The sequence below is a fragment of the Lissotriton vulgaris genome, chromosome 1_1 (genome assembly GCF_964263255.1).
Source record: "Lissotriton vulgaris chromosome 1_1, aLisVul1.2, whole genome shotgun sequence".
Classification (NCBI taxonomy): Eukaryota; Metazoa; Chordata; class Amphibia; order Caudata; family Salamandridae; genus Lissotriton; species Lissotriton vulgaris.
In genome coordinates, this window is record NC_141685.1 from 1,105,091,200 (window position 1) to 1,105,163,288 (window position 72,089).

Consider the following 72,089-nt stretch of genomic DNA (forward strand, 5'->3'; position numbering starts at 1 on the left):
CGCAAGTCTGTAGGAAAGTTCATGTGGAGGTAACTCACTAAAAGTGTGTTCAGCAGATACATTGTAAGCAGATTGTTCACGCTTGAAAATAGGGTAGTAGATAGGTAATAAGATGCTAGCAACAATAATTAGAATACTCAAAATAAACATGATTAATAGTGTCACTATACAGTGACTACGAAGTGATTTACAATATGTACGTTTCTTGTATTCTCTCTCTCTATCTCGATCTAGGGGATACATGTCAGAAACTATTTAACCGATTCACCTAGGGGAGGACTTAAACAATTAAACTGTCTGACTTGCTAGATCGGAGTTTCATACGATATTCCTCTTGGGGAGTTTTTTCTCGTTCAGATTCTGTAAAGTCTTTTGGCTCGACACAGTCTTTGGTGGGGGTGGACGAGTCTCGATCAGGTTTCAGTTCAAAAAATTTTTTCACATGACTCGTGTGAACCCACCCCTTTCTCCCTTCGATCTTCACGGCGGTCCTCGTGGTGAGAAGGACGGTCTTCGGTGATTTCCAGCGGGGCTCCAACGGACTCTTTCTATCAAAATTGCGCACTAATACGAGGTCCCCGGGACGGACATCATGTGGCTTTACATCAGTGTTGTCAGGGAAGGCTGCGGCAACCTGTGAACGACATGATTGGAGTGCAGACATCAAGGAGGCAAGGTAATCTGTCAACATGTTACAATCAACATCAGTTATTTTTTTCGGAATGGGCGTCCCCCACATATTCGGTGGTCTGCCAAAGACCACCTCGTACGGGGTTGGCCCTGATCTCGAATGGGCAACCATTCTCATATAGAATAGTGCCACTGGCAGGGCGACTATCCAGTCGACCCCTTTCTCCTGACATATTTTTGCAAGGCGTATCTTTAGTGTCTGGTTATGCCTTTCTACCAGGCCTGCGGCTTCAGGATGTCGGACACAATGGAATTTCCACTGGTATCCCAGCAATAAAGAAACTTCTTTCATTAATGCAGATGAGAATGGCTGACCGTTATCTGAGTACACGACACGAGGCAAGCCGTATCGTGGGAAGAATTCACGAACCAGCTGCTTGGCAGTGGTCGGAGCAGTGTAATCTGGGACTGGGTATGCTTCGGTCCAGCGGGACAGAGCACAGACAACTACGAGAATATATTTAAATCCTCGACAACGGTCCATCTGGATATAATCCATCTGGAGGACTTCAAAAGGGTGATCGGGAGGATGAAATCCACCTTGCTCTACAGGGACGCTTTTACCTGGGTTGAACTGACAACAGATCATGCAAGTACGCACTTTCTGTTTCGCTGCTGCTCGTAAGTGTTTATTGTTCCAAAGATTTTGTAAACTGTCTAACATCGCTTTCTCTCCTAGGTGTGCTGGGCTATGTGCTGTATTTATCATGACTTGAACCATAGAATCAGGGAGAAACCATGTAGATTTTCCCTTCGTCACCCAACCTTGATCTGTTTGGATCCCTCCTTGTTCAATCCATTTCTTTATTTCTTCTGGGGTAGCATGTGTCTGAATATCGATAACATCTAGTGTGGGATCCCTGACTGTCATACAATGTGTCGGTCCTGTTGTCTTTGTCATATCAGTTGTCTGAGTGTGAGTCAGTGCTGTATGTTTTGCTGTCTGGTCTGCCAGGTCGTTACCCTGGGAAACGGAATCTGTGACCTTAGTATGTGCTTTACACTTCATGACCGATATGCCTGAAGGCAGATGTATTGCTTCTAACAGTGCTTGAATGAGGGGACCATGTTGGATCTTGGCACCGTGAGAGGTCAGAAAACCTCGTTCTTGCCATAACATGCCGAAGTCGTGTACAACTCCGAACGCATAACGGGAATCAGTGTATATGTTGACATTTCTGTTCTTGGCTAGAATACAGGCTCGGGTCAGAGCGATGAGCTCTGCCGCTTGAGCAGACAGTGTATCAATACGATGTGTTTCTTTAACTTCAGTTTCAGTGGTCACGGCATACACGGCCACTAATTCTCCTGTACTTGTTCTCATACATGAACCATCCACATAAAGTGTCAGGTCTGGATTTGTCAATGGAACATCTGTTAAGTCTCGTCGGGGCTTTGTTACTGCATTAAGGATCTCTATGCAATCATGCGGGACTGGATCTGTCATAATTGTAGGTAACAGTGTTGCTGGGTTCAGGATGCTGCAGCGTCTGATTTCTATGTGTGGCTGGAATAGTGTTAATTCGTAACCTGTCAGTCGTGCTATAGTCAGGTGCTGAGTTTGGGTTCTGTTTAAAAGAACCTCTACAGAGTGTGGTACTTGTACTGTTAACTGATGTCCTAAAACAATTGAATCGCTTTGTCTTATTGCTAACGCTGTTGCTGCTACTGACTTTAAGCATGCAGGGAGTGCCTGAGCTACGGAATCCAATGTACTTGAAAAATAAGCGCAAGGCTTATGTGAACCTGCCTGATCTTGAGTGAGGACAGACAATGCTGTACCGTCACGTTCTGTAACAAAAAGTGTAAACGGTTTGTTGTAACATGGTGTTGCTAAAACTGGTGCTTGACATAATGCTTTCTTTAATTCCTCAAAGGCTTGTGTGTGTTCCTGAGTCCAAGGGAGGGCAGTCGAAGTTGCTGCCTCCTGCGTCGTTAACTGGATGAGTGGTTTAGCTAGAAATGCATATTGAGGAATCCATTGTCTGCAGTACGAGGTGAGGCCTATGAAGGCCCGCACTTCCTTTTGTGTCTGAGGTTGTGGCATATTTACAATCAACTGAATGCGATCGGGAGTGAGCTGTCTCCCCACTTTGGACAGCAAGTGACCCAAGTACACAACTTGCTGAACACAGAATTGTAACTTTGAAGGAGACACCTTGTGTCCCTTGTCGGCCAGGAAATGTAAAACTGTCAGTGATGCTTGTTCACATTCGGGCTCACTTCGTGCGGTGATCAGTAGATCGTCGACGTATTGCAGTAAAGCGGTGTTAACTGGCATTTGAATACAATCTAGTTGTCTTTTCAGTGCTTGACTATAGATGCTGGGGCTTTCTGTGAATCCTTGAGGTGCGCGGGAAAATTTGAAGCTTCGTCCATTTAAACTGAATCCGAAGAGATATTGGCTCTCCGGATCAATAGGTACACTGAAGAAAGCGTTCTTAAGGTCAATTACGGTAAAGAACGTTGCTTCTGAATCAATAGCAGTCAATAGGGAAGAGATATCGGGGACCACAGGGTACTGTGGTACAATACATTTATTCAGTTCTCGAAGATCAATCACCAGCCGATATACTGGCGGTGCATTGGGGTCAGTACGTTTTAGAATTGGAATGATGGGTGAATTACAGATATTGGAGTCGGTCTCTACGACCACTCCCTGGGCAATGAGCTCTTCAATTATTTTCAGTAAAGCCACTACAGCATCGGGTGGTAACTTGTATTGTCTGATTCTGGGTAGAACAACTCCTGAACGGACCATTTAATCCATTCAGGGTGGATCTGAAAGAGGACAAGTTAACGTTGGACGCAAATGTATTTGCGTCTTCATAACTGACACAGGAGGGAAGTTACATGCACTTTAAGCTGGTACATGGAGTCGGTGGGGTACGCGCTAGGGAACATAACATGACCAAAAATTTATATTTCCTCACACTAGACACAAACCTCGGGGGGTAGGGGCAACACTCGCGAGGCAGTGTCCTGGTGAAGAGGTAACCTTGATATTTATGTGACTATAGGTACCCCTTCCCTCCTGTTTTGAAAGCTCATGGGGCATTCTCTGGCCGATATAAGAAACTCATTCAGCAATATACCTACAGGGGTATAGCATACTGTGCGTGTTAAATGTATGTGCACCGCTTAGTTAGGATTATATGTAAATACACAGTTGTTTTGATTTGAGTGTAGAAGGGATCTCTTCTAGGTCCTGATGAGAAGCCAGGGTAGGGCTTCAAAACAAGTTGATACAAGAGACACTGCTCATTAAAGCAAAGTATCTCCTTCTCATTCCCCACTTTTAATGATACCAGCTCAAAGGAACATTAACATTTATTTTTTCCACTGAGCCAGGTCTTTTTTTTTCACCATTCACTCACTTCTGACCCTTCCACTCACACTCATACACCACACATAGTATTGTTTTTCATAACCAGTGCTCCCATGAAGTCGTAGGTCGCAGCACGCCCCGTCCCGCAGAGGGGTGGGAAGACCCCGATGATGAAGCATGCCACCAAGAGTCCTTTTGGTGGGTGAGGGGTATCTAAACAAAGCTGTGTGCTTTCCATTATTTTAATGTCCCAGACGGTACAGTCACCTAAATCGTATTTTCAGCACTTATCTGGGCATACTTCAAACAGAAAATATAAATAGAAAGCACTTTTGATTGTGTTCTAGGGCTGCCTGAATGATCCATGACTGATAACTGAAGGGAACAGAGACAGAAAAGTCACTTTACCAAAGAATACATACTTTTTTATTTATAATCCTATTTAATTTCAAGACAAGGTCTTTGCAGGCTCTTTAAACAAGACATGGCTGGCCTTTTTCTTTTGGCAACCCTACTTTAGATTCATTTTCATGAAATGCATTCTCACACTACAGCAGTAAATGTAGCTATGGAGAGCTTGTAGATAAATTCAATTCATAAATTCAAGATGGCCGCTGTGATGGAGTTCCCTTAACGGAGCTCCTGGATTCGGGATCACTTTTAGTGCATCATCCCGCTACAATCCCGGCCATCCACCTGCCATCCACCTATTAACAGACACTTACCTCTTTGCGGGATGGGGGCCTAGGGCTGCCGTCTCAGGAGTTGGCGTGCTAGTTGTCGGCTGGCCTTGCTTCTGCTGGGGAGGGCCACAGCGAAGATCCCTGACCATCACGTCTGCTGCTGCGGCTGTTGGTGCTGGCTGTTGGTGCTGCCGCCATTGCTGGAATTCCCGAGCCATGAGGTAATCATCCTGCTGGGCCGGTCTCGCCCGCCACTACGTGAGACTTGGGATGGCCAGTGCTGCACTGAAAGAATGCATAGAAGATCCTGGTGGCCTGCTGTGCTCGCGCTGCTGCCGTTGCTGCGAGTGGAGACCGGCGGGTAACAGCACTTCTCTGCCGGAGGCCCATGCGGGTTCGGAAGTGCGACGGACACAGGGGGAGTCAAGAGTGGTGAGTTGGGGTGTGGTCTGGTCTGTGCACGTGGCTGTGGAGGTAGGTGCGGGCCCAGGCATTAGGCTGCTGCCTATAAGCTGCTGGCAGGTGGGAACGGCACAAAGGGCCCTGCGGCCTACTGAGGTACCAGGTTTTTATGGACCCGGCGGTGCCAGGGAGAACACCCAAAGACATCGAGTCCTTCCTGTTTCGGACCACAGAAACACAGAGTCTTCTAGGTGATGTCAAAGATCGTATTTATTGGCTGCAACCAGTAACAGGTATCCTAGAAGTACAACAGCATGTAGGTTCACAGGAGACTACTCGTTTTTACAGAACGAGCCTTCTCTTTTTATACTAAATAATAAGCTTCAGGCAAGAATTCCTTGTTTTACAGTTGGTCATACAAATATTTCTACTACAAGGAAAAAGCAGAGTCATGATGACAATCCCACATTTCAGTTTGTCCAGTTCATGATAGATTACCCGGCAAGGCCCAGAACTTTCATCAGATATCGACAGACCCCTAATAAAATCGGGCATCTCCTCCTTGTAAAGCAGGTCATAAAGAAGAAACAGGGACAGGTGTGTGTGAGATTAAACATAGCTTGTATGCAATGACCGGTTTACGACATGTTGTGCCTTGATACTAATCTCATTCGGCCACTGGGATTGGGAACTGCCCAAACAGGTTTGGCTTGAGGCAGTGGAGTCAGCTTGCCCAGGTCACAGAGGAGTGAGCAGAGGTGTACGTGTCCTTTCAGATCGAATTCGGCCTTAGTCATTTGACTATGTAAGGGCAATCACAAAATGGATGCCGCTCACAAAATGGAACCCGAGGGTTCAAGACGAAAACTACGATTTCATGGTGATTTCGTCACTCAAACATGACGCGAAAGCTTATGTATAGTATTTAAGCCATTTCCGGTCTGCTAGTACCAAAATCGTCATGGTACGATGATATTTATGACACGAGTGCAGAGCTTTAGTACCACACAATAGCAGGGTCCAGAATTTTCAGTACCACACTGCATGGGCGGAAGCCACTAAGCAGTATGTCGGATAGATTTTCAGGAATCCCGAAATACCAGGATGTGCAGATAGAAGCACTGGTGAATCTTTAATTGGGGCATAAAAATTGAGAGCGCTCCTCAGTACAGCGAGAGGCCTTGTACATCTAGTTAGTAACTGCCACCACAGCTCACAGAGTCCCCTGTAATTACGGGGTGATGCGAGGAATACAGGCAATGACTTGGGGCTACACAGTTGTGTACCCAATAATAAAACTGTGTTGGTATCATCATCTCGACACCATCAAAATGGCTGACTTCTAAGCAGCAATCCTCTCCACTATCAACCACGGACTGGCATCCATTTTGTGCTTCCTCTTTCACTATCAGAAATAGAAGAGGTATGCACTCATGACAAAGTGGGTTTGGAAAAAGAAAGAGGAATGTTCTTTCAATCTTTGGCGGCCATCTTGGATAGGGCAACCCATTTGGTACTTCCTCTTCCACTATTAGAAATAGAAGAGGTATGCACACATGAATAAGTGGGTTTGGAAATAGAAAGAGGAATGATCTTTCAATCCATAGCGGCCACCTTGGATAGGGCACCCCAATTTGGGCTTCCTCTTCAACTATTAGAAATAGAAGAGGTACGCATGCATATCAAAGTGGTCTTTGGACTTTGGAAATAGAAAGAAGAATGATCTATCCTCTTACTGTGGCGGCTTTCTCGGATATGACAACTCACCACATTCCACCATACTGGAATAATCAATTGTTAATGACACTTGTGCATTAACCACTGTTTTCCCCTAAAATACTCAGATGCTGCTTCTCCCCTCTACCTTCCTGCCTGTTTTTAGCCTCGTTAGGTATCTCCCTTTGGACCTAAATCTGACCTCACTCCTCTTGGTTTTATTCTCACTCAATTTCTGGAATATGCGCACCCCTCTTATTTTACTTCTTTGCGCTATCACTACCCTAGTGGCCCCTTTTTCTATCCCTCACACCACGTCTTCACCTCATCTCCTTATCATGGCTTCCATTCGAATTAAGTCTGGAATCAACTGCTTCAAAGTCATTTCTCCCCCTAAACTGTCCAAAGCAGCAGCAAAACGGTTCACGCATAACACCATTGAACAATTTCCCGCTTCCCTCTTTGTTGACCAATTCCATAATGGGCGTCTAGGAAAGATCAAAAATGACTTCATTTTCTTCACTCACGACATCCCTTCCTGGACCTCCAGCTTCTTCAATTCCTTCAACGTGTCCTCCTCCTCTTCTTTCTCCCATGGGAAATGGTTAAAAATGTCTCCCTCCGCTTGCTTTAATGGATCTCTCACGATTACACTTTATAACAATGGCACTGTCATGATCCAAGCTTCAGACTCCTGTCTCTCTCTCTTTGACCACCACTTCCACTCCCTTCGTACCACCCCTGCGACTATGATCTCTCTAGATTCTTCCTCTTCTTCTTCTGCTTCTTCTTCTAGCTTGTCTACTTTCTCCCTTTCTCCCCCAATGACCCCAACACATTCCTTCAGACCGCTCTCCCGGGAGTCACAGGTCTTTCCTTTATCCCCCATTCTCTTGTTCCCACCCCTCCCATTCTGCCCCCTTCCCAACTGGATCTCCCCCTTACCTCATTTGCTTTACACCCCACTTCACCTCTACATCCTGCATCTCCACAATATTCCACTACCTTCTCCTGCCCCCTAACCCCCCTATTCCTACCAATTTCCACCCTACCTAATCCACCTTTCTTACAACCTGAACTACCGATCAACTCGCCTTACCCTCCCCTTCCCTCCCCTTTTCTCCTCACCCCTTTCTGCTCTTCCCCTTCCCTCGTACCTTCAGTTCTTACTCCTCCCATCTCTCTACAACCTTCTCTCCCCCCTCCTATGCCTCACATCCCTGCCTCCCCTCATTGTAATTCTATCATCTTACCTCCCTCTGACCGTACACCTCCCATCTCTCTACAACCTACACTCCCCCTATGCTTCACAACCCTGTTTCCCCTCTTGATAATTCCTCCCTCTTCCCTCCCTTTGACCTCACCGACCTTCACTCCTCACACAACTACCATTAAGTTCAACCCCCCACTCTGCCTGGTACCTGTACCCCTACATTCACCTTTCATTACCCATGGTACCTGGCCTGCACCCTCTCTCTTCTCCCCATTCCTGTGGCCCTCCTTTGACCTCCCTCCCCTCCCTGTACAGCCCCTTCTCCTCTCATCTTACCGTATCCATGACCTTCCCATAACCCCCTCCTCCCCCTCCACCTCCCCCTCTACCTCTCGACCTCCCTTTCTACTTCTCAATTTTCTCCTCCTATGTATGATCTCTACTCTTCACTTCTGCTCAACACCAGTAAAAATATCTGAGTAACTCCATCCACTCCTTTCTACTACCATCTTTCCCCCCTCCGACCCTTGCATCACATCACTCTCCCCAGTTCCCCACAGCCCCCTGTCCTCCTTCGCCTACTTCACTTCCTCCCCCACCTTCGACCCTCACACACCAACACTCTCCCCTGTCCCCCACATCTCCCTGTCCTCCTTTGCCTAGTCCACTCCCTCCCTTAACCATTGAGCCACTCTTCACTCCGTGCTCAGCCCACCTCTCCCTGGAAACTAAACTTGATTCTCTCATCGCTTCCATTTCCCAGCTTGAAGCGTCCATTTCACTCTTAAGTGCTAAGATACCCCCCTCCCCGAATAACCTCGCGAGGAGTTCCTTGCTCCCGTGCCCCAATAAAGCCAACCACAGTCTGTCCTTGACAGACATCACCAAAGTACTGGCTAGCTACAAGACTACCAACGTCAATTCCCCTCCACTCTCCTCTCCTAACAATTCTACTCAATTCACCATTCAGACCATCTCTTCCATCAAAACTTACCAGCCTCCCCCTCAAGGGACACCTTCATTCAAGAATCGAATCCCTATCTCCCTTATCAGCCCAGACACTCCCATCACCAAAACAGTTGCGTCAGATCTACATTGCATGCTCCGTAACTGCAGATCTGCAACCAAATACAAACTGGAAATCTCTGACACTATCACCCACCACAAGATCAACATGCTCTTTCTCACTGAGACCTGGTTTAATGACTCCTCTCACACTTTATTTGATCTTCCGATACTGACCGACTACTCTATCCTCAGAAATGACAGAACAGACAAGATCGGGGGAGGTGTTGCGAGTACCTTCAGAAACTCCCTTCAAATCAAAGCCTTTCCACCATCCCCTTCCGCACATTCGAATGCATTTCCCTAGAATTCCAAGTTCATCACGGCTCACCCTTCAGGTTCCATGCCATCTACCACCCGCCCGGTAATTGCTCTTCCTTCATGGAGGAACTCATAAACTTCAAAAGTGACCAATATTCACAAAGCGACAAGCAGATCTTCGTAGGTAAATTCAATCTCCACTGGGGCTCCGTGGAAGACTCGGATGCCAACAAGCTTGCAACCTTTCTCTCAGCTAACGATCTTGTCCTACACAGCTCGGAAATTACACACGCCAAGGGCTCAATTCTGGACCTTGTTATTTCTAAATCAGACCAGATTACCATTGCTCCCCCTATCCATGTAGACTGGTTAGACCATTTCCTCATTAACATTTTCTTTTCACTTCTCGCACATTATAACTCTCAGCCAACCTAAAAGGGCCTCTACTTGATTCAGCAACACAAAAAACATTGGGTACACAGTCAAAATATCGAGTTTTTAATGTCGACTTGCACAAATATCGAGTAAGAAAAATCGAATGTATGAAATGTCGATGTTTGTAATATCGTTGTACAAAATATCATTTTTTGTGTTTAGAAATGATATCGAGTTTAGTAATGTCGAGGTTTCAAATATCGATGTTAAAAATATCGAAAAGTCAAAATATCGACATTTCAAAAAGTGTTTTTTAATTGTTTGTATAATACTAAATGTGTAAAATTTTAGTTATAATAGTTTATATTAGTAATAAATAGTGCTCTAAAGTATTATACATTTTTAGGAGCAGGATGTTGGGTTTATAGGGGATATGGGTGGGGAGTGTTTTAAAATGTTGTATTTATAATGTAAAAAATATTGAAATAATGAATTAGAAATAAGATTTAGAAAATAGAAATTAAAAAAAAATTACATTTTTAGGAGCGGGATGTACGGATTATAGGGGAAACGGGTGGGTAGTGTTTTAAATTTATATACTGATTTTTTTAATTTCTTATAAAATAATTAAATAGAAATTAGAATTTAAAATTAGAAAATCGAAAATATTTTGAAATCCGAAATTAGATTTAAAATTAAAATTTAAAATTTAATTTAATGTTTAGTAGCGGGATGTAGGGTTTATAGGAGATAAGGGTGGGGAGTGTTTAAAAAATATATATTGAATGCATATCATTTTAATTAAATTTGAAATAAAAATTTCATTTGAAAAATTGAAATTTGAAATAATTTAAATTTTTGAAATTAGAAATTACATTTTATTAACAAATTGAATTTAATTTTTAGTAGCGGGATGTAGTGTTTATAGGGGATAAGGGTGGGGAGAGTTTAAAAAATGTATACTGAGTTTTTAAAATTGTTTTATAATTATTAAATAGAAATTAAAATTGGCAATTAGAAAAATGAAAATATTTCGAATTTCGAATAAAAATTTAAATTTGAAATAAAATTTAATTTTTTGCAGCGGGATGTAAGGTTTATAGAGGATATGGGTGGGGAGTGTTTAAAAAACTATATACAGAATTTTTCAGAATTTTCGTAAAATTTAAAATACAAATTTTAATTGAAAAGTTGAAATTTAGAAATGTATTAAAAAATTGAAATTAGATAAAAAAATTAAATAATAAATAGAATTACATTTTTTGTAGAGGGATGTAGCATTTATAGGGGATAAGGGTGGGGAGTGTTTACAAAATATATAATGAGATTTTTTTATTTTTTTTATATTAGAATTTAGAATTTATTTAGAAATTAGAAATTAGAAAAAAATATCAATTATCAATGTAATTTTATTGTTAGTAGTGGGATGTAGTGTTTGTAGGGGATAAGCGTGTGGAGTGTTTTAAATATATATATTGAGTATATTATATGTTAGGAAAAATAATTTAGAAATGTGAAAAGCAAATTTTAAATTTAAAAAAATACATATAAATTGAAGTATAAATTATGTTTCTTCAAAAATTATTGTTGATTTCATTTTATAATTATCATTTTTACAAGTAGGATGTAGGGTTTATAGGTGGTAAGTAGGGGGAGTGTATTATTTTTATATAAAATAGAGGTTGAATAGTAATTTAAATAGGTTCAGTGTCCAGCACCTACCCTAATTAAATGTAGATTGGAGTTGGAATAGTAAATTAATTAGGTTCAGTGTCCAGCACCTACCCTAATTAAATGTTGGTTGGCGTTGGAATAGTATATTAGTTAGGTTCAGTGTCAATCAATCAAGACATTTATATAGCGCACTACTTACCCGGAGGGTCTCAAGGCGCTAGGGGGGGGGAGTGCTGCTACTGTGTCCAGCACCTACCCTAATTAAATGTAGATTGAAGTTGGAAGAGTAAATTAGATAGGTTCAGTGACCAGCACCTACCCAAATTAAATGTAGATTGGAGTTGGAATAGTAAATTACATAGGTTCAGTGTCCTGCACCTACCCTTATTAAATGTAGAATGAAGTTGGAATAGTAAATTAATTAGGGTCAGTGTCCAGCACCTACCCTAATTAAATGTAGATTTGAGTTGGAATAGTACATTAATTAGGTTCACTGTCCAGCACCTACCCAAATTAAATGTAGATTGGAGTTGGAATAGTAAATTAAATAGGTTCAGTGTCCAGCACCTACCCTAATTAAATGTAGATTAGAGTTAGAATAGTAAATTAAATAGGTTCAGTGTCCAGCACCTACCCTAATTAAATGTAGATTGGAGTTGGAAAGTAAATTAAATAGGTTCTGTGTCCAGCACCTACCCTAATTAAATGTAAATTGGAGTTGGAATAGTAAATTAAATAGGTTCAGTGTCCAGCACCTATAATACTTAAATGTAGATTGGAATTGGAATAGTAAATTAATTGAGTTCAGTGTCCAGCACCTACCCTAATTAAATGTAGATTGGAGTTGGAATAGTAAATTAAGTAGGTTCAGTGTCCAGCACCTACCCTAATTCAAATTAGATTGGAGTTGGAATAGTAAATTTAATAGGTTCAGTGTCCAGCACCTACCCTAATTAAATGTAGATTAAGCCTGGGCGTGCACGGAGTGTGGGTAGTGCCGGCTTCTACGCATTTTGCATAGCAGGCATAGAATTCGGCACTACGCACGCTTCGCAGACGGTGTGTAGCTGGCCGCCACCCGCCTCCCTCCCGCCCTCCCTAAATACTTTAATTTAAATGTTAGAAAGAATTAAAAGGCACTTACCTTGCCCGCCGCTGCCCGCCGTGTCCCCTGGGCTCCCTCTCTTCATCACTGCCATCTTGGGTACTAATGGAAAGGGGCGACCATTCGGTCCCCCCGAACGTATGGTGGAGTACCACGATCCCCCCGGGAAGCCATCTTGGGCGGGAGGCGAGTCTCGGCTGGTATGCCTGAAGCGGCGTAGCCGGGGCGCGCCTTTTTTCCCGCCCTGGAGTGGGTTGTCCTAGACACTGACGCAGCTGGCCACGCCCTCGGAGGCAGGCGTGGGCGGGTTTACGCCCGCCCTGAAGACGGATAAAAGGAGCAACAAGCCAAGAAAGCATCCTCTTGTTCCTGTGCTCTGAAGCTGCACCTCCCCGCTGCACGTGAGCTCGAGACGGAACGAAGAGCCAATTTTGAGCGTTGTAATCTTTCTTTTTGTTTTTCAGATATCTTCGTTGAGAATGCCAGGCAAGAAGGTCGGAAAGCGGGTCGGTACCGATCAGATGCTCCGCATGCTCATAAAGGAGGTAGCCGATTTGAAGAAGCAGATGGCGGCTAAGAACGGGCAGGGAGGACCGAAGCGAGTCATCGGACCAGCTTTGCCAGGAGTGGTCCCTGGTGGGAGAGGCAAGAGGTCCAAAAGGGGGGCACTTGGGGGGGAAACCCCGGTCCCCGATACCCCACTCGAGGAGCCAACCCCAGTTCCGAAGGAGGGGCACCCGACCCCCGTGACCGGGGAAGATATGCCTCCCGAGTTAGCGGCGCAATTAGCAGCGTGGTTGGGAAAAGATAGTGAGGGCACCACGGCTGAAGACGCCCGGGCAGTAATGAGACAACTGCGGGAATCTAGAGAGGCTGCGAAGGCACCATCTTCTGTTACCCCGCCAGTTCCGGCGGCGGAAAATGCATCCGGCCCAAGTTCGGCGGCAAATGCAGCATCTGGTTCAGGTAAGCGGCCATTGCCGATTGCGGGGGAGGGGTCTGTACCTTCACGAAGGGAGAAGGTGGCTCAGCACGTTCCATTGGAAATTAAGGAAAAGATTTGGGCGAATAAGTATGTGAACATTTTTTCTTTGCTTACCGACCATTATGAGATGGAGCATGTTAAGAGCCAAAAGGAGCTCATGCATCCGGGTGTTTGGCGCGCAAAAATGGCCGCCTTTAAGGTTGATGAGAACATAGGTACTTGGGGCAGAGCGTGGGGCATTTTTACCTCCATCATGGGTGAGCGCAGGCCCGAGTTGCTGACCGAGTTGCCTATTTATCAGTCACGTATCATGGAGTATTCCGTATCACATGGGGGCAATCAGTGGTTCTGTTATGACAATATTTTTAGAAAAGCGAAGGAGCACGACCCAGTTCTAACTTGGGATTGTTTCGACTCCGTTTCATGGCAAAAATTGGAGAGTTCAGGAATGTTAAAAATGCCATTGTCAGGGAGTAACGGGGGGGAATCTTCCCGCCAAACCTCTGGGACACCCTTTCGGACGGGTGCAGGTAACGAGTACCCCTCGAAGCCGAGTGTCAACGCAGGTATAAAGGGGATTTGTTGGAATTTTAACAGGGGAAAATGTACGAGGCCCCAGGGGTCATGCAAGTTCAGACATGAATGTGGGGGGTGTGGGCAGCCATCCCATCCTGAGTCCATGTGCAGAGCCAAAACGGGTGATAACGGTGGTAGGGGAAGCGCCAAACAGGTCTGAAATAGTCCGGGGGGCGCCTCTACCTACTCCGATTGATACCATGGCAATGATTCCTTGGCTCAACGAATACCCGGATCATGCTTCCGCTGGGGTGTTGCGAGATGGGTTTTCATATGGTTTTCGCATTCCAGTGGGGGATTTTCAGGGTGTAGCAAATTGTAAAAATTAACTGTCGGTCTTGCAGCATACAGCGGTGGTACAGGTAAAGATTGGGAAGGAGGTGACTCGAGGTCGTGTCGCCGGTCCATTTGAGTTGCCACCGGTTGCTAACTTTGTTTGTTCCCCTCTAGGTGTGGTCCCCAAGAAGGACCCGGGTGAGTTTCGGCTGATACATAACTTGTCAGCCCCACGTGGTCTTTCCGTTAACGAAGCGATAGACCCGGAAGTGTGTTCTGTGCGGTACGCATCTTTCGATGAGGCCGTTGCCATGTTGAATCGCCTGGGGCCCGGGGCGCTGATGGCAAAATCAGACATCGAGTCAGCGTTCCGGTTGCTCCCGGTGCACCCAGACGATCAGCGTCTCCTTGGTTTTATGTTTCAGGGTCGCTATTACATGGATAGATGTATGCCAATGGGGTGCTCGATATCCTGTGCCTATTTTGAAAAGTTCAGTTGTTTTCTGCAATGGGTATTCACAAGGAAGACGGGTTTTCAGCATGTTATGCATTATCTTGATGACTTTCTGTTTTTGGGGGCAGCCGGGGATCCTGAGTGTGGACAGGCTTTACATGAATTTTGTGTCTTAATGAAACAATTCGGTGTGCCATTGGCGCCAGGTAAGACTGTGGGTCCCTCAACTTTGCTCGAGTTTCTGGGGATCGAGCTCGACTCGGAAGAAGGTTGTTTTAGATTGCCCAGGGAAAAAGTGTTAAAATTCAGGACATCCCTTGAAACATGCATTCGTGCGGCAAAAGTGAACCTGCATCAATTGCAACAGGTGGTGGGTCAGTTGAATTTTGCCCTGAGAGTAATGCCAATGGCGCGCCCCTTTTCCCGCTCGATTTCACAAGCCATGGTCGGCCTGAAGGAAGGACATCACCGCACGAGGCTCTCGGCAGAGGTTCGCCAGGACATGCGCATTTGGTTGGCATTTCTGGCGGATTTCAATGGTCGAATTGTCTGGAACAAACCGGCAGTGTCCTCCGAGGAGTTGGGGCTTTGGACAGATTCCGCGGGGAGTGTAGGTTTTGGCGCCATATTTGGTACACAATGGTCGGCTCAAAAGTGGCCGTCATGGTGGCACGAGTGCGGCCTGACGAGTAACATTGCTTTCCTTGAACTCTTCCCTATTTTGGTGGCCTTGAAAACATGGCCGGAGGGTTTTCGTGATCACTCTGTGGTTTTCTGGTCTGATAACATGACTGTGGTTGAGTGTATCAATAGTCAGGCAGCACGTTGCAAATGGATTCTGAGACTGCTCAAAGAAATTGTGTTATTGTGTATGCAGTTGAACGTGCTCTTTAGGGCAAGACATGTCCCGGGGGTACTGAACCAAGCGGCTGATGCGCTTTCTCGTTTCCGTATGCAGGCCTTCTGGGGTTTTCTGCCCGCAGGGGACCTGGTGGCAGCACCCTTTCCCGAAGCTCTCTGGTCTCTCGGTGCCCCGAACTACAAAACCTCGTGGGAGAGAGTTTAGCACCCAGGACAAGGAAGGCATATGAAGGGGCGTTCCGTTCCTATTTGTCCTTTTTGGGTTCTGCTGGGAGGGAGCTTTGGGGACAGGAAGAGCTTGTCGTAAGATTTCTGCTGTCTTTACATCAGGCAGGAAAATCAGTAGCTACGGCCCAGAGACATCGGGCCGCCATTTCCTTTATGGCAAGGGCTCATGGGATCCAGGACCCGACAGCGTCTTTTGTGGTGCAGAAAGCGCTACGTGGGTGGCAACGCCTTGAGGGTCGCAGAGTAGATGAGAGGCACCCGATAGGTTTGGATAGGTTGACCCTGTTATTGTCCGTACTCCCGGCAACGTGTTCATCCCAGTACGAAGCAGTGTTATTCCGAGCTGCATTTGCGCTAGCATTCCATGGGGCTATGCGGGTAAGCGAATTGGTGGCGAGGAACAAGCAGGATACGATGGGGGGACTGTGCCGGGAGCACATTCAGGTCAGGGGGGAGACGATGACAGTCTCATTTGTTAGGTCCAAAACCGATCAGAGTGCAAATGGGGACTGCATAATCATTCAGAGGATCCCCGGGTCTTCCATGTGCCCTGTGGTGTGCGTAGAGGAATATTTAGCGCAGAGGGTGGCATCATGGGGGGGGACCTTGTTGAGACACGCTGACGCCACCCCACTGATGAGGTTTCAGTTTCAGCGGGTGCTCGCGATGTCGATTTCGGCCGCGGGCTTGAACCCCGGCGAGTTCGGGACCCATTCCTTTCGGATAGGGGCTGCTACTGAGGCTACAGCCAGGGGTCTGAGTGTAGATGAAGTAAAACGTGTGGGGCGTTGGTCCTCGAACTGTTATAAAAGGTATGTGCGGTTGCACATGTTGTGAAGCTGTAATGATGTACTCACGCTTCTTGTTTTTGTTTGGTTTTCAGTTGCGCAAGCTTACGAGGCGGGGCGGACTGTGCAGTCGACCCGACACCTGGGGACCAGCGGTCAGACATCACCGGCTGCGAAAAAGGAGGTGTGGGTCGTGGGCCACTCATACGTGAGGCGTGCCGCGGAAGTATTCAAAGCAGGTGACATGATTCACGTGGCTGGGGAATACGGGTACAGGGTGTCCTTCCACGGAAAGGGCGGGCTCTGTGTTGATCAGTTTCAATCCTTTTTCGAGGGTTTGTTAGGGCGGACAAGGTCACCGCCGTCTATAGTCATAGTCCATCTTGGGGGCAATGATTTGGTGGCCACTGGTAGACGACTCCTTCTTGAGGCAATGCTTTCCACAGTAAGTTGGTTGGCAAGAAGAGTTCCAGGGTGCACAATTGCATGGTCCCATATGATCCCACGGAAAGTGTGGCGGGGGGCTATTTCGGTTTCTGCTCTGAATCATTCAGTGAAGAAAATAAATAACAAATTGAGTAGATTGTTTCGGTCAAGTACACTGCATTCTGTTTCGCATGGTTGTATCAAAGGGGACAGTATGTATTTGGGGAATGGGGTTCATTTGTCCCGGGTGGGGAATGAGTTACTCATAGGAGACCTCATAGCTTGGCTAAAGAGTTTAAAACATGACCTTTAGGCAGGAGTTGTTGTGGGGGGTCCGGATAGCCGGTCAACTATCCGGCCTGTGGCGGTAAGGTCATGATCGGTGAGCAGTAATTGGAAGATCCCTATGGGGGTGCGTCACCCATTACGGATGGGAGCGCTCAGGGGAGGTGGCCATTGGCCCCTCAACGGGGAGGCGGTCCCGTCTAAGGATAGGCCGCCGGAAGGAAAGGAAAGGTGGTCAAGGCCCCTTCCTGGATAGGAGGGGCTACGGGCCCTCCTGGGGAATTTCCCGGGGCCAGGACATCTGCGACGGCAGATGGGGTAAGTTGTGTGGGGTTCGGGAGGGGGTTTACGCTACCTTTTAGACACCTCACACGAGTCCTCGGACGACCGTTAAATGGCGTCGAGTTCATTGGGGCCCCCGTCAAGTCCAAGGGAAATTGGTAGATGCACTTGAGGTACGCCTCTGTGCGGTCGATCTCCTCACAAGTGAGGGGGGGTATTTCTGGTTTAGGGATCTGACACCGGTTACGACCTTGCCGTTGGCCCTTAACGTTAGGATGTACAATTTCAAGTCAAATGTTTTGTAGGATGTTAGTTCGGCTAGGAGAACCTTTGTATTAGAGATCTGTTAAGGTTAGCCAAACATCGTAATGTGGAAATGAAATTGTACATAATATGAAACTGTTATTTTAATGTTTTGATTTTGTTTCATATTTTAATAAATACGGCCGGGAGGGTCACTCCCTCCCGCCTTCCAAAAGTTCAGAACCGTTTCCGGTTTCCCATCCTTGGGGATTGTGTTGAGAGGGGGTGGCGGGTATCTCAGCCATATGGAAAGGGGCGACCATTCGGTCCCCCCGAACGTATGGTGGAGTACCACGATCCCCCCGGGAAGCCATCTTGGGCGGGAGGCGAGTCTCGGCTGGTATGCCCGAAGCGGCGTAGCCGGGGCGCGCCTTTTTTCCCGCCCTGGAGTGGGTTGTCCTAGACACTGACGCAGCTGGCCACGCCCTCGGAGGCAGGCGTGGGCGGGTTTACGCCCGCCCTGAAGATGGATAAAAGGAGCAACAAGCCAAGAAAGCATCCTCTTGTTCCTGTGCTCTGAAGCTGCACCTCCCCGCTGCACGTGAGCTCGAGACGGAACGAAGAGCCAATTTTGACCCACCCACCAGCCCCTGAGGACAGCGAGTTGTTTTGAATAAAGTTTTTGATGTGGTAACTCTATTTCTTACAGGTTGTGATGATTGTCGTGATATTTTGAGTATGCAATAAAGAATGGTCATTTTTCAGTATGTTTTTCAAATAAAGTAATTCTGCATTAGTGTTGATCAGTAATCATGCTTGTAATAGTTATGATTGTTTTTGCAATTTAGTAATTTAGGTAAATGTCGTATTTATTTTGGTCGGGCGGTAAGGTCATGATCGGTGAGCAGTAATTGGAAGATCCCTATGGGGGTGCGTCACCCATTACGGATGGGAGCGCTCGGGGGAGGTGGCCATTGGCCCCTCAACGGGGAGGCGGTCCCGTCTAAGGATAGGCCGCCGGAAGGAAAGGAAAGGTGGTCAAGGCCCCTTCCTGGATAGGAGGGGCTACGGGCCCTCCTGGGGAATTTCCCGGGGCCAGGACATCTGCGACGGCAGATGGGGTAAGTTGTGTGGGGTTCGGGAGGGGGTTTACGCTACCTTTTAGACACCTCACACGAGTCCTCGGACGACCGTTAAATGGCGTCGAGTTCATTGAGGCCCCCGTCAAGTCCAAGGGAAATTGGTAGATGCACTTGAGGTACGCCTCTGTGCGGTCGATCTCCTCACAAGTGAGGGGGGGTATTTCTGGTTTAGGGATCTGACACCGGTTACGACCTTGCCGTTGGCCCTTAACGTTAGGATGTACAATTTCAAGTCAAATGTTTTGTAGGATGTTAGTTCGGCTAGGAGAACCTTTGTATTAGAGATCTGTTAAGGTTAGCCAAACATCGTAATGTGGAAATGAAATTGTACATAATATGAAACTGTTATTTTAATGTTTTGATTTTGTTTCATATTTTAATATATACGGCCGGGAGGGTCACTCCCTCCCGCCTTCCAAAAGTTCAGAACCGTTTCCGGTTTCCCATCCTTGGGGATTGTGTTGAGAGGGGGTGGCGGGTATCTCAGCCATATGCGCATGCGCGGGCGGCCGCGCATGCGCATTTCTCACGAGAAATGCGCATGCGCTGCCGCCAGCGCATGCCCATTAGTAACCAAGACGGCGGCGATGAAGAGAGGGAGCCCCGGGGACGCGGAGGGCTGCGGCGGGCAAGGTAAGTGCTTTTTAATTCTTTCTAACATTTAAATTAAAGTATTTAGGGAGGGCGGGAGGGCGGGAGGGAGGGAGGCCTGCGGTGCGTAGTGGGGCTACGCGGAGTGCGGAGGTGGGCGTAGTTTCTCGCCCACTTCACGTAGCTCCGCGAAGCCCTACTACGCCCACTACGCCCAGGCCTAATGTAGATTGGAGTTGGAATAGTAAATTAATTAGGTTCAGTGTCCAGCATCTACCCTAACTAAATGTAGATTGGAGTTGGAATAGTAAATTAAATAGGTTCAGTGTCCAGCACCTACCCTAATTAAATGTATATTGGAGTTGGAATAGTAAACTTATTAGGTTCAGTGTCCAGCATCTACCCTAATTAAATGTAGATTGGAGTTGAAATAGTAAATTAAATAGTTTCAGTAATCAGCACCTACCCGAATTAAATGTAGGTTGGAGTTGGAATAGTAAATTAAATAGGTTCAGTGTCCAGCACCTGCCCTAATTAAATGTAGATTGGAGTTGGAATAGTAAATTAAATAGGTTCAGTGTCCAGCACCTACCCTAATTAAATGTAGATTGGAGTTGGAATAGTAAATTAAATAGGTTCTGTGTCCAGCACCTACCCTAATTAAATTTAAATTGGAGTTGGAATAGTAAATTAAATAGGTTCAGTGTCCAGCACCTATCCTAATTAAATGTAGATTGGAATTGGAATAGTAAATTAATTAGGTTCAGTGTCCAGCATCTACCCTAATTAAATGTAGATTGGAGTTGGAATAGTAAATTAAGTAGGTTCAGTGTCCAGCACCTACCCTAATTAAAAGTAGATTGGAGTTGGAATAGTAAATTTAATAGGTTCAGTGTCCAGCACCTACCCTAATTAAATGTAGATTGGAGTTGGAATAGTAAATTAATTAGGTTCAGTGTCCAGCATTCACCCTAATTAAATGTAGATTGGAGTTTGAATAGTAAATAAATAGGTTCAGTGTCCAGCACCTACTCTAATTAAATGTAGATTGGAGTTGGAATAGTACATTAATTAGGTTGTGTTCAGCAACGACCCTAATAAATGTAGATTGGAGTTGGAATAGTAAATTAAATAGGTTCAGTGTCCAGCACCTACCCTAATTAAATGTAGATTGGAGTTGGAATAGAACAATAATTAGGTTCAGTGTCCAGCACCTACCCAAATTAAATGTAGATTGGAGTTGGAATAGTAAATAAAATAGGTTCAGTGTCCAGCACCTACCCTAATTAAATGTAGATTGGAGTTGGAATAGTAAAATAATTAGGTTCAGTGTCCAGCACCTACCCTAATTAAATGTAGATTGGAGTTCGAATAGTAAAATAATTAGGTTCAGTGTCCAGCACCTACCCTAATTAAATGTTGGTTGGAGTTGCAATAGTATATTAGTTAGGTTCAGTGTCCAGAACCTACCCTAATTAAATGTAGATTGGAGTTGGAATACTAAATTAGATAGGTTTAGTGTCCAGCACCTACCCAAATTAAATGTAGATTGGATTTGGAATAGTAAATTACATAGGTTCAGTGTCCAGCATCTACCCTTATTAAATGTAGATTGGAGTTGGAATAGTAAATTAAGTAGGTTCAGTGTCCAGCACCTACCCTAATTAAAAGTAGATTGGAGTTTGAATAGTAAATTTAATAGGTTTAGTGTCCAGCACCTACCCTAATTAAATGTAGATTGGAGTTGGAATAGTGAATTAATTAGGTTCAGTGTCCAGCATCTACCCTAATTAAATGTAGATTGGAGTTTGAATAGTAAATTAAATAGGTTCAGTGTCCAGCACCTACCCTAATTAAATGTAGATTGGAGTTGGAATAGAACAATAATTAGGTTTAGTGTCCAGCACCTACCCAAATTAAATGTAGATTGGAGTTGGAATAGTAAATAAAATAGGTTCAGTGTCCAGCACCTACCCTAATTAAATGTAGATTGGAGTTCGAATAGTAAATTAATTAGGTTCAGTGTCCAGCAGCTACCCTAATTAAATGTTGGTTGGAGTTGGAATAGTATATTAGATAGGTTCAGTGTCCAGCACCTACCCAAATTACATGTAGATTGGAGTTGGAATAGTAAATTACAGATGTTCAGTGTCCAGCATCTACCCCTATTAAATGTAGAATGGAGTTGGAATAGTAAATTAATTAGGGTCAGTGTCCAGCACCTACCCTAAGTAAATGTAGATTTGAGTTGGAATAGTAAATTAATTAGGTTCACTGTCCAGCACCTACCCTAATAAATGTAGATTGGAGTAGGAATAGTAAATTAATTAGGTTCAGTGTCCAGCACCTACCCTAATTAAATGTTGGTTGGAGTTGGAATAGTATATTAGATAGGTTCATTGTCCAGCACCTACCCAAATTAAATGTAGATTGGAGTTGGAATAGTAAATTACAGATGTTCAGTGTCCAGCATCTACCCCTATTAAATGTAGAATGGAGTTGGAATAGTAAATTAATTAGGGTCAGTGTCCAGCACCTACCCTAAGTAAATGTAGATTTGAGTTGGAATAGTAAATTAATTAGGTTCACTGTCCAGCACCTACCCTAATTAAATGTAGATTGGAGTAGGAATAGTAAATAAATAGGTTCAGTGTCCAGCACCTACCCAAATTCAATGTAGATTGGAGTTGGAATAGTAAATTACATAGGTTCAGTGTCCAGCACCTACCCTAATTAAATGTAGATTGGAGTTGGAATAGTAAATTAAATAGGTTCAGTGTCCAGCACCTACCCTAATTAAATGTAGATTGGAGTTGGAATAGTAAATGTAAAGGTTCAGTGTCCAGCACCTACCCTAATTAAATGTAGATTGGAGTTGGAATAGTAAATTAGTTTGGTTCAGTGTCCAGCACCTACCCTAATTAAATGTAGATTGGAGTTGGAATAGTAAATTAAATACGTTCAGTGTCCAGCACCTACCCTAATTAAATGTAGATTGGAGTTGGAATAGTAAATTACATAGGTTTTGCGTCCAGCACCTACCCTAATTAAATGTAGATTGGAGTTGGAATAGTAAATTAAATAGGTTTTGTGTCCAGCAACTACCCTAATTAAATGTAAATTGGAGTTGGAATAGTAAATTAAATAGGTTCAGTGTCCGGCACCTATCCTAATTAAATGTAGATTGAAAGTGGAATAGTACATTAATTAGGTTCAGTGTTCAGCACCTACCCTAATTAAATGTAGATTGGAGTTGGAATAGTAAATTAAGTAGGTTCGGTGTCCAGCACCTACCCTAATTAAATGTAGATTGAAGTTGGAATAGTAAATTAGACAGGTTCAGTGTCCAGCACCTACCCAAATTAAATGTAGATTGGAGTTGGAATAGTAAATTACATAGGCTCAGTGTCCAGCACCTACCCTTATTAAATGTAGAATGGAGTTGGAATAGTAAATTAATTAGGGTCAGTGTCCAGCACCTACCCTAGTTAAATGTAGATTTGAGTTGGAATAGTAAATTAATTAGGTTCACTGTCCAGCACCTTCCCTAATTAAATGTAGATTGGAGTTGGACTAGTAAATTAAATAGGTTCAGTGTCCAGCACCTACCCAAATTAAATGTAGATTGGAGTTGGAATAGTAAATTACATAGGTTCAGTGTCCGGCACCTACCCCAATTAAATGTAGATTAGAGTTAGAATAGTAAATTAAATAAGTTCAATGTCCAGCACCTACCCTAATTAAATGTAGATTGGAGTTTGAATAGTAAATGTTATAGGTTTAGTGTCCAGCACCTACTCTAATTAAATGTAGATTGGAGTTGGAATAGTAAATTAGTTAGGTTCAGTGTCCAGCACCTACCCTAATTAAATGTAGATTGGAGTTGGAATAGTAAATTAAATAGGTTCAGTGTCCAGCACCTACCCTAATTAAATGTAGATTGGAGTTGGAATAGTAAATTAAATAGGTTCAGTGTCCAGCACCTACACTAATTAAATGTAGATTGGAGTTGGAAAGTAAATTAAATAGGTTCTGTGTCCAGCACCTACCCTAATTAAATGTAAATTGGAGTTGGAATAGTAAATTAAATAGGTTCAGTGTCTAGCACCTATAATAATTAAATGTACATTGGAATTGGAATAGTAAATTAATTGGTTTCAGTGTCCAGCACCTACCCTAATTAAATGTGGATTGGAGTTGGGATAGCAAATTAAGTAGGTTCAGTGTCCAGCACCTACCCTAATTCAAATTAGATTGGAGTTGGAATAGTAAATTTAATAGTTTCAGTGTCCAGCACCTACCCTAATTAAATGTAGATTAAGCCTGGGCGGGCAGCTACGCTCCATGCACGGATTGTGTAGTGCCGGCTTCTACGCATTTTGCGTAGCAGGCGTAGAATTCGGCACTACGCACGATCCGCAGACGGTGTGTAGCTGGCCGCCACCCGCCTCCCTCCCGCCCTCCCTAAATACTTTAATTTAAATGTTAGAAAGAATTAAAAGGCACTTACCTTGCCCTCCGCTGCCCGCCACGTCCCCGGGGCTCCCTCTCTTCATCGCTGCCATCTTGGGTACTAATGCGCATGCGCGAACGGCCACGCATGCGCATTTCCCATGAGAAATGCGCATGCGCGGCCGCCCGCGCATGGCCATTAGTACCCAAGACGGCGGCGATGAAGAGAGGGAGCCCCGGGGAAGCGGCGGGCATCGGCGGGCAAGGTAAGTGCCTTTTAATTCTTTATAACATTTAAATTAAAGTATTTAGGGAGGGCGAGAGGGCGGGAGGGAGGGAGGCCTGCGGTGCGTAGTGGGGCTACGCGGAGTGCGGAGGTGGGCGTAGTTTCTCGCCCACTTCACATAGCTCCGCGAAGCCCCACTACGCCCACTACGCCCAGGCCTAATGTAGATTGGAGTTGGAATAGTAAACTAATTAGGTTCAGTGTCCACCATCTACCCTAATTAAATGTAGATTGGAGTTGAAATAGTAAATTAGTTAGGTTCAGTGTTCAGCACCTACCCTAATTAAATGTAGATTGAAGTTGGAATAGTAAATTAAATAGGTTCAGTGTCCAGCACCTACCCTAATTAAATGTAGATTGGAGTTGGAATAGTAAATTAAATGGGTTCAGTGTCCAGCACCTACCCTAACTAAATGTAGATTGGAATAGTAAATTAAATAGGTTCTGTGTCCAGCACCTACCCTTATTAAATTTAAATTGGAGTTGGAATAGTAAATTAAATAGGTTCAGTGTCCAGCACCTATCCTAATTAAATGTAGATTGGAATTGGAATAGGAAATTAATTAGGTTCAGTGTCCAGCACCTACCCTAATTAAATGTAGATTGGAGTTGGAATAGTAAATTAAGTAGGTTCAGTGTCCAGCACCTACCCTAATTAAATGTAGATTGGAGTTGGAATAGTGAATTGATTAGGTTCAGTGTCCAGCATCTACCCTAATTAAATGTAGATTGGAGTTTTTAATAGTAAATTAAATAGGTTCAGTGTCCAGCACCTACTCTAATTAAATGTAGATTGGAGTTGGAATAGTACATTAATTAGGTTGTGTCCAGCAACGACCCTAATAAACGTAGATTGGAGTTGGAATAGTAAATTAAAAAGGTTCAGTGTCCAGCACCTACCCTAATTAAATGTAGATTGGAGTTGGAATTGAACAATAATTAGGTTCAGTGTCCAGCACCTACCCAAATTAAATGTAGATTGGAGTTGGAATAGTAAATAAAATAGGTTCAGTGTCCAGCACCTACCCTAATTAAATGTAGATTGGAGTTCGAATAGTAAATTAATTAGGTTCAGTGTCCAGCACCTACCCTAATTAAATGTTAGTTGGAGTTGCAATAGTATATTAGTTAGGTTCAGTGTCCAGAACCTACCCTAATTAAATGTAGATTGGAGTTCGAATAGTAAATTAGATAGATTCAGTGTCCAGCACCTACCCAAATTAAATGTAGATTGGATTTGGAATAGTAAATGACATAGGTTCAGTATCCAGCATCTACCCTTATTAAATGTAGATTGGAGTTGGAATAGTAAATAAAGTAGGTTCAGTGTCCAGCACCTACCCTAATTAAAAGTAGATTGGAGTTGGAATAGTGAATTAATTAGGTTCAGTGTCCAGCATCTACCCTAATTAAATGTAGATTGGAGTTGGAATAGTACATTAATTAGGTTGTGTCCAGCAACGGCCCTAATTAAATGTAGATTGGAGTTGGAATAGTAAATTAAATAGGTTCAGTGTCCAGCACCTACCCAAATTAAATGTAGATTGGAGTTGGAATAGTAAATTAAATAGGTTTAGTGTCCAGCACCTACCCTAATTAAATGTAGATTGGAGTTGGAATAGAACAATAATTAGGTTCAGTGTCCAGCACCTACCCAAATTAAATGTAGATTGGATTTGGAATAGTAAATAAAATAGGTTCAGTGTCCAGCACCTACCCTAATTAAATGTAGATTGGAGTTCGAATAGTAAATTAATTAGGTTCAGTGTCCAGCACCTACCCTAATTAAATGTTGGTTGGAGTTGGAATAGTATATTAGTTAGGTTCAGTGTCCAGAACCTACCCTAATTAAATGTAGATTGGAGTTGGAATATTAAATTAAATAGGTTCAGCGTCCAGCACCTACCCAAATTAAATGTAGATTGGAGTTGGAATAGTAAATTACATATGTTCAGTGTCCAGCATCTACCCTTATTAAATGTAGAATGGAGTTGGAATAGTAAATTAATTAGGGTCAGTGTCCAGCACCTGCCCTAATTAAATGTAGATTTGAGTTGGAATAGTACATTAATTAGGTTCACTGTCCTGCACCTACCCTAATTAAATGTAGATTGGGGTAGGAATAGTAAATTAAATAGGTTCAGTGTCCATCACCTACCCAAATTCAATGTAGATTGGAGTGTGAATAGTAAATTACATAGGTTCAGTGTCCAGCACCTACCCTAATTAAATGTAGATTGGCGTTGTAATAGTAAATTAAATAGGTTCAGTGTCCAGCACCTACCCTAATTAAATGTAGATTGGAGTTGGAATAGTAAATGTAATAGGTTCAGTGTCCAGCACCTACCCTAATTGAATGTAGATTGAAGTTGGAATAGTAAATTAGTTTGGTTCAGTGTCCAGCACCTACCCTAATTAAATGTAGATTGGAGTTGGAATAGTAAATTAAATAGGTTCAGTGTCCAGAACCTACCCTAATTAAATGTAGATTGGAGTTGGAATAGGAAATGTAATAGGTTCAGTGTCCAGCACCTACCCTAATTGAATGTAGATTGGAGTTGGAATAGTAAATTAGTTTGGTTCAGTGTCCAGCACCTACCCTAATTAAATGTAAATTGGAGTTGGAATAGTAAATTAAATAGGTTCAGTGTCAAGCACCTATAATAATTAAATGTACATTGGAATTGGAATAGTAAATAATTGGGTTCAGTGTCCAGCACCTACCCTAATTAAATGTGGATTGGAGTTGGGATAGTAAATTAAGTAGGTTCAGTGTCCAGCACCTACCCTAATTCAAATTAGATTGGAGTTGGAATAGTAAATTTAATAGTTTCAGTGTCCAGCACCTACGCTAATTAAATGTAGATTAAGCCTGGGCGGGCAGCTACGCTCCATGCACGGAGTGCGTAGTGCCGGCTTCTACGCATTTTGCGTCGTAGGCGTAGAATTCGGCACTACGCACGATCCGCAGACGGTGTGTAGCTGGCCGCCACCCGCCTCCCTCCCGCCCTCCCTAAATACTTTAATTTAAATGTTAGAAAGAATTAAAAGGCACTTACCTTGCCCGCCGCTGCCCGCCGCGTCCCCGGGGCTCCCTCTCTTCATCGCTGCCGTCTTGGGTACTAATGCGCATGCGCGGGCGGCCGCGCATGCGCATTTCCCACGAGAAATGCGCATGCGCGGCCGCCCGCGCATGGCCATTAGTACCCAAGACGGCGGCGATGAAGAGAGGGAGCCCCGGGAAAGCGGCGGGCAGTGGCGGGCAAGGTAAGTGCCTTTTAATTCTTTCTAACATTTAAATTAAAGTATTTAGGGAGGGCGGGAGGGCGGGAGGGAGGGAGGCCTGCGGTGCGTAGTGGGGCTACGCGGAGTGCGGAGGTGGGCGTAGTTTCTCGCCCACTTCACATAGCTCCGCGAAGCCCCACTACGCCCACTACACCCGGGCCTAATGTAGATTGGAGTTGGAATAGTAAATTAATTAGGTTCAGTGTCCAGCATCTACCCTAATTAAATGTAGATTGGAGTTGGAATAGTAAATTAAATAGGTTCAGTGTCCAGCACCTACCCTAATTAAATGTAGATTGGAGTTGGAATAGTAAACTAATTAGGCTCAGTGTCCACCATCTACCCTAATTAAATGTAGATTGGAGTTGAAATAGTAAATTAGTTAGGTTCAGTGTTCAGCACCTACCCTAATTAAATGTAGATTGAAGTTGGAATAGTAAATTAAATAGGTTCAGTGTCCAGCACCTACCCTAATTAAATGTAGATTGGAGTTGGAATAGTAAATTAAATGGGTTCAGTGTCCAGCACCTACCCTAACTAAATGTAGATTGGAATAGTAAATTAAATAGGTTCTGTGTCCAGCACCTACCCTTATTAAATTTAAATTGGAGTTGGAATAGTAAATTAAATAGGTTCAGTGTCCAGCACCTATCCTAATTAAATGTAGATTGGAATTGGAATAGGAAATTAATTAGGTTCAGTGTCCAGCACCTACCCTAATTAAATGTAGATTGGAGTTGGAATAGTAAATTAAATAGGTTCAGTGTCCAGCACCTACCCTAATTAAATGTAGATTGGAGTTGGAATAGTAAATGTAAAGGTTCAGTGTCCAGCACCTACCCTAATTAAATGTAGATTGGAGTTGGGATAGTAAATTAGTTTGGTTCAGTGTCCAGCACCTACCCTAATTAAATGTAGATTGGAGTTGGAATAGTAAATTAAATACGTTCAGTGTCCAGCACCTACCCTAATTAAATGTAGATTGGAGTTGGAATAGTAAATCACATAGGTTTTGCGTCCAGCACCTACCCTAATTAAATGTAGATTGGAGTTGGAATAGTAAATTAAATAGGTTTTGTGTCCAGCACCTACCCTAATTAAATGTAAATTGGAGTTGGAATAGTAAATTAAATAGGTTCAGTGTCCGGCACCTATCCTAATTAAATGTAGATTGGAAGTGGAATAGTACATTAATTAGGTTCAGTGTTCAGCACCTACCCTAATTAAATGTAGATTGGAGTTGGAATAGTAAATAAAGTAGGTTCAGTGTCCAGCACCTACCCTAATTAAATGTAGATTGAAGTTGGAATATTAAATTAGATAGGTTCAGTGTCCAGCACCTACCCAAATTAAATGTAGATTGGAGTTGGAATAGTAAATTACATAGGTTCAGTGTCCAGCACCTACCCTTATTAAATGTAGAATGGAGTTGGAATAGTAAATTAATTAGGGTCAGTGTCCAGCACCTACCCTAGTTAAATGTAGCTTTGAGTTGGAATAGTAAATTAATTAGGTTCACTGTCCAGCACCTACCCTAATTAAATGTAGATTGGAGTTGGAATAGTAAATTAAATAGGTTCAGTGTCCAGCACCTACCCAAATTAAATGTAGATTGGAGTTGGAATAGTAAATTACATAGGTTCAGTGTCCGGCACCTACCCTAATTAAATGTAGATTAGAGTTAGAATAGTAAATTAAATAAGTTCAATGTCCAGCACCTACCCTAATTAAATGTAGATTGGAGTTTGAATAGTAAATGTTAAAGGTTCAGTGTCCAGCAGCTACTCTTATTAAATGTAGATTGGAGTTGGAATAGTAAATTAGTTAGGTTCAGTGTCCATCACCTACCCTAATTAAATGTAGATTGGAGTTGGAATAGTAAATTAAATAGGTTCAGTGTCCAGCACCTACACTAATTAAATGTAGATTGGAGTTGGAAAGTAAATTAAATAGGTTCTGTGTCCAGCACCTACCCTAATTAAATGTAAATTGGAGTTGGAATAGTAAATTAAATAGGTTCAGTGTCAAGCACCTATAATAATTAAATGTACATTGGAATTGGAATAGTAAATTAATTGGGTTCAGTGTCCAGCACCTACCCTAATTAAATGTGGATTGGAGTTGGGATAGTAAATTAAGTAGGTTCAGTGTCCAGCACCTACCCTAATTCAAATTAGATTGGAGTTGGAATAGTAAATTTAATAGTTTCAGTGTCCAGCACCTACCCTAATTAAATGTAGATTAAGCCTGGGCGGGCAGCTACGCTCCATGCACGGAGTGCGTAGTGCCGGCTTCTACGCATTTTGCGTAGCAGGCGTAGAATTCGGCACTACGCACGATCCGCAGACGGTGTGTAGCTGGCGGCCACCCGCCTCCCTCCTGCCCTCCCTAAATACTTTAATTTAAATGTTAGAAAGAATTAAAAGGCACTTACCTTACCTGCCGCTGCCCGCCGCGTCCCCGGGGCTCCCTCTCTTCATCGCTGCCGTCTTGGGTACTAATGCGCATGCGCGGGCGGCCGCGCATGCGCATTTCCCACGAGAAATGCGCATGCGCGGCCGCCCGCGCATGGCCATTAGTACCCAAGACGGCGGCGATGAAGAGAGGGAGCCCCGGGAAAGCGGCGGGCAGTGGCGGGCAAGGTAAGTGCCTTTTAATTCTTTCTAACATTTAAATTAAAGTATTTAGGGCGGGCGGGAGGGTGGGCGGGAGGGAGGCCTGCGGTGCATAGTGGGGCTACGCGGAGTGCGGAGGTGGGCGTAGTTTCTCGCCCACTTCACATAGCTCCGCGAAGCCCCACTACGCCCACTACGCCCAGGCCTAATGTAGATTGGAGTTGGAATAGTAAATTAATTTGGTTCAGTGTCCAGCATCTACCCTAATTAAATATAGATTGGAGTTGGAATAGTAAATTAAATACGTTCAGTGTCCAGCACCTACCCTAATTAAATGTAGATTGGAGTTGGAATAGTGAATTACATAGGTTTTGCGTCCAGCACCTACCCTAATTAAATGTAGATTGGAGTTGGAATAGTAAATTAAATAGGTTTTGTGTCCAGCACCTACCCTAATTAAATGTAAATTGGAGTTGGAATAGTAAATTAAATAGGTTCAGTGTCCGGCACCTATCCTAATTAAATGTAGATTGGAAGTGGAATAGTAAATTAAATAGGTTTAGTGTCCAGCACCTACCCTAATTAAATGTAGATTGGAGTTGGAATAGAACAATAATTAGGTTCAGTGTCCAGCACCTACCCAAATTAAATGTAGATTGGAGTTGGAATAGTAAATAAAATAGGTTCAGTGTCCAGCACCTACCCTAATTAAATGTAGATTGGAGTTCGAATAGTAAATTAATTAGGTTCAGTGTCCAGCACCTACCCTAATTAAATGTTGGTTGGAGTTGGAATGGTATATTAGTTAGGTTCAGTGTCCAGAACCTACCCTAATTAAATGTAGATTGGAGTTGGAATATTAAATTAAATAGGTTCAGCGTCCAGCACCTACCCAAATTAAATGTAGATTGGAGTTGGAATAGTAAATTACATATGTTCAGTGTCCAGCATCTACCCTTATTAAATGTAGAATGGAGTTGGAATAGGAAATTAATTAGGGTCAGTGTCCAGCACCTGCCCTAATTAAATGTAGATTTGAGTTGGAATAGTACATTAATTAGGTTCACTGTCCTGCACCTACCCTAATTAAATGTAGATTGGGGTAGGAATAGTAAATTAAATAGGTTCAGTGTCCATCACCTACCCAAATTCAATGTAGATTTGAGTGTGAATAGTAAATTACATAGGTTCAGTGTCCAGCACCTACCCTAATTAAATGTAGATTGGAGTTGTAATAGTAAATTAAATAGGTTCAGTGTCCAGCACCTACCCTAATTAAATGTAGATTGGAGTTGGAATAGTAAATGTAATAGGTTCAGTGTCCAGCACCTACCCTAATTGAATGTAGATTGGAGTTGGAATAGTAAATTAGTTTGGTTCAGTGTCCAGCACCTACCCTAATTAAATGTAGATTGGAGTTGGAATAGTAAATTAAATAGGTTCAGTGTCCAGAACCTACCCTAATTAAATGTAGATTGGAGTTGGAATAGGAAATGTAATAGGTTCAGTGTCCAGCACCTACCCTAATTGAATGTAGATTGGAGTTGGAATAGTAAATTAGTTTGGTTCAGTGTCCAGCACCTACCCTAATTAAATGTAAATTGGAGTTGGAATAGTAAATTAAATAGGTTCAGTGTCAAGCACCTACAATAATTAAATGTACATTGGAATTGGAATAGTAAATTAATTGGGTTCAGTGTCCAGCACCTACCCGAATTAAATGTAGGTTGGAGTTGGAATAGTAAATTAAATAGGTTCAGTGTCCAGCACCTACCCTAATTAAATGTAGATTGGAGTTGGAATAGTAAATTAAATAGGTTCAGTGTCCAGCACCTACCCTAATTAAATGTAGATTGGAGTTGGAATAGTAAATTAAATAGGTTCTGTGTCCAGCACCTACCCTAATTAAATTTAAATTGGAGTTGGAATAGTAAATTAAATAGGTTCAGTGTCCAGCACCTATCCTAATCAAATGTAGATTGGAAATGGAATAGTAAATTAATTAGGTTCAGTGTCCAGCATCTACCCTAATTAAATGTAGATTGGAATTGGAATAGGAAATTAATTAGGTTCAGTGTCCAGCACCTACCCTAATTAAATGTAGATTGGAGTTGGAATAGTAAATTAAATAGGTTCAGTGTCCAGCACCTACCCTAATTAAATGTAGATTGGAGTTGGAATAGTAAATGTAAAGGTTCAGTGTCCAGCACCTACCCTAATTAAATGTAGATTGGAGTTGGGATAGTAAATTAGTTTGGTTCAGTGTCCAGCACCTACCCTAATTAAATGTAGATTGGAGTTGGAATAGTAAATTAAATACGTTCAGTGTCCAGCACCTACCCTAATTAAATGTAGATTGGAGTTGGAATAGTAAATCACATAGGTTTTGCGTCCAGCACCTACCCTAATTAAATGTAGATTGGAGTTGGAATAGTAAATTAAATAGGTTTTGTGTCCAGCACCTACCCTAATTAAATGTAAATTGGAGTTGGAATAGTAAATTAAATAGGTTCAGTGTCCGGCACCTATCCTAATTAAATGTAGATTGGAAGTGGAATAGTACATTAATTAGGTTCAGTGTTCAGCACCTACCCTAATTAAATGTAGATTGGAGTTGGAATAGTAAATAAAGTAGGTTCAGTGTCCAGCACCTACCCTAATTAAATGTAGATTGAAGTTGGAATATTAAATTAGATAGGTTCAGTGTCCAGCACCTACCCAAATTAAATGTAGATTGGAGTTGGAATAGTAAATTACATAGGTTCAGTGTCCAGCACCTACCCTTATTAAATGTAGAATGGAGTTGGAATAGTAAATTAATTAGGGTCAGTGTCCAGCACCTACCCTAGTTAAATGTAGCTTTGAGTTGGAATAGTAAATTAATTAGGTTCACTGTCCAGCACCTACCCTAATTAAATGTAGATTGGAGTTGGAATAGTAAATTAAATAGGTTCAGTGTCCAGCACCTACCCAAATTAAATGTAGATTGGAGTTGGAATAGTAAATTACATAGGTTCAGTGTCCGGCACCTACCCTAATTAAATGTAGATTAGAGTTAGAATAGTAAATTAAATAAGTTCAATGTCCAGCACCTACCCTAATTAAATGTAGATTGGAGTTTGAATAGTAAATGTTAAAGGTTCAGTGTCCAGCACCTACTCTTATTAAATGTAGATTGGAGTTGGAATAGTAAATTAGTTAGGTTCAGTGTCCATCACCTACCCTAATTAAATGTAGATTGGAGTTGGAATAGTAAATTAAATAGGTTCAGTGTCCAGCACCTACCCTAATTAAATGTAGATTGGAGTTGGAATAGTAAATTAAATAGGTTCAGTGTCCAGCAACTACACTAATTAAATGTAGATTGGAGTTGGAAAGTAAATTAAATAGGTTCTGTGTCCAGCACCTACCCTAATTAAATGTAAATTGGAGTTGGAATAGTAAATTAAATAGGTTCAGTGTCAAGCACCTATAATAATTAAATGTACATTGGAATTGGAATAGTAAATTAATTGGGTTCAGTGTCCAGCACCTACCCTAATTAAATGTGGATTGGAGTTGGGATAGTAAATTAAGTAGGTTCAGTGTCCAGCACCTACCCTAATTCAAATTAGATTGGAGTTGGAATAGTAAATTTAATAGTTTCAGTGTCCAGCACCTACCCTAATTAAATGTAGATTAAGCCTGGGCGGGCAGCTACGCTCCATGCACGGAGTGCGTAGTGCCGGCTTCTACGCATTTTGCGTAGCAGGCGTAGAATTCGGCACTACGCACGATCCGCAGACGGTGTGTAGCTGGCGGCCACCCGCCTCCCTCCCGCCCTCCCTAAATACTTTAATTTAAATGTTAGAAAGAATTAAAAGGCACTTACCTTACCTGCCGCTGCCCGCCGCGTCCCCGGGGCTCCCTCTCTTCATCGCTGCCGTCTTGGGTACTAATGCGCATGCGCGGGCGGCCGCGCATGCGCATTTCCCACGAGAAATGCGCATGCGCGGCCGCCCGCGCATGGCCATTAGTACCCAAGACGGCGGCGATGAAGAGAGGGAGCCCCGGGAAAGCGGCGGGCAGTGGCGGGCAAGGTAAGTGCCTTTTAATTCTTTCTAACATTTAAATTAAAGTATTTAGGGCGGGCGGGAGGGTGGGCGGGAGGGAGGCCTGCGGTGCATAGTGGGGCTACGCGGAGTGCGGAGGTGGGCGTAGTTTCTCGCCCACTTCACATAGCTCCGCGAAGCCCCACTACGCCCACTACGCCCAGGCCTAATGTAGATTGGAGTTGGAATAGTAAATTAATTTGGTTCAGTGTCCAGCATCTACCCTAATTAAATATAGATTGGAGTTGGAATAGTAAATTAAATACGTTCAGTGTCCAGCACCTACCCTAATTAAATGTAGATTGGAGTTGGAATAGTGAATTACATAGGTTTTGCGTCCAGCACCTACCCTAATTAAATGTAGATTGGAGTTGGAATAGTAAATTAAATAGGTTTTGTGTCCAGCACCTACCCTAATTAAATGTAAATTGGAGTTGGAATAGTAAATTAAATAGGTTCAGTGTCCGGCACCTATCCTAATTAAATGTAGATTGGAAGTGGAATAGTAAATTAAATAGGTTTAGTGTCCAGCACCTACCCTAATTAAATGTAGATTGGAGTTGGAATAGAACAATAATTAGGTTCAGTGTCCAGCACCTACCCAAATTAAATGTAGATTGGAGTTGGAATAGTAAATAAAATAGGTTCAGTGTCCAGCACCTACCCTAATTAAATGTAGATTGGAGTTCGAATAGTAAATTAATTAGGTTCAGTGTCCAGCACCTACCCTAATTAAATGTTGGTTGGAGTTGGAATGGTATATTAGTTAGGTTCAGTGTCCAGAACCTACCCTAATTAAATGTAGATTGGAGTTGGAATATTAAATTAAATAGGTTCAGCGTCCAGCACCTACCCAAATTAAATGTAGATTGGAGTTGGAATAGTAAATTACATATGTTCAGTGTCCAGCATCTACCCTTATTAAATGTAGAATGGAGTTGGAATAGTAAATTAATTAGGGTCAGTGTCCAGCACCTGCCCTAATTAAATGTAGATTTGAGTTGGAATAGTACATTAATTAGGTTCACTGTCCTGCACCTACCCTAATTAAATGTAGATTGGGGTAGGAATAGTAAATTAAATAGGTTCAGTGTCCATCACCTACCCAAATTCAATGTAGATTTGAGTGTGAATAGTAAATTACATAGGTTCAGTGTCCAGCACCTACCCTAATTAAATGTAGATTGGAGTTGTAATAGTAAATTAAATAGGTTCAGTGTCCAGCACCTACCCTAATTAAATGTAGATTGGAGTTGGAATAGTAAATGTAATAGGTTCAGTGTCCAGCACCTACCCTAATTGAATGTAGATTGGAGTTGGAATAGTAAATTAGTTTGGTTCAGTGTCCAGCACCTACCCTAATTAAATGTAGATTGGAGTTGGAATAGTAAATTAAATAGGTTCAGTGTCCAGAACCTACCCTAATTAAATGTAGATTGGAGTTGGAATAGGAAATGTAATAGGTTCAGTGTCCAGCACCTACCCTAATTGAATGTAGATTGGAGTTGGAATAGTAAATTAGTTTGGTTCAGTGTCCAGCACCTACCCTAATTAAATGTAAATTGGAGTTGGAATAGTAAATTAAATAGGTTCAGTGTCAAGCACCTACAATAATTAAATGTACATTGGAATTGGAATAGTAAATTAATTGGGTTCAGTGTCCAGCACCTACCCGAATTAAATATAGGTTGGAGTTGGAATAGTAAATTAAATAGGTTCAGTGTCCAGCACCTACCCTAATTAAATGTAGATTGGAGTTGGAATAGTAAATTAAATAGGTTCAGTGTCCAGCACCTACCCTAATTAAATGTAGATTGGAGTTGGAATAGTAAATTAAATAGGTTCTGTGTCCAGCACCTACCCTAATTAAATTTAAATTGGAGTTGGAATAGTAAATTAAATAGGTTCAGTGTCCAGCACCTATCCTAATTAAATGTAGATTGGAAATGGAATAGTAAATTAATTAGGTTCAGTGTCCAGCATCTACCCTAATTAAATGTAGATTGGAGTTGGAATAGTAAATTAAGTAGGTTCAGTGTCCAGCACCTACCCTAATTAAAAGTAGTTTGGAGTTGGAATATTAAATTTAATAGGTTCAGTGTCCAGCACCTACCCTAATTAAATGTAGATTGGAGTTGGAATAGTAAATTAATTAGGTTCAGTGTCCAGCATCTACCCTAATTAAATGTAGATTGGAGTTTGAATAGTAAATAAATAGGTTCAGTGTCCAGCACCTACTCTAATTAAATGTAGATTGGAGTTGGAATAGTACATTAATTAGGTTGTGTCCAGCAACGACCCTAATAAATGTAGATTGGAGTTGGAATAGTAAATGTAATAGGTTCAGTGTCTAGCACCTACCCTAATTGAATGTAGATTGGAGTGTGAATAGTAAATTACATAGGTTCAGTGTCCAGCACCTACCCTAATTAAATGTAGATTGGAGTTGTAATAGTAAATTAAATAGGTTCAGTGTCCAGCACCTACCCTAATTAAATGTAGATTGGAGTTGGAATAGTAAATGTAATAGGTTCAGTGTCCAGCACCTACTCTAATTGAATGTAGATTGGAGTTGGAATAGTAAATTAGTTTGGTTCAGTGTCCAGCACCTACCCTAATTAAATGTAGATTGGAGTTGGAATAGTAAATTAAATAGGTTCAGTGTCCAGAACCTACCCTAATTAAATGTAGATTGGAGTTGGAATAGGAAATGTAATAGGTTCAGTGTCCAGCACCTACCCTAATTGAATGTAGATTGGAGTTGCAATAGTAAATTAGTTTGGTTCAGTGTCCAGCACCTATCCTAATTAAATGTAAATTGGAGTTGGAATAGTAAATAAATAGGTTCAGTGTCAAGCACCTATAATAATTAAATGTACATTGGAATTGGAATAGTAAATTAATTGGGTTCAGTGTCCAGCACCTACCCTAATTAAATGTAGATTGGAGTTGAAATAGTAAATTAGTTAGGTTCAGTGTTCAGCACCTACCCTAATTAAATGTAGATTGAAGTTGGAATAGTAAATTAAATAGGTTCAGTGTCCAGCACCTACCCTAATTAAATGTAGATTGGAGTTGGAATAGTAAATAAATGGGTTCAGTGTCCAGCACCTACCCTAACTAAATGTAGATTGGAATAGTAAATTAAATAGGTTCTGTGTCTAGCACCTACCCTTATTAAATTTAAATTGGAGTTGGAATAGTAAATTAAATAGGTTCAGTGTCCAGCACCTATCCTAATTAAATGTAGATTGGAATTGGAATAGGAAATTAATTAGGTTCAGTGTCCAGCACCTACCCTAATTAAATGTAGATTGGAGTTGGAATAGTAAATTAAATAGGTTCAGTGTCCAGCACCTACCCTAATTAAATGTAGATTGGAGTTGGAATAGTAAATGTAAAGGTTCAGTGTCCAGCACCTACCCTAATTAAATGTAGATTGGAGTTGGAATAGTAAATTAGTTTGGTTCAGTGTCCAGCACCTACCCTAATTAAATATAGATTGGAGTTGGAATAGTAAATTAAATACGTTCAGTGTCCAGCACCTACCCTAATTAAATGTAGATTGGAGTTGGAATAGTAAATTACATAGGTTTTGCGTCCAGCACCTACCCTAATTAAATGTAGATTGGAGTTGGAATAGTAAATTAAATAGGTTCAGTGTCCGGCACCTATCCTAATTAAATGTAGATTGGAAGTGGAATAGTAAATTAAATAGGTTTAGTGTCCAGCACCTACCCTAATTAAATGTAGATTGGAGTTGGAATAGAACAATAATTAGGTTCAGTGTCCAGCACCTACCCAAATTAAATATAGATTGGAGTTGGAATAGTAAATTAGTTTGGTTCAGTGTCCAGCACCTACCCTAATTAAATATAGATTGGAGTTGGAATAGTAAATTAAATACGTTCAGTGTCCAGCACCTACCCTAATTAAATGTAGATTGGAGTTGGAATAGTAAATTACATAGGTTTTGTGTCCAGCACCTACCCTAATTAAATGTAAATTGGAGTTGGAATAGTAAATTAAATAGGTTCAGTGTCCGGCACCTATCCTAATTAAATGTAGATTGGAAGTGGAATAGTAAATTAAATAGGTTTAGTGTCCAGCACCTACCCTAATTAAATGTAGATTGGAGTTGGAATAGAACAATAATTAGGTTCAGTGTCCAGCACCTACCCAAATTAAATGTAGATTGGAGTTGGAATAGTAAATAAAATAGGTTCAGTGTCCAGCACCTACCCTAATTAAATGTAGATTGGAGTTTGAATAGTAAATTAATTAGGTTCAGTGTCCAGCACCTACCCTAATTAAATGTTGGTTGGAGTTGGAATGGTATATTAGTTAGGTTCAGTGTCCAGAACCTACCCTAATTAAATGTAGATTGGAGTTGGAATATTAAATTAAATAGGTTCAGCGTCCAGCACCTACCCAAATTAAATGTAGATTGGAGTTGGAATAGTAAATTACATATGTTCAGTGTCTAGCATCTACCCTTATTAAATGTAGAATGGAGTTGGAATAGTAAATTAATTAGGGTCAGTGTCCAGCACCTGCCCTAATTAAATGTAGATTTGAGTTGGAATAGTACATTAATTAGGTTCACTGTCCTGCACCTACCCTAATTAAATGTATATTGGGGTAGGAATAGTAAATTAAATAGGTTCAGTGTCCATCACCTACCTAAATTCAATGTAGATTGGAGTGTGAATAGTAAATTACATAGGTTCAGTGTCCAGCACCTACCCTAATTAAATGTAGATTGGAGTTGTAATAGTAAATTAAATAGGTTCAGTGTCCAGCACCTACCCTAATTAAATGTAGATTGGAGTTGGAATAGTAAATGTAATAGGTTCAGTGTCCAGCACCTACCCTAATTGAATGTAGATTGGAGTTGGAATAGTAAATTAGTTTGGTTCAGTGTCCAGCACCTACCCTAATTAAATGTAGATTGGAGTTGGAATAGTAAATTAAATAGGTTCAGTGTCCAGAACCTACCCTAATTAAATGTAGATTGGAGTTGGAATAGGAAATGTAATAGGTTCAGTGTCCAGCACCTACCCTAATTGAATGTAGATTGGAGTTGGAATAGTAAATTAGTTTGGTTCAGTGTCCAGCACCTACCCTAATTAAATGTAAATTGGAGTTGGAATAGTAAATTAAATAGGTTCAGTGTCAAGCACCTATAATAATTAAATGTACATTGGAATTGGAATAGTAAATTAATTGGGTTCAGTGTCCAGCACCTACCCTAATTAAATGTGGATTGGAGTTGGGATAGTAAATTAAGTAGGTTCAGTGTCCAGCACCTACCCTAATTCAAATTAGATTGGAGTTGGAATAGTAAATTTAATAGTTTCAGTGTCCAGCACCTACGCTAATTAAATGTAGATTAAGCCTGGGCGGGCAGCTACGCTCCATGCACGGAGTGCGTAGTGCCGGCTTCTACGCATTTTGCGTAGCAGGCGTAGAATTCGGCACTACGCACGATCCGCAGACGGTGTGTAGCTGGCCGCCACCCGCCTCCCTCCCGCCCTCCCTAAATACTTTAATTTAAATGTTAGAAAGAATTAAAAGGCACTTACCTTGCCCGCCGCTGCCCGCCGTGTCCCCGGGGCTCCCTCTCTTCATCGCTGCCGTCTTGGGTACTAATGCGCATGCGCGGGCGGCCGCGCATGCGCATTTCCCACGAGAAATGCGCATGCGCGACCGCCCGCGCATGGCCATTAGTACCCAAGACGGCGGCGATGAAGAGAGGGAGCCCCGGGAAAGCGGCGGGCAGTGGCGGGCAAGGTAAGTGCCTTTTAATTCTTTCTAACATTTAAATTAAAGTATTTAGGGAGGGCGGGAGGGCGGGAGGGAGGGAGGCCTGCGGTGCGTAGTGGGGCTACGCGGAGTGCGGAGGTGGGCGTAGTTTCTCGCCCACTTCACATAGCTCCGCAAAGCCCCACTACGCCCACTACGCCCGGGCCTAATGTAGATTGGAGTTGGAATAGTAAATTAATTAGGTTCAGTGTCCAGCATCTACCCTAATTAAATGTAGATTGGAGTTGGAATAGTAAATTAAATAGGTTCAGTGTCCAGCACCTACCCTAATTAAATGTAGATTGAAGTTGGAATAGTAAACTAATTAGGTTCAGTGTCCAGCACCTACCCTAACTAAATGTAGATTGGAATAGTAAATTAAATAGGTTCTGTGTCCAGCACCTACCCTTATTAAATTTAAATTGGAGTTGGAATAGTAAATTAAATAGGTTCAGTGTCCAGCACCTATCCTAATTAAATGTAGATTGGAATTGGAATAGGAAATTAATTAGGTTCAGTGTCTAGCACCTACCCTAATTAAATGTAGATTGGAGTTGGATTAGTAAATTAAATAGGTTCAGTGTCCAGCACCTACCCTAATTAAATGTAGATTGGAGTTGGAATAGTAAATGTAAAGGTTCAGTGTCCAGCACCTACCCTAATTAAATGTAGATTGGAGTTGGAATAGTAAATTAGTTTGGTTCAGTGTCCAGCACCTACCCTAATTAAATGTAGATTGGAGTTGGAATAGTAAATTAAATACGTTCAGTGTCCAGCACCTACCCTAATTAAATGTAGATTGGAGTTGGAATAGTAAATTACATAGGTTTTGCGTCCAGCACCTACCCTAATTAAATGTAGATTGGAGTTGGAATAGTAAATTAAATAGGTTTTGTGTCCAGCACCTACCCTAATTAAATGTAAATTGGAGTTGGAATAGTAAATTAAATAGGTTCAGTGTCCGGCACCTATCCTAATTAAATGTAGATTGGAAGTGGAATAGTACATTAATTAGGTTCAGTGTTCAGCACCTACCCTAATTAAATGTAGATTGGAGTTGGAATAGTAAATAAAGTAGGTTCAGTGTCCAGCACCTACCCTAATTAAATGTAGATTGAAGTTGGAATATTAAATTAGATAGGTTCAGTGTCCAGCACCTACCCAAATTAAATGTAGATTGGAGTTGGAATAGTAAATTACATAGGTTCAGTGTCCAGCACCTACCCTTATTAAATGTAGAATGGAGTTGGAATAGTAAATTAATTAGGGTCAGTGTCCAGCACCTACCCTAGTTAAATGTAGATTTGAGTTGGAATAGTAAATTAATTAGGTTCACTGTCCAGCACCTACCCTAATTAAATGTAGATTGGATTTGGAATAGTAAATTAAATAGGTTCAGTGTCCAGCACCTACCCAAATTAAATGTAGATTGGAGTTGGAATAGTAAATTACATAGGTTCAGTGTCCGGCACCTACCCTAATTAAATGTAGATTAGAGTTAGAATAGTAAATTAAATAAGTTCAGTGTCCAGCACCTACCCTAATTAAATGTAGATTGGAGTTGGAATAGTAAACTAATTAGGTTCAGTGTCCACCATCTACCCTAATTAAATGTAGATTGGAGTTGAAATAGTAAATTAGTTAGGTTCAGTGTTCAGCACCTACCCTAATTAAATGTAGATTGAAGTTGGAATAGTAAATTAAATAGGTTCAGTGTCCAGCACCTACCCTAATTAAATGTAGATTGGAGTTGGAATAGTAAATAAATGGGTTCAGTGTCCAGCACCTACCCTAACTAAATGTAGATTGGAATAGTAAATTAAATAGGTTCTGTGTCTAGCACCTACCCTTATTAAATTTAAATTGGAGTTGGAATAGTAAATTAAATAGGTTCAGTGTCCAGCACATATCCTAATTAAATGTAGATTGGAATTGGAATAGGAAATTAATTAGGTTCAGTGTCCAGCACCTACCCTAATTAAATGTAGATTGGAGTTGGAATAGTAAATTAAATAGGTTCAGTGTCCAGCACCTACCCTAATTAAATGTAGATTGGAGTTGGAATAGTAAATGTAAAGGTTCAGTGTCCAGCACCTACCCTAATTAAATGTAGATTGGAGTTTGAATAGTAAATTAGTTTGGTTCAGTGTCCAGCACCTACCCTAATTAAATATAGATTGGAGTTGGAATAGTAAATTAAATACGTTCAGTGTCCAGCACCTACCCTAATTAAATGTAGATTGGAGTTGGAATAGTAAATTACATAGGTTTTGCGTCCAGCACCTACCCTAATTAAATGTAGATTGGAGTTGGAATAGTAAATTAAATAGGTTTTGTGTCCAGCACCTCCCCTAATTAAATGTAAATTGGAGTTGGAATAGTAAATTAAATAGGTTCAGTGTCCGGCACCTATCCTAATTAAATGTAGATTGGAAGTGGAATAGTAAATTAAATAGGTTTAGTGTCCAGCACCTACCCTAATTAAATGTAGATTGGAGTTGGAATAGAACAATAATTAGGTTCAGTGTCCAGCACCTACCCAAATTAAATGTAGATTGGAGTTGGAATAGTAAATAAAATAGGTTCAGTGTCCAGCACCTACCCTAATTAAATGTAGATTGGAGTTCGAATAGTAAATTAATTAGGTTCAGTGTCCAGCACCTACCCTAATTAAATGTTGGTTGGAGTTGGAATGGTATATTAGTTAGGTTCAGTGTCCAGAACCTACCCTAATTAAATGTAGATTGGAGTTGGAATATTAAATTAAATAGGTTCAGCGTCCAGCACCTACCCAAATTAAATGTAGATTGGAGTTGGAATAGTAAATTACATATGTTCAGTGTCCAGCATCTACCCTTATTAAATGTAGAATGGAGTTCGAATAGTAAATTAATTAGGGTCAGTGTCCAGCACCTGCCCTAATTAAATGTAGATTTGAGTTGGAATAGTACATTAATTAGGTTCACTGTCCTGCACCTACCCTAATTAAATGTAGATTGGGGTAGGAATAGTAAATTAAATAGGTTCAGTGTCCATCACCTACCTAAATTCAATGTAGATTGGAGTGTGAATAGTAAATTACATAGGTTCAGTGTCCAGCACCTACCCTAATTAAATGTAGATTGGAGTTGTAATAGTAAATTAAATAGGTTCAGTGTCCAGCACCTACCCTAATTAAATGTAGATTGGAGTTGGAATAGTAAATGTAATAGGTTCAGTGTCCAGCACCTACCCTAATTGAATGTAGATTGGAGTTGGAATAGTAAATTAGTTTGGTTCAGTGTCCAGCACCTACCCTAATTAAATGTAGATTGGAGTTGGAATAGTAAATTAAATAGGTTCAGTGTCCAGAACCTACCCTAATTAAATGTAGATTGGAGTTGGAATAGGAAATGCAATAGGTTCAGTGTCCAGCACCTACCCTAATTGAATGTAGATTGGAGTTGGAATAGTAAATTAGTTTGGTTCAGTGTCCAGCACCTACCCTAATTAAATATAAATTGGAGTTGGAATAGTAAATTAAATAGGTTCAGTGTCAAGCACCTATAATAATTAAATGTACATTGGAATTGGAATAGTAAATTAATTGGGTTCAGTGTCCAGCACCTACCCTAATTAAATGTGGATTGGAGTTGGGATAGTAAATTAAGTAGGTTCAGTGTCCAGCACCTACCCTAATTCAAATTAGATTGGAGTTGGAATAGTAAATTTAATAGTTTCAGTGTCCAGCACCTACGCTAATTAAATGTAGATTAAGCCTGGGCGGGCAGCTACGCTCCATGCACGGAGTGCGTAGTGCCGGCTTCTACGCATTTTGCGTAGCAGGCGTAGAATTCGGCACTACGCACGATCCGCAGACGGTGTGTAGCTGGCCGCCACCCGCCTCCCTCCCGCCCTCCCTAAATACTTTAATTTAAATGTTAGAAAGAATTAAAAGGCACTTACCTTGCCCGCCGCTGCCCGCCGCGTCCCCGGGGCTCCCTCTCTTCATCGCTGCCGTCTTGGGTACTAATGCGCATGCGCGGGCGGCCGCGCATGCGCATTTCCCACGAGAAATGCGCATGCGCGGCCGCCCGCGCATGGCCATTAGTACCCAAGACGGCGGCGATGAAGAGAGGGAGCCCCGGGAAAGCGGCGGGCAGTGGCGGGCAAGGTAAGTGCCTTTTAATTCTTTCTAACATTTAAATTAAAGTATTTAGGGAGGGCGGGAGGGCGGGAGGGAGGGAGGCCTGCGGTGCGTAGTGGGGCTACGCGGAGTGCGGAGGTGGGCGTAGTTTCTCGCCCACTTCACATAGCTCCGCGAAGCCCCACTACGCCCACTACACCCGGGCCTAATGTAGATTGGAGTTGGAATAGTAAATTAATTAGGTTCAGTGTCCAGCATCTACCCTAATTAAATGTAGATTGGAGTTGGAATAGTAAATTAAATAGGTTCAGTGTCCAGCACCTACCCTAATTAAATGTAGATTGGAGTTTGAATAGTAAACTAATTAGGTTCAGTGTCCACCATCTACCCTAATTAAATGTAGATTGGAGTTGAAATAGTAAATTAGTTAGGTTCAGTGTTCAGCACCTACCCTAATTAAATGTAGATTGAAGTTGGAATAGTAAATTAAATAGGTTCAGTGTCCAGCACCTACCCTAATTAAATGTAGATTGGAGTTGGAATAGTAAATTAAATGGGTTCAGTGTCCAGCACCTACCCTAACTAAATGTATATTGGAATAGTAAATTAAATAGGTTCTGTGTCCAGCACCTACCCTTATTAAATTTAAATTGGAGTTGGAATAGTAAATTAAATAGGTTCAGTGTCCAGCACCTATCCTAATTAAATGTAGATTGGAATTGGAATAGGAAATTAATTAGGTTCAGTGTCCAGCACCTACCCTAATTAAATGTAGATTGGAGTTGGAATAGTAAATTAAATAGGTTCAGTGTCCAGCACCTACCCTAATTAAATGTAGATTGGAGTTGGAATAGTAAATGTAAAGGTTCAGTGTCCAGCACCTACCCTAATTAAATGTAGATTGGAGTTGGGATAGTAAATTAGTTTGGTTCAGTGTCCAGCACCTACCCTAATTAAATGTAGATTGGAGTTGGAATAGTAAATTAAATACGTTCAGTGTCCAGCACCTACCCTAATTAAATGTAGATTGGAGTTGGAATAGTAAATTACATAGGTTTTGCGTCCAGCACCTACCCTAATTAAATGTAGATTGGAGTTGGAATAGTAAATTAAATAGGTTCAGTGTCCGGCACCTATCCTAATTAAATGTAGATTGGAAGTGGAATAGTACATTAATTAGGTTCAGTGTTCAGCACCTACCCTAATTAAATGTAGATTGGAGTTGGAATAGTAAATAAAGTAGGTTCAGTGTCCAGCACCTACCCTAATTAAATGTAGATTGAAGTTGGAATATTAAATTAGATAGGTTCAGTGTCCAGCACCTACCCAAATTAAATGTAGATTGGAGTTGGAATAGTAAATTACATAGGTTCAGTGTCCAGCACCTACCCTTATTAAATGTAGAATGGAGTTGGAATAGTAAATTAATTAGGGTCAGTGTCCAGCACCTACCCTAGTTAAATGTAGATTTGAGTTGGAATAGTAAATTAATTAGGTTCACTGTCCAGCACCTACCCTAATTAAATGTAGATTGGAGTTGGAATAGTAAATTAAATAGGTTCAGTGTCCAGCACCTACCCAAATTAAATGTAGATTGGAGTTGGAATAGTAAATTACATAGGTTCAGTGTCCGGCACCTACCCTAATTAAATGTAGATTAGAGTTAGAATAGTAAATTAAATAAGTTCAATGTCCAGCACCTACCCTAATTAAATGTAGATTGGAGTTTGAATAGTAAATGTTAAAGGTTCAGTGTCCAGCACCTACTCTTATTAAATGTAGATTGGAGTTGGAATAGTAAATTAGTTAGGTTCAGTGTCCATCACCTACCCTAATTAAATGTAGATTGGAGTTGGAATAGTAAATTAAAAAGGTTCAGTGTCCAGTCCCTACCCTAATTAAATGTAGATTGGAGTTGGAATAGTAAATTAAATAGGTTCAGTGTCCAGCACCTACACTAATTAAATGTAGATTGGAGTTGGAAAGTAAATTAAATAGGTTCTGTGTCCAGCACCTACCCTAATTAAATGTAAATTGGAGTTGGAATAGTAAATTAAATAGGTTCAGTGTCAAGCACCTATAATAATTAAATGTACATTGGAATTGGAATAGTAAATTAATTGGGTTCAGTGTCCAGCACCTACCCTAATTAAATGTGGATTGGAGTCGGGATAGTAAATTAAGTAGGTTCAGTGTCCAGCACCTACCCTAATTCAAATTAGATTGGAGTTGGAATAGTAAATTTAATAGTTTCAGTGTCCAGCACCTACCCTAATTAAATGTAGATTAAGCCTGGGCGGGCAGCTACGCTCCATGCACGGAGTGCGTAGTGCCGGCTTCTACGCATTTTGCGTAGCAGGCGTAGAATTCGGCACTACGCACGATCCGCAGACGGTGTGTAGCTGGCCGCCACCCGCCTCCCTCCCGCCCTCCCTAAATACTTTAATTTAAATGTTAGAAAGAATTAAAAGGCACTTACCTTACCTGCCGCTGCCCGCCGCGTCCCCGGGGCTCCCTCTCTTCATCGCTGCCGTCTTGGGTACTAATGCGCATGCGCGGGCGGCCGCGCATGCGCATTTCCCACGAGAAATGCGCATGCGCGGCCGCCCGCGCATGGCCATTAGTACCCAAGACGGCGGCGATGAAGAGAGGGAGCCCCGGGAAAGCGGCGGGCAGTGGCGGGCAAGGTAAGTGCCTTTTAATTCTTTCTAACATTTAAATTAAAGTATTTAGGGCGGGCGGGAGGGCGGGCGGGAGGGAGGCCTGCGGTGCATAGTGGGGCTACGCGGAGTGCGGAGGTGGGCGTAGTTTCTCGCCCACTTCACATAGCTCCGCGAAGCCCCACTACGCCCACTACGCCCAGGCCTAATGTAGATTGGAGTTGGAATAGTAAATTAATTTGGTTCAGTGTCCAGCATCTACCCTAATTAAATATAGATTGGAGTTGGAATAGTAAATTAAATACGTTCAGTGTCCAGCACCTACCCTAATTAAATGTAGATTGGAGTTGGAATAGTAAATTACATAGGTTTTGCGTCCAGCACCTACCCTAATTAAATGTAGATTGGAGTTGGAATAGTAAATTAAATAGGTTCAGTGTCCGGCACCTATCCTAATTAAATGTAGATTGGAAGTGGAATAGTAAATTAAATAGGTTTTGTGTCCAGCACCTACCCTAATTAAATGTAAATTGGAGTTGGAATAGTAAATTAAATAGGTTCAGTGTCCGGCACCTATCCTAATTAAATGTAGATTGGAAGTGGAATAGTAAATTAAATAGGTTTAGTGTTCAGCACCTACCCTAATAAATGTAGATTGGAGTTGGAATAGAACAATAATTAGGTTCAGTGTCCAGCACCTACCCAAATTAAATGTAGATTGGAGTTGGAATAGTAAATAAAATAGGTTCAGTGTCCAGCACCTACCCTAATTAAATGTAGATTGGAGTTCGAATAGTAAATTAATTAGGTTCAGTGTCCAGCACCTACCCTAATTAAATGTTGGTTGGAGTTGGAATGGTATATTAGTTAGGTTCAGTGTCCAGAACCTACCCTAATTAAATGTAGATTGGAGTTGGAATATTAAATTAAATAGGTTCAGCGTCCAGCACCTACCCAAATTAAATGTAGATTGGAGTTGGAATAGTAAATTACATATGTTCAGTGTCCAGCATCTACCCTTATTGAATGTAGAATGGAGTTGGAATAGTAAATTAATTAGGGTCAGTGTCCAGCACCTGCCCTAATTAAATGTAGATTTGAGTTGGAATAGTACATTTATTAGGTTCCCTGTCCTGCACCTACCCTAATTAAATGTAGATTGGGGTAGGAATAGTAAATTAAATAGGTTCAGTGTCCATCACCTACCCAAATTCAATGTAGATTGGAGTGTGAATAGTAAATTACATAGGTTCAGTGTCCAGCACCTACCCTAATTAAATGTAGATTGGAGTTGTAATAGTAAATTAAATAGGTTCAGTGTCCAGCACCTACCCTAATTAAATGTAGATTGGAGTTGGAATAGTAAATGTAATAGGTTCAGTGTCCAGCACCTACCCTAATTAAATGTAGATTGGAGTTGGAATAGTAAATTAAATAGGTTCAGTGTCCGGCACCTATCCTAATTAAATGTAGATTGGAAGTGGAATAGTAAATTAAATAGGTTTTGTGTCCAGCACCTACCCTAATTAAATGTAAATTGGAGTTGGAATAGTAAATTAAATAGGTTCAGTGTCCGGCACCTATCCTAATTAAATGTAGATTGGAAGTGGAATAGTAAATTAAATAGGTTTAGTGTTCAGCACCTACCCTAATAAATGTAGATTGGAGTTGGAATAGAACAATAATTAGGTTCAGTGTCCAGCACCTACCCAAATTAAATGTAGATTGGAGTTGGAATAGTAAATAAAATAGGTTCAGTGTCCAGCACCTACCCTAATTAAATGTAGATTGGAGTTCGAATAGTAAATTAATTAGGTTCAGTGTCCAGCACCTACCCTAATTAAATGTTGGTTGGAGTTGGAATGGTATATTAGTTAGGTTCAGTGTCCAGAACCTACCCTAATTAAATGTAGATTGGAGTTGGAATATTAAATTAAATAGGTTCAGCGTCCAGCACCTACCCAAATTAAATGTAGATTGGAGTTGGAATAGTAAATTACATATGTTCAGTGTCCAGCATCTACCCTTATTGAATGTAGAATGGAGTTGGAATAGTAAATTAATTAGGGTCAGTGTCCAGCACCTGCCCTAATTAAATGTAGATTTGAGTTGGAATAGTACATTAATTAGGTTCCCTGTCCTGCACCTACCCTAATTAAATGTAGATTGGGGTAGGAATAGTAAATTAAATAGGTTCAGTGTCCATCACCTACCCAAATTCAATGTAGATTGGAGTGTGAATAGTAAATTACATAGGTTCAGTGTCCAGCACCTACCCTAATTAAATGTAGATTGGAGTTGTAATAGTAAATTAAATAGGTTCAGTGTCCAGCACCTACCCTAATTAAATGTAGATTGGAGTTGGAATAGTAAATGTAATAGGTTCAGTGTCCAGCACCTACCCTAATTGAATGTAGATTGGAGTTGGAATAGTAAATTAGTTTGGTTCAGTGTCCAGCACCTACCCTAATTAAATGTAGATTGGAGTTGGAATAGTAAACTAAATAGGTTCAGTGTCCAGAACCTACCCTAATTAAATGTAGATTGGAGTTGGAATAGGAAATGTAATAGGTTCAGTGTCCAGCACCTACCCTAATTGAATGTAGATTGGAGTTGGAATAGTAAATTAGTTTGGTTCAGTGTCCAGCACCTACCCTAATTAAATGTAAATTGAAGTTGGAATAGTAAATTAAATAGGTTCAGTGTCAAGCACCTATAATAATTAAATGTACATTGGAATTGGAATAGTAAATTAATTGGGTTCAGTGTCCAGCACCTACCCTAATTAAATGTGGATTGGAGTTGGGATAGTAAATTAGGTAGGTTCAGTGTCCAGCACCTACGCTAATTCAAATTAGATTGGAGTTGGAATAGTAAATTTAATAGTTTCAGTGTCCAGCACCTACGCTAATTAAATGTAGATTAAGCCTGGGCGGGCAGCTACGCTCCATGCACGGAGTGCGTAGTGCCGGCTTCTATGCATTTTGCGTAGCAGGTGTAGAATTCGGCACTACGCACGATCCGCAGACGGTGTGTAGCTGGCTGCCACCCGCCTCCCTCCCGCCCTCCCTAAATACTTTAATTTAAATGTTAGAAAGAATTAAAAGGCACTTACCTTACCTGCCGCTGCCCGCCGCGTCCCCGGGGCTCCCTCTCTTCATCGCTGCCGTCTTGGGTACTAATGCGCATGCGCGGGCGGCCGCGCATGCGCATTTCCCACGAGAAATGAGCATGCGCGGCCGCCCGCGCATGGCCATTAGTACCCAAGACGGCGGCGATGAAGAGAGGGAGCCCCGGGAAAGCGGCGGGCAGTGGCGGGCAAGGTAAGTGCCTTTTAATTCTTTCTAACATTTAAATTAAAGTATTTAGGGAGGGCGGGAGGGCGGGAGGGAGGGAGGCCTGCGGTGCGTAGTGGGGCTACGCGGAGTGCGGAGGTGGGCGTAGTTTCTCGCCCACTTCACATAGCTCCGCAAAGCCCCACTACGCCCACTACGCCCGGGCCTAATGTAGATTGGAGTTGGAATAGTAAATTAATTAGGTTCAGTGTCCAGCATCTACCCTAATTAAATGTAGATTGGAGTTGGAATAGTAAATTAAATAGGTTCAGTGTCCAGCACCTACCCTAATTAAATATAGATTGGAGTTGGAATAGTAAACTAATTAGGTTCAGTGTCCAGCACCTACCCTAACTAAATGTATATTGGAATAGTAAATTAAATAGGTTCTGTGTCCAGCACCTACCCTTATTAAATTTAAATTGGAGTTGGAATAGTAAATTAAATAGGTTCAGTGTCCAGCACCTATCCTAATTAAATGTAGATTGGAATTGGAATAGGAAATTAATTAGGTTCAGTGTCTAGCACCTACCCTAATTAAATGTAGATTGGAGTTGGATTAGTAAATTAAATAGGTTCAGTGTCCAGCACCTACCCTAATTAAATGTAGATTGGAGTTGGAATAGTAAATGTAAAGGTTCAGTGTCCAGCACCTACCCTAATTAAATGTAGATTGGAGTTGGAATAGTAAATTAGTTTGGTTCAGTGTCCAGCACCTACCCTAATTAAATGTAGATTGGAGTTGGAATAGTAAATTAAATACGTTCAGTGTCCAGCACCTACCCTAATTAAATGTAGATTGGAGTTGGAATAGTAAATTACATAGGTTTTGCGTCCAGCACCTACCCTAATTAAATGTAGATTGGAGTTGGAATAGTAAATTAAATAGGTTTTGTGTCCAGCACCTACCCTAATTAAATGTAAATTGGAGTTGGAATAGTAAATTAAATAGGTTCAGTGTCCGGCACCTATCCTAATTAAATGTAGATTGGAAGTGGAATAGTACATTAATTAGGTTCAGTGTTCAGCACCTACCCTAATTAAATGTAGATTGGAGTTGGAATAGTAAATAAAGTAGGTTCAGTGTCCAGCACCTACCCTAATTAAATGTAGATTGAAGTTGGAATATTAAATTAGATAGGTTCAGTGTCCAGCACCTACCCAAATTAAATGTAGATTGGAGTTGGAATAGTAAATTACATAGGTTCAGTGTCCAGCACCTACCCTTATTAAATGTAGAATGGAGTTGGAATAGTAAATTAATTAGGGTCAGTGTCCAGCACCTACCCTAGTTAAATGTAGATTTGAGTTGTAATAGTAAATTAATTAGGTTCACTGTCCAGCACCTACCCTAATTAAATGTAGATTGGATTTGGAATAGTAAATTAAATAGGTTCAGTGTCCAGCACCTACCCAAATTAAATGTAGATTGGAGTTGGAATAGTAAATTACATAGGTTCAGTGTCCGGCACCTACCCTAATTAAATGTAGATTAGAGTTAGAATAGTAAATTAAATAAGTTCAATGTCCAGCACCTACCCTAATTAAATGTAGATTGGAGTTTGAATAGTAAATGTTAAAGGTTCAGTGTCCAGCACCTACTCTTATTAAATGTAGATTGGAGTTGGAATAGTAAATTAGTTAGGTTCAGTGTCCATCACCTACCCTAATTAAATGTAGATTGGAGTTGGAATAGTGAATTAAATAGGTTCAGTGTCCAGCACCTACCCTAATTAAATGTAGATTGGAGTTGGAATAGTAAATTAAATAGGTTCAGTGTCCAGCACCTACACTAATTAAATGTAGATTGGAGTTGGAAAGTAAATTAAATAGGTTCTGTGTCCAGCACCTACCCTAATTAAATGTAAATTGGAGTTGGAATAGTAAATTAAATAGGTTCAGTGTCAAGCACCTATAATAATTAAATGTACATTGGAATTGGAATAGTAAATTAATTGGGTTCAGTGTCCAGCACCTACCCTAATTAAATGTGGATTGGAGTTGGGATAGTAAATTAAGTAGGTTCAGTGTCCAGCACCTACCCTAATTCAAATTAGATTGGAGTTGGAATAGTAAATTTAATAGTTTCAGTGTCCAGCACCTACCCTAATTAAATATAGATTACGCCTGGGCAGGCAGCTACGCTCCATGCACGGAGTGCGTAGTGCCGGCTTCTACGCATTTTGCGTAGCAGGCGTAGAATTCGGCACTACGCACGATCCGCAGACGGTGTGTAGCTGGCCGCCACCCGCCTACCTCCCGCCCTCCCTAAATACTTTAATTTAAATGTTAGAAAGAATTAAAAGGCATTTACCTTGCCCGCCGCTGCCCGCCGCGTCCCCGGGGCTCCCTCTCTTCATCGCTGCCGTCTTGGGTACTAATGCGCATGCGCGGGCGGTCGCGCATGCGCATTTCCAACGAGAAATGCGCATGCGCGGCCGCCCGCGCATGGCCATTAGTACCCAAGACGGCGGCGATGAAGAGAGGGAGCCCCGGGGAAGCGGCAGGCAGTGGCGGGCAAGGTAAGTGCCTTTTAATTTTTTCTAACATTTAAATTAAAGTATTTAGGGAGGGCGGGAGGGCGGGAGGGAGGGAGGCCTGCGGTGCGTAGTGGGGCTACGCGGAGTGCGGAGGTGGGCGTAGTTTCTCGCCCACTTCACATAGCTCCGCGAAGCCCCACTACGCCCACTACGCCCAGGCCTAATGTAGATTGGAGTTGGAATAGTAAATTAATTAGGTTCAGTGTCCAGCATCTACCCTAATTAAATGTAGATTGGAGTTGGAATAGTAAATTAAATAGGTTCAGTGTCCAGCACCTACCCTAATTAAATGTAGATTGGAGTTGGAATAGTAAACTAATTAGGTTCCGTGTCCACCATCTACCCTAATTAAATGTAGATTGGAGTTGAATTAGTAAATTAGTTAGGTTCAGTGTTCAGCACCTACCCTAATTAAATGTAGATTGAAGTTGGAATAGTAAATTAAATAGGTTCAGTGTCCAGCACCTACCCTAATTAAATGTAGATTGGAGTTGGAATAGTAAATTAAATGGGTTCAGTGTCCAGCACCTACCCTAACTAAATGTAGATTGGAATAGTAAATTAAATAGGTTCTGTGTCCAGCACCTACCCTTATTAAATTTAAATTGGAGTTGGAATAGTAAATTAAATAGGTTCAGTGTCCAGCACCTATCCTAATTAAATGTAGATTGGAATTGGAATAGGAAATTAATGGAGAGGCAAGATGGCGGCCTAGACGCTAGGCTGACTGCAGCACTCTACTGAGCTCCGATACTGATGACGAGGATTAACTGAAACACTCTGCAGAGGGTTCTACATGGAGCGCAAAGAAATGCTAACACGACATCAGAGAGAAGAGTTGAAGTAGGAGAGGTAAAAGTCACCTTAGCAGAGAAGGAGAAGGTTGTCGATATCCTTACTGGTTAATAGCGGAAAAACCCTGAGCGTCATGAAAAGAAAGCCGCCAGCTGAATTGTAACTGACACTTCTGTATGGAAAGCTGTGAGCGAGATACAGTTGAAAGATACAGTTGCAAGATTTAGCGGGAACTCTGGGCGCCGTGAAAAGGAAAAGCGCTGCTTCTTGAAATGAAATGTAACTGATACTTTTCAGCGTGATACAGTTGCAAGTAGGAAAGCTCCCGGCACCTTGAGAAGGAAAGCGCCGACTATTAACTATTAACTTACAATTGACACTTTTGCAGCTTCCTTTGGTAGACACAGTTGTGAGCTGGATGCTCTAGTGGGAAAGTGAGAAAGCTCCCGGCGCTGTGAAAAGGCCGCCTGTTTAAATGAAATGTAACTGATACTTTCCAGCCCAAAGCGTGATACAGTTGAAAGATACAGTTGCAAGATCTAGCAGAACTCTGGGCGCCGTGAAAAGGAAAAGCGCCGCTGGTTGAAATGAAATGTAACTGATACTGATACTTTTTAGCGTGATACAGTTGCAAGTAGGAAGCTCTAGCGGGAAAGCTCCCGACGCCGTGAGAAGGAAAGCGCCGACTTCTAACTTACAATTGACACTTTCGAAAGTAAGATACTGTTGCAGCTTCCTTTGGTAAAACACACTAATAATGAGATACTGTTATAACGTACTGAACACTTTCAAACGCTACGAAATACTCGATACACTCACCCTTTGGTGGAACCCGGCTCCTATGCGCGGTGGCGTTTCCAGGGAAACAGTGTGTACACAGACAGCAGCAGCAGCTCTACGGACGCCGAGGCAGCTCCAGGAATTAACGTGGCAAAACGCCAGCTCCTCTCTGGGCGGTTCTGCTTGGTGTTTGGGGAAGGTTTTGCGAAGCAAGACGCCAGGGGGGAAAGACACAGAGATGCCGCCAAAAAGTGCCTCAGCTGCAGCCACCAGAGCCAGGATTGCAAAAGCGGCGAGGGTGCTGCAAAAGGAGGCAGAGAGACAGCAGCGAGAAGGGCTGATGGAGGATGAAGACCAGCTACAGGTAAAGATGGCAAAATCTAAAAAACAAATAATTACAACTGGCTCTCCCTCGGGGTCATCAAGACAGGAAATCTTAGCGACCCGTAGAAGAATAAACAGCGTAGGAGGGAAAACTGTGCACGACTTAATGTTTAGAAAGACCCCAAATCAGAATAATTCGCAACTAGAGGCTGATCTTGAAACCGAGACTGTATTTACTCCAATACTGAATGGGGATCAGAGTCTTGCAATTGAGGGACAGCAGAATGCCATTTCTGATCCTGAGGAGGGAACATCCAATACTCTTACTAACCCTGAAAATCCTGAAAATCCTGAGAACATAGCAATTAATGACGCTCAGAATGTGGAGATTCCCAATATAATAAGCATCACAAATGACGAGGTTTTAAAAATCAACTTAACTGACCAGCCTAAAGTAATAATACTGGAGGAAGAAAAGCAGGTTGGAGCTGACCGGGCAATGTCATTCTCGGGGCCTGGGGGTAATATTCTAGGAATGCAAAATGAACTGACTAGCTCTGTGTCTGAGGAGTCTCCTCCTATAATAAATAACAACCGGATTGTACCTAACGTAATAGTGACAACTCCAGCGCTAGGTAAAACAACTACTACTACTGCGGAGGAGATATCTAGGGCACCAAGTGCAACTAAAGAGATCAATGAACCGTCTTCAAATAACACTGTACAATTGCTTACACAACCGGGACAGGTGCAAGAAGGGGAAAAAGACCTCACGGAGTTCTATTCTTTTTCCGATGATACTGAAGAGGCTGGAGCTGACAATTTAGGAGAATGGTCTGAGAGCTATGAATCGTCTGAAGATGAATCAGAAATAAATATATATTCCTCAGAAGACAGTTTTGATGAGGGGAGACAGATATCAAACACTGTGAAAACTAAATCCAAAGGCAATACAAAACCTATGTTAAAGAAAGTAACAGCAGGCCAACTGGAATATAATAAGGCTTCTGCATCAGACATCCCAGGTGATTCAGAAGTAACCCCCTCTGCACTAGAGACCATCCTCCAGGCTATAGCAGCCCACAGAGAAGAGACGGCCCAGGATAGCAAAAGATCTCGCATAGCCTTGCGTAAAATGCAGGGGGTTGTAAAGAAATTATCCAAGACATGCACAAGGATTGGAGAGCGGGTAACTGAGATGGAACAAAGGGTAATGGCAGCAGAGAAAGATTCTTCCGAAAACTGTGAGAAAATTAAGTTACAGGAAGCAGAACTGGTGGATATCAAATGGAAGCTCGAGGAATTCGAAAATAGGCAACGCCGCAATAATCTTCGCATTCTGGGAATTCCAGAGAAAGTTGAGGGAGAGAACATACGAGCTTTCATTATTAAACTTTTTAGTGAAGCAATGCCTGAACTACAGAGTTGGAATTGGGAAGCTGAAATCCAAAGGGTACATCGTTTCCCTTTTAATCTTCCACCGAAACCAGGACCATATCCAAGAGCCGTTCTAGTGTACTTTGGTAATTTTTTACTAAGGCAGGCGATAGCAGATAAAGCAAGACCAGACCGGAAGATAGCTTGTAATGGTTTTTCTTTCTTTGTGAGACCTGATTTTTGCCATGCAACCGTTGAAAGACGATGGAGGTTGCGAATGCTTATTAAATCATTTCAAGAGAAGGGTGCTCAGGTCTACTTGAACAACCCGGCAACTCTCAAGGTTGTCCACCATGGTCAGACTAAGTTTTTCCAGTCAGAGATAAAGGCAAAAGCATATTTAGATGAGATGTCGTAGAATATAACTCATCTGGGCTATAACACTCTAACAATTGATAGGGAGAATGTCTCCACCTTCATGTTCTGACATTATCTTTTGATGGGCGAATTAAAGACGCTTCTCTTTGGGGAGATAGTATATAAAATAGGAAATGTTTAATCTAAGGGTGTATGATATAGACTGTATATAAGGGTTTATCTTATTTCTTCTTCTTTGTTTTTTGAGAAATAATATGATATAATATGATATACTTGAATGTGATGTAGAATCCTCGTAAGAATACTTTGTTTTATTTCTTTTCTTTATGTTACATTGGTAGCTCAGTAGAAGTGCAGCAACTTCATCACACAGACTCTGGGTGAGTCTGAAAGCCTCAGCAAGAAGGGAGGAAGCGGAGAAGGGGTGGGCAAGAGGGAGGGACGACGCAGAGGGAGAGGGGAAGGGAAGGGGAAAATGGAAAAAAGGGGGAAAAAATCAGGCATAATAGCAGGAACAGAGTTAATTTTGGAAAACATAAAGCAGGGTGTGTATATGGAGTATGATTTGAGCAATACTAATCGACAAAACTACCATATCGATAATGGGTAAGCTTAATATACAAACCTGGAATATAGGAGGATTATTGACTGGGGATAAAAGAATACGACTTGAAGAATTATTAAAACTATACCCCGTAGACATTTTATGTCTACAGGAAACCCATATTCCATGGAACAAAAGAGCATTATTAAGACTGAGGGGATACCATCTGATAGTAGCTTCAACTCAAACGACAAATATAAGGGGGGTTGCAATATTGGCCAAGAGTTATTATGGACAAGGAATACGCTGCGCATCAGATCCATATGGAAGATGGGCAATTGCCAAATTAGCTAACGGTATTACGATATGCACTGTTTATGGATCCAACCAGGATGATCCTATAACTTTTGAAAAATTGGAAACCGAATTAGCCATTTGGCAAGGGCCATTAATTTTTTGCGGTGATCTGAACATTTCCTTAATACCATCCTTACCGTCGCAGGTAACTGGATTAAAATATAGTGGTCGGAAACCAAAGGTTTATCAGGCTATTAGTAATTTAATTTGTAGCCTAGGGCTGACTGATATTTGGATGCAAAATAACCCAACAGACTCTGGCTACACGTATTACTCACATCCCCATCAAAAATATGTACGGATAGATTACATTTTTACATCGAAAGATTTAACTCCCTCTTCGCAAATAAAGAAACTTCCGAAAACACTATCAGATCATAATCCCTTAGTATTATCAATTAATTACCAAACTAATTATAATCAAAAAACTACATGGTCTTTCGATAGGAAATTACTATGCAACCAAGAATATATTGATTTTATTAAAGCTTGGACTGAAGAATTTTTTAGCATGAATCGATTTAGTGCTTCAAGGAATACTGTTTGGGATACTTATAAAGCCGCTCTAAGGGGAGAAACTATTAAGTACCAAACTAAAATTAGAAATGGGGAAAAACAAGAATTTGGAGTGAAAATAACTGCTCTAGCTAAAGCCGAAGAAGAACATATCAGTAAAATCAGGCTAAGACAAGATATAAGCCAGGTGATGATGCAGATAGCTATACTAAAGTCAGAATTAAACTCTAAACTCAGTCAGAAGGCTGCTGAGACATATCAATCACATAGGAAACAAGTCTATGAAAGCGGAGAGAAAGTGGGCAGACAACTGGCACTTAGTACGCGCCAGAAAATCACAAAAAGGGACATAGCTACTGTAATAGAAAACGGACAGACATTTACTCATCCAGCTGGAATCAATTCCCAGTTTCAAGGGTATTACCAGAAATTATACACAGAGGATATTAACAGATCAGATAAAGAAATAGAAGCTTTTTTAAATAATTTTCTTAGTAACTCCGAGGCTATAGAAACATTGGACACTGATACAAGGGAGGACCTTGAAAAAGAAATAACAATTGCAGAAGTAAGGACCGCATTATCATTATTAGCCTCTGGCAAAGCAGCAGGTCCAGACAAAATACCGATTGAGCTATTTAAGATACTTAGCAATCAGTTATTACCGATCCTACATGATTTATTTCTTGGAATACAATACAATGGTGTACCTCCAACTTCCTGGGAGGAAGCTAATATAATTGTCTTTCCAAAAAAGGGAAAATCCCCAGAGCTCCTCACATCATATCGCCCTATATCCCTTATTAATTCGGATTCTAAATTATACGCAAAAGTCTTAGCACTCAGGCTCAGTGGGGTCATAGAACAGCTCGCTTCCCCATGGCAACATGGTTTTATCCCTGGAAAGGGAACCACTGAACACATCCGCAGGGCAATTGCCTTATTTGACGTCATGACAGCTAAGGGGGAGCGAATGTCTATGATTTTACTGGATGCTGAGAAAGCTTTCGATCGTGTTACCTGGAAATTTCTATTAGAAGTTATGGCACGCAATAATTTTGGCCCCAAATTTATTAACTCAATAAAATCAATGTATCACCACCCCAAAGCGAAAGTCCTCGCGGCCGGATTATTCTCTGAATCTATTAATATAACAAGAGGTACTAGACAAGGTTGTCCATGCTCACCCCTGTTATTTGCTTTATATATCAACCCTCTTATTGTGAAATTATTAGAGAGCACTATTATTAATCCAATTGTTAGTTATCAGCTTGAAACGAAAGTACTGGCATATGCTGACGAAATTGCGATAGTCACACCTGATCCTACAGAAGCTATTCAGGAAATAGAGGTAATTACGTCGGAATTTGGGACTTACTCTGGGTATTCCCTTAACAAAGGAAAGACGATTATAATAAGCACACCCGACACAGTTTGCATTGATCCTCGAAGAGTTGAAAAAGCTACTTATTTGGGTATTGAACTTTGTGCAAACACTAAAACAATATCACAAATTAACTTTGATCCATTACTGAAAAAAATTGAGAACGATTTTAAAAGGGTCAATAGCCTTCATCTGTCTATTATAGGGAGAGTTAATTATGTTAAAATGAACACGTTACCCAGATGTCTCTATTTATTTAGAGCAATACCGTTAGCTATTAAAAAGGAGGTTTTAGCAGCGATTAACTCACTTATATCTAAGTTTGTGTGGCAGAATGGAAAAATAAGGAGGTCTATTGAACTACTGTCTCTGCCTATCGAGAAAGGCGGTCTTACTATACCTAATATGGAACTATATTATTGGGCAGCACAACTAAAACAACTTATGCCATTACTTAGAGGCTATAGTGAAAAGAATTTGGAGGGGCGTGTTGAAATACCGTCAATATATGAACTTATAGTTGGGCGGGAAGCAAATAGCTTGTTACTCCGAAAAACTGAGACAAGAAACTATAAAGCTTTTAAAGGGGAAATTATGATCAATGCTTGGAAAATTTGGAGCCAAATTGCTAAATATAGTAAAGTTGAGAAAATTAATCGCTATACACCACTTCTCTATACTAATTTTATTCAAGTACGGGATTCAGACGTCTTTTTGAAACATTGGGCAAAGATAGGAATTAAGACAATTGGTGATTTTCTAATAAAAGACTATGACACAACTTTTTTATATTTAAAAATTAAATATAATTTACCGAATGGGGATTTTTTGAAGTTCGCACAAATATTTGCCACACTAAAAGCCAAGGAATCACTAATCTGCCTAGATAAGTATGAAATTATGGATGTAATTTTTAGGACGAATATTAGAATTGGAACTTTATATAATACTCTTCTAGGCATGAAGAAAGATGATCTTGATAAAACGGAAAAAAAGTGGTCTTTAAAATTGAATAACCCAAACGTGGATTTAGACCAGGTGTTAAATATGAGTCAAAAGTTATTGATGGCAAGTAATCTTAAGGCACAATTGTACAAAACTATTTTTGACCTTTACTTTACTCCTGCTAAACTATTTACATGGGGCAAACGAGACAATGATTTATGCCCAAGGTGTACTCAAGGACCGGCAACTCTTACGCATATGATGTATACTTGTCCTAGTTTGACATTATTGAAAACCATGATAAAATCCTTTTGGGAGGAAATTTTTGGACACATAATACCAGAATCGGAAACCCTATTTCTTTTTGGTTATGACCTTACCTTAAAACTAGAAAAAGCTGAAGAAAGATTAGTTTTTATTGGCATGGCTGTTTTCAGGATAATCCTATCTGCGAGATGGAAAGACGCAGAGCCTCCAAGTTTTCAGATGTGGTTAGCACGCCTTTTGGCAGCTTATAGATATGAATCTGCAATATTTAAAACAAGAGGGATACGATCCAAATTGCGAGGAGATGCGCTTTGGTGCCCAATAACTGATTGGAAAAATAGCATTGTCCCTGGTGGTATTGGGTGATTATTGACCATATGTATAATTGATTTAGAGTGTGTTTATATTATTGTATAATTTATAATTATCTTAAATTCTATCTATGTTGATTACAAACCCTGCGATTCATTTATTTATAACATTGCATTATCTGAGTTAAATTTTGAATTGATGTACTGTTGTAATGATGTCCTACTTATTATGCCTGAATAAAAAAAAAAAAAAAAAAAAGGAATAGGAAATTAATTAGGTTCAGTGTCCAGCACCTACCCTAATTAAATGTAGATTGGAGTTGGAATAGTAAATTAAGTAAGTTCAGTGTCCAGCACCTACCCTAATTCAAATTAGATTGGAGTTGGAATAGTAAATTTAATAGCTTTAGTGTCCAGCACCTACCCTAATTAAATGTAGATTAAGCCTGGGCATGCACGGAGTGTGGGTAGTGCCGGCTTCTACGCATTTTGCATAGCAGGCGTAGAATTCGGCACTACGCACGCTTCGCAGACGGTGTGTAGGTGGCCGCCACCCGCCTCCCTCCCGCCCTCCCTAAATACTTTAATTTAAATGTTAGAAAGAATTAAAAGGCACTTACCTTGCCCGCCGCTGCCCGCCGTGTCCCCTGGGCTCCCTCCCTTCATCGCTGCCATCTTGGGTACTAATGCGCATGCGCGGGCGGCCGCGCATGAGCATTTCTCACGAGAAATGCGCATGCGCTGCCGCCAGCGCATGCCCATTAGTACCCAAGACTGCGGCGATGAAGAGAGGGAGCCCCGGGGACGCGGAGGGCAGCGGCAGGCAAGGTAAGTGCTTTTTAATTCTTTCTAACATTTAAATTAAAGTATTTAGGGAGGGCGGGAGGGCGGGAGGGAGGGAGGCCTGCGGTGCGTAGTGGGGCTACGCGGAGGGCGGAGGTGGGCGTAGTTTCTCGCCCACTTCACGTAGCTCCGCGAAGCCCTACTACGCCCACTACGCCCAGGCCTAATGTAGATTGGAGTTGGAATAGTAAATTAATTAGGTTCAGTGTCCAGCATCTACCCTAACTAAATGTAGATTGGAGTTGGAATAGTAAATTAAATAGGTTCAGTGTCCAGCACCTACCCTAATTAAATGTATATTGGAGTTGGAATAGTAAACTAATTAGGTTCAGTGTCCAGCATCTACCCTAATTAAATGTAGATTGGAGTTGAAATAGTAAATTAAATAGTTTCAGTAATCAGCACCTACCCGAATTAAATGTAGGTTGGAGTTGGAATAGTAAATTAAATAGGTTCAGTGTCCAGCACCTACCCTAATTAAATGTAGATTGGAGTTGGAATAGTAAATTAAATAGGTTCAGTGTCCAGCACCTACCCTAATTAAATGTAGATTGGAGTTGGAATAGTAAATTAAATAGGTTCTGTGTCCAGCACCTACCCTAATTAAATTTAAATTGGAGTTGGAATAGTAAATTAAATAGGTTCAGTGTCCAGCACCTATCCTAATTAAATGTAGATTGGAAATGGAATAGTAAATTAATTAGGTTCAGTGTCCAGCATCTACCCTAATTAAATGTAGATTGGAGTTGGAATAGTAAATTAAGTAGGTTCAGTGTCCAGCACCTACCCTAATTAAAAGTAGTTTGGAGTTGGAATATTAAATTTAATAGGTTCAGTGTCCAGCACCTACCCTAATTAAATGTAGATTGGAGTTGGAATAGTACATTAATTAGGTTGTGTCCAGCAACGACCCTAATAAATGTAGATTGGAGTTGGAATAGTAAATGTAATAGGTTCAGTGTCCAGCACCTACCCTAATTGAATGTAGATTGGAGTGTGAATAGTAAATTACATAGGTTCAGTGTCCAGCACCTACCCTAATTAAATGTAGATTGGAGTTGTAATAGTAAATTAAATAGGTTCAGTGTCCAGCACCTACCCTAATTAAATGTAGATTGGAGTTGGAATAGTAAATGTAATAGGTTCAGTGTCCAGCACCTACCCTAATTGAATGTAGATTGGAGTTGGAATAGTAAATTAGTTTGGTTCAGTGTCCAGCACCTACCCTAATTAAATGTAGATTGGAGTTGGAATAGTAAATTAAATAGGTTCAGTGTCCAGAACCTACCCTAATTAAATGTAGATTGGAGTTGGAATAGGAAATGTAATAGGTTCAGTGTCCAGCACCTACCCTAATTGAATGTAGATTGGAGTTGGAATAGTAAATTAGTTTGGTTCAGTGTCCAGCACCTATCCTAATTAAATGTAAATTGGAGTTGGAATAGTAAATTAAATAGGTTCAGTGTCAAGCACCTATAATAATTAAATGTACATTGGAATTGGAATAGTAAATTAATTGGGTTCAGTGTCCAGCACCTACCCTAATTAAATGTGGATTGGAGTTGGGATAGTAAATTAGGTAGGTTCAGTGTCCAGCACCTACCCTAATTCAAATTAGATTGGAGTTGGAATAGTAAATTTAATAGTTTCAGTGTCCAGCACCTACGCTAATTAAATGTAGATTAAGCCTGGGCGGGCAGCTACGCTCCATGCACGGAGTGCGTAGTGCCGGCTTCTACGCATTTTGCGTAGCAGGTGTAGAATTCGGCACTACGCACGATCCGCAGACGGTGTGTAGCTGGCCGCCACCCGCCTCCCTCCCGCCCTCCCTAAATACTTTAATTTAAATGTTAGAAAGAATTAAAAGGCACTTACCTTACCTGCCGCTGCCCGCCGCGTCCCCGGGGCTCCCTCTCTTCATCGCTGCCGTCTTGGGTACTAATGCGCATGCGCGGGCGGCCGCGCATGCGCATTTCCCACGAGAAATGCGCATGCGCGGCCGCCCGCGCATGGCCATTAGTACCCAAGACGGCGGCGATGAAGAGAGGGAGCCCCGGGAAAGCGGCGGGCAGTGGCGGGCAAGGTAAGTGCCTTTTAATTCTTTCTAACATTTAAATTAAAGTATTTAGGGCGGGCGGGAGGGCGGGCGGGAGGGAGGCCTGCGGTGCGTAGTGGGGCTACGCGGAGTGCGGAGGTGGGCGTAGTTTCTCGCCCACTTCACATAGCTCCGCGAAGCCCCACTACGCCCACTACGCCCAGGCCTAATGTAGATTGGAGTTGGAATAGTAAATTAATTAGGTTCAGTGTCCAGCATCTACCCTAATTAAATGTAGATTGGAGTTGGAATAGTAAATTAAATAGGTTCAGTGTCCAGCACCTACCCTAATTAATTGTAGATTGGAGTTGGAATAGTAAACTAATTAGGTTCAGTGTCCACCATCTACCCTAATTAAATGTAGATTGGAGTTGAAATAGTAAATTAGTTAGGTTCAGTGTTCAGCACCTACCCTAATTAAATGTAGATTGAAGTTGGAATAGTAAATTAAATAGGTTCAGTGTCCAGCACCTACCCTAATTAAATGTAGATTGGAGTTGGAATAGTAAATAAATGGGTTTAGTGTCCAGCACCTACCCTAACTAAATGTAGATTGGAATAGTAAATTAAATAGGTTCTGTGTCCAGCACCTACCCTTATTAAATTTAAATTGGAGTTGGAATAGTAAATTAAATAGGTTCAGTGTCCAGCACCTATCCTAATTAAATGTAGATTGGAATTGGAATAGGAAATTAATTAGGTTCAGTGTCCAGCACCTACCCTAATTAAATGTAGATTGGAGTTGGAATAGTAAATTAAATAGGTTCAGTGTCCAGCACCTACCCTAATTAAATGTAGATTGGAGTTGGAATAGTAAATGTAAAGGTTCAGTGTCCAGCACCTACCCTAATTAAATGTAGATTGGAGTTGGAATAGTAAATTAGTTTGGTTCAGTGTCCAGCACCTACCCTACTTAAATATAGATTAGAGTTGGAATAGTAAATTAAATACGTTCAGTGTCCAGCACCTACCCTAATTAAATGTAGATTGGAGTTGGAATAGTAATTTACATAGGTTTTGCGTCCAGCACCTACCCTAATTAAATGTAGATTGGAGTTGGAATAGTAAATTAAATAGGTTTTGTGTCCAGCACCTACCCTAATTAAATGTAAATTGGAGTTGGAATAGTAAATTAAATAGGTTCAGTGTCCGGCACCTATCCTAATTAAATGTAGATTGGAAGTGGAATAGTACATTAATTAGGTTCAGTGTTCAGCACCTACCCTAATTAAATGTAGATTGGAGTTGGAATAGTAAATAAAGTAGGTTCAGTGTCCAGCACCTACCCTAATTAAATGTAGATTGAAGTTGGAATATTAAATTAGATAGGTTCAGTGTCCAGCACCTACCCAAATTAAATGTAGATTGGAGTTGGAATAGTAAATTACATAGGTTCAGTGTCCAGCACCTACCCTTATTAAATGTAGAATGGAGTTGGAATAGTAAATTAATTAGGGTCAGTGTCCAGCACCTACCCTAGTTAAATGTAGATTTGAGTTGGAATAGTAAATTAATTAGGTTCACTGTCCAGCACCTACCCTAATTAAATGTAGATTGGAGTTGGAATAGTAAATTAAATAGGTTCAGTGTCCAGCACCTACCCAAATTAAATGTAGATTGGAGTTGGAATAGTAAATTACATAGGTTCAGTGTCCAGCACCTACCCTAATTAAATGTAGATTGGAGTTGGAATAGTAAATTAAATAGGTTCTGTGTCCAGCACCTACCCTAATTAAATGTAGATTGGAGTTGGAATAGTAAATTAAATAGGTTCTGTGTCCAGCACCTACCCTAATTAAATTTAAATTGGAGTTGGAATAGTAAATTAAATAAGTTCAGTGTCCAGCACCTATCCTAATTAAATGTAGATTGGAAATGGAATAGTAAATTAATTAGGTTCAGTGTCCAGCACCTACCCTAATTAAATGTAGATTGGAGTTGGAATAGTAAACTAATTAGGTTCAGTGTCCACCATCTACCCTAATTAAATGTAGATTGGAGTTGAAATAGTAAAATAGTTAGGTTCAGTGTTCAGCACCTACCCTAATTAAATGTAGATTGAAGTTGGAATAGTAAATTAAATAGGTTCAGTGTCCAGCACCTACCCTAATTAAATGTAGATTGGAGTTGGAATAGTAAATTAAATGGGTTCAGTGTCCAGCACCTACCCTAACTAAATGTAGATTGGAATAGTAAATTAAATAGGTTCTGTGTCCAGCACCTACCCTTATTACATTTAAATTGGAGTTGGAATAGTAAATTAAATAGGTTCAGTGTCCAGCACCTATCCTAATTAAATGTAGATTGGAATTGGAATAGGAAATTAATTAGGTTCAGTGTCCAGCACCTACCCTAATAAATGTAGATTGGAGTTGGAATAGTAAATTAAGTAGGTTCAGTGTCTAGCACCTACGCTAATTAAAAGTAGATTGGAGTTGGAATAGTAAATTTAATAGGTTCAGTGTCCAGCACCTACCCTAATTAAATGTAGATTGGAGTTGGAATAGTAAATTGATTAGGTTCAGTGTCCAGCATCTACCCTAATTAAATGTAGATTGGAGTTTGAATAGTAAATTAAATAGGTTCAGTGTCCAGCACCTACTCTAATTAAATGTAGATTGGAGTTGGAATAGTACATTAATTAGGTTGTGTCCAGCAACGACCCTAATAAATGTAGATTGGAGTTGGAATAGTAAATTAAAAAGGTTCAGTGTCCAGCACCTACCCTAATTAAATGTAGATTGGAGTTGGAATTGAACAATAATTAGGTTCAGTGTCCAGCACCTACCCAAATTAAATGTAGATTGGAGTTGGAATAGTAAATAAAATAGGTTCAGTGTCCAGCACCTACCCTAATTAAATGTAGATTGGAGTTCGAATAGTAAATTAATTAGGTTCAGTGTCCAGCACCTACCCTAATTAAATGTTAGTTGGAGTTCAAATAGTAAATTAGATAGGTTCAGTGTCCAGCACCTACCCAAATTAAATGTAGATTGGATTTGGAATAGTAAATGACATAGGTTCAGTGTCCAGCATCTACCCTTATTAAATGTAGATTGGAGTTGGAATAGTAAATTAAGTAGGTTCCGTGTCCAGCACCTACCCTAATTAAAAGTAGATTGGAGTTGTAATAGTGAATTAATTAGGTTCAGTGTCCAGCATCTACCCTAATTAAATGTAGATTGGAGTTGGAATAGTACATTAATTAGGTTGTGTCCAGCAACGACCCTAATTAAATGTAGATTGGAGTTGGAATAGTAAATTAAATAGGTTCAGTGTCCAGCACCTACCCAAATTAAATGTAGATTTGAGTTGGAATAGTAAATTAAATAGGTTCAGTGTCCAGCACCTACCCTAATTAAATGTAGATTGGAGTGGGAATAGAACAATAATTAGGTTCAGTGTCCAGCACCTACCCAAATTAAATGTAGATTGCATTTGGAATAGTAAATAAAATAGGTTCAGTGTCCAGCACCTACCCTAATTAAATGTAGATTGGAGTTCGAATAGTAAATTAATTAGGTTCAGTGTCCAGCACCTACCCTAATTAAATGTTGGTTGGAGTTGGAATGGTGTATTAGTTAGGTTCAGTGTCCAGAACCTACCCTAATTAAATGTAGATTGGAGTTGGAATATTAAATTAAATAGGTTCAGCATCCAGCACCTACCCAAATTAAATGTAGATTGGAGTTGGAATAGTAAATTACATATGTTCAGTGTCCAGCATCTACCCTTATTAAATGTAGAATGGAGTTGGAATAGTAAATTAATTAGGGTCAGTGTCCAGCACCTGCCCTAATTAAATGTAGATTTGAGTTGGAATAGTACATTAATTAGGTTCACTGTCCTGCACCTACCCTAATTAAATGTAGATTGGGGTAGGAATAGTAAATTAAATAGGTTCAGTGTCCATCACCTACCCAAATTCAATGTAGATTGGAGTGTGAATAGTAAATTGCATAGGTTCAGTGTCCAGCACCTACCCTAATTAAATGTAGATTGGAGTTGTAATAGTAAATTAAATAGGTTCAGTGTCCAGCACCTACCCTAATTAAATGTAGATTGGAGTTGGAATAGTAAATGTAATAGGTTCAGTGTCCAGCACCTACCCTAATTGAATGTAAATTGGAGTTGGAATAGTAAATTAGTTTGGTTCAGTGTCCAGCACCTACCCTAATTAAATGTAGATTGGAGTTGGAATAGTAAATGAAATAGGTTCAGTGTCCAGCACCTACCCTAATTAAATGTAGATTGGAGTTGGAATAGTAAATTAAATGGGTTCAGTGTCCAGCACCTACCCTAACTAAATGTAGATTGGAATAGTAAATTAAATAGGTTCTGTGTCCAGCACCTACCCTTATTAAATTTAAATTGGAGTTGGAATAGTAAATTAAATAGGTTCAGTGTCCAGCACCTATCCTAATTAAATGTAGATTGGAATTGGAATAGGAAATTGATTAGGTTCAGTGTCCAGCACCTACCCTAATTAAATGTAGATTGGAGTTGGAATAGTAAATTAAGTAGGTTCAGTGTCTAGCACCTACGCTAATTAAAAGTAGATTGGAGTTGGAATAGTACATTTAATAGGTTCAGTGTCCAGCACCTACCCTAATTAAATGTAGATTGGAGGTGGAATAGTAAATTGATTAGGTTCAGTGTCCAGCATCTATCCTAAGTAAATGTGGATTGGAGTTTTTAATAGTAAATTAAATAGGTTCAGTGTCCAGCACCTACTCTAATTAAATGTAGATTGGAGTTGGAATAGTACATTAATTAGGTTGTGTCCAGCAACGACCCTAATAAATGTAGATTGGAGTTGGAATAGTAAATTAAAAAGGTTCAGTGTCCAGCACCTACCCTAATTAAATGTAGATTGAAGTTGGAATTGAACAATAATTAGGTTCAGTGTCCAGAACCTACCCAAATTAAATGTAGATTGGAGTTGGAATAGTAAATAAAATAGGTTCAGTGTCCAGCACCTACCCTAATTAAATGTAGATTGGAGTTCGAATAGTAAATTAATTAGGTTCAGTGTCCAGCACCTACCCTAAATAAATGTTAGTTGGAGTTGCAATAGTATATTAGTTAGGTTCAGTGTCCAGAACCTACCCTAATTAAATGTAGATTGGAGTTCGAATAGTAAATTAGATAGGTTCAGTGTCCAGCACCTACCCAAATTAAATGTAGATTGGATTTGGAATAGTAAATGACATAGGTTCAGTGTCCAGCATCTACCCTTATTAAATGTAGATTGGAGTTGGAATAGTAAATTAAGTAGGTTCAGTGTCCAGCACCTACCCTAATTAAAAGTAGATTGGAGTTGGAATAGTAAATTAATTAGGTTCAGTGTCCAGCATCTACCCTAATTAAATGTAGATTGGAGTTGGAATAGTACATTAATTAGGTTGTGTCTAGCAACGGCCCTAATTAAATGTAGATTGGAGTTGGAATAGTAAATTAAATAGGTTCAGTGTCCAGCACCTACCCAAATTAAATGTAGATTGGAGTTGGAATAGTAAATTAAATAGGTTCAGTGTCCAGCACCTACCCTAATTAAATGTAGATTGGAGTTGGAATAGAACAATAATTAGGTTCAGTGTCCAGCACCTACCCGAATTAAATGTAGATTGGAGTTGGAATAGTAAATAAAATAGGTTCAGTGTCCAGCACCTACCCTAATTAAATGTAGATTGGAGTTCGAATAGTAAATGAATTAGGTTCAGTGTCCAGCACCTACCCTAATTAAATGTTGGTTGGAGTTGGAATGGTATATTAGTTAGGTTCAGTGTCCAGAACCTACCCTAATTAAATGTAGATTGGAGTTGGAATATTAAATTAAATAGGTTCAGCGTCCAGCACCTACCCAAATTAAATGTAGATTGGAGTTGGAATAGTAAATTACATATGTTCAGTGTCCAGCATCTACCCTTATTAAATGTAGAATGGAGTTGGAATAGTAAATTAAGTAGGTTCAGTGTCTAGCACCTACGCTAATTAAAAGTAGATTGGAGTTGGAATAGTACATTTAATAGGTTCAGTGTCCAGCACCTACCCTAATTAAATGTAGATTGGAGGTGGAATAGTAAATTGATTAGGTTCAGTGTCTAGCACCTACGCTAATTAAAAGTAGATTGGAGTTGGAATAGTACATTTAATAGGTTCAGTGTCCAGCACCTACCCTAATTAAATGTAGATTGGAGGTGGAATAGTAAATTGATTAGGTTCAGTGTCCAGCATCTATCCTAAGTAAATGTGGATTGGAGTTTTTAATAGTAAATTAAATAGGTTCAGTGTCCAGCACCTACTCTAATTAAATGTAGATTGGAGTTGGAATAGTACATTAATTAGGTTGTGTCCAGCAACGACCCTAATAAATGTAGATTGGAGTTGGAATAGTAAATTAAAAAGGTTCAGTGTCCAGCACCTACCCTAATTAAATGTAGATTGAAGTTGGAATTGAACAATAATTAGGTTCAGTGTCCAGCACCTACCCAAATTAAATGTAGATTGGAGTTGGAATAGTAAATAAAATAGGTTCAGTGTCCAGCACCTACCCTAATTAAATGTAGATTGGAGATCGAATAGTAAATTAATTAGGTTCAGTGTCCAGCACCTACCCTAAATAAATGTTAGTTGGAGTTGCAATAGTATATTAGTTAGGTTCAGTGTCCAGAACCTACCCTAATTAAATGTAGATTGGAGTTCGAATAGTAAATTAGATAGGTTCAGTGTCCAGCACCTACCCAAATTAAATGTAGATTGGATTTGGAATAGTAAATGACATAGGTTCAGTGTCCAGCATCTACCCTTATTAAATGTAGATTGGAGTTGGAATAGTAAATTAAGTAGGTTCAGTGTCCAGCACCTACCCTAATTAAAAGTAGATTGGAGTTGGAATAGTAAATTAATTAGGTTCAGTGTCCAGCATCTACCCTAATTAAATGTAGATTGGAGTTGGAATAGTACATTAATTAGGTTGTGTCTAGCAACGGCCCTAATTAAATGTAGATTGGAGTTGGAATAGTAAATTAAATAGGTTCAGTGTCCAGCACCTACCCAAATTAAATGTAGATTGGAGTTGGAATAGTAAATTAAATAGGTTCAGTGTCCAGCACCTACCCTAATTAAATGTAGATTGGAGTTGGAATAGAACAATAATTAGGTTCAGTGTCCAGCACCTACCCGAATTAAATGTAGATTGGAGTTGGAATAGTAAATAAAATAGGTTCAGTGTCCAGCACCTACCCTAATTAAATGTAGATTGGAGTTCGAATAGTAAATGAATTAGGTTCAGTGTCCAGCACCTACCCTAATTAAATGTTGGTTGGAGTTGGAATGGTATATTAGTTAGGTTCAGTGTCCAGAACCTACCCTAATTAAATGTAGATTGGAGTTGGAATATTAAATTAAATAGGTTCAGCGTCCAGCACCTACCCAAATTAAATGTAGATTGGAGTTGGAATAGTAAATTACATATGTTCAGTGTCCAGCATCTACCCTTATTAAATGTAGAATGGAGTTGGAATAGTAAATTACATAGGTTCAGTGTCCAGCACCTACCCTAATTAAATGTAGATTGGAGTTGGAATAGTACATTAATTAGGTTGTGTCCAGCAACGACCCTAATAAATGTAGATTGGAGTTGGAATAGTAAATTAAATAGGTTCAGTGTCCAGCACCTACCCAAATTAAATGTAGATTTGAGTTGGAATAGTAAATTAAATAGGTTCAGTGTCCAGCACCTACCCTAATTAAATGTAGATTGGAGTGGGAATAGAACAATAATTAGGTTCAGTGTCCAGCACCTACCCAAATTAAATGTAGATTGCATTTGGAATAGTAAATAAAATAGGTTCAGTGTCCAGCACCTACCCTAATTAAATGTAGATTGGAGTTCGAATAGTAAATTAATTAGGTTCAGTGTCCAGCACCTACCCTAATTAAATGTTGGTTGGAGTTGGAATGGTATATTAGTTAGGTTCAGTGTCCAGAACCTACCCTAATTAAATGTAGATTGGAGTTGGAATATTAAATTAAATAGGTTCAGCATCCAGCACCTACCCAAATTAAATGTAGATTGGAGTTGGAATAGTAAATTACATATGTTCAGTGTCCAGCATCTACCCTTATTAAATGTAGAATGGAGTTGGAATAGTAAATTAATTAGGGTCAGTGTCCAGCACCTGCCCTAATTAAATGTAGATTTGAGTTGGAATAGTACATTAATTAGGTTCACTGTCCTGCACCTACCCTAATTAAATGTAGATTGGGGTAGGAATAGTAAATTAAATAGGTTCAGTGTCCATCACCTACCCAAATTCAATGTAGA